Source organism: Dioscorea cayenensis, chromosome 2 (genome assembly GCF_009730915.1).
Source record: "Dioscorea cayenensis subsp. rotundata cultivar TDr96_F1 chromosome 2, TDr96_F1_v2_PseudoChromosome.rev07_lg8_w22 25.fasta, whole genome shotgun sequence".
NCBI lineage: Eukaryota > Viridiplantae > Streptophyta > Magnoliopsida > Dioscoreales > Dioscoreaceae > Dioscorea > Dioscorea cayenensis.
Genome location: NC_052472.1, coordinates 20,983,924 through 21,056,012, shown reverse-complemented (window position 1 = coordinate 21,056,012; position 72,089 = coordinate 20,983,924). Strand labels below are relative to the sequence as shown.

Here is a 72,089-nt window from a genome sequence, read left to right as displayed (position 1 = left end):
ATACTGCAGAGCTTAAAGAAATAAGCAAAATCATGACTGCAAAAAGTATGGAAAACATGACCAGTACAGAGAGCTAATGATAATTAAGCCGAAAAAAACTCTATTGGAATCTTCATAAAATAATAAAAAACTGTAATGTCAGTAGACTGGACATCACCATCACTATTCTCATTTCCAACACTTGTTAAGGGTGAAGCTGCCAAAAAATAAATAAATAAAATTTGAATCAATTACCATGAACTAAGAAGAACATACTCAGATAGTTGAATAAAAATACTAGGAAAGTTGAACAAAAGAGCTAAGCAAACAATTTTGCGGACAAAAACAATTGTAATTGGACAAGCAATGCTTGACCAATTTAATGGTAGTGGTGGAGTCAATGCAAAGATCAGTTGTACATTTCAGAGACAATGAAATTAGATATAGGCAACTACAATATATTCAAAAATAACTGGTGAGTAGGTAGAGTATGTAATAGAATGACAAAATAGAATGAAAACCGCCATTACATAAAAATAAAGGCAAACACGAGAAACTTACAATTGTTGATTGCAGGGAAGCTCACTCAAACCAACAATCTTATACTCTGTGTTTTATCCGCAAATTTTTCAGCATACATTTTTCCCGTAGATGCATAATAAAAATAGACACAATGTAGAAAACTAAAATCAGAACAGCTAGCAGCATTTGAGCCAATTCCAACTAACTTACTTTTGACCTGTTCAATTTGATGAAGGTCTTTGACGTTCTGATTAGCTATAGGAAACTCTATAATAGGGCCATGTCTAACAATCATAGTGGTTGAGTCATCTGCAAACAAAAGTAAAAGATAATTACCTATAAGTCCCTCCATAGTTTGCAGATGCCTTAAAGCCCTTGTAGTTTGCTTATTTCTCAGAGGTCTCTCCTTTTCAAAATAATTCCATCAAATCCGAATAGCACTAATGGGGGTTAATGTGCTGTTAAATGGCCATGGAAATGCTATCTTTGTAACTTGTTCATGTTCAAAAATCAAAAGGTGGGGAAATGACAAAAATATCCTCAACTAGCGTTGGAAACCGCTCAATGGTTGTGAACCCACCACCCGTAACTGGCTAGGCACCTCTTGGTCTTATACTTATATGTGTGGTCACAATGGAAACCTTTCTTCTTCTTCTTCTTCTTCTTCTTCTTCTTCTTCTTCTTGCACCTATGACTGTCTTCTCCTTGTTCGTTCACCGACGAGCTTGTTCTTCTCTTCTCACTCTCGACTTCCCACAAACTCGTGAGCATTCCTGCAAACCAAACAACAAGTGAAAAGGTAAGGAGAAGTTAGGCAACTAAGCCTGGGCTAATGCCATCCACAGGTAGGTAATCGATGATCTTCCCAAAATGGCCGCACGATTACAGCTGCACTGTCAAAGGAGTACCACACCTCCAAATACCTGAAAGAATGCTCAATCACCCTCATTCTATAGTCCTATTAGATGTCTAGAAGCATGAAGAAGAAACCTGTTGGTCGGACACCCCATATACTGTGTTATGGGGAGAGTACATTCATCAAGGCATCATCAATTGATCCACTTTTAAAATACCTAGAAGGGAAAGAAGTGAGTTTCTTTTAATCTTGTGTAATGTTCAAGCTATCTATCTAATTTGTTGTTATCAATGTGTAATATTCTTGTTTACTGTATAATATACTAATGTCCTATGTATGATATTTCCCGTTCTGTGTAATATACTCTAGTCATGTCATTATGTGAAATATCAATGTTTAATGTACTATATTGTTAGGCTAACATGTTATCTCATGCATCCTTTATAGTTCTCTGGTCTTGTCCTAGCCAATGATGAAGAAATTACACTTGTTGGCTGTAGAACAGGAAAGGCCAAGGAAATTTCTGTGAGGTTGTCCTAATTGGGAGACTCAAAAAAGAGGTATGACGGCTTTCCCCATCAAGGAGAGCAACAAAGAAAAATGCTGGCCTAACAGCGGAACAAGAAGAAGAAGAAGAGAAGATCAAAAGAAAAGAAGCTGACTAGCTGTCGGAAAACAGGGTGGGGACCATTTCCCTGAACTCAATTTGCTAAAAATTTCTCATTGGCAGTCGGTGGTTGACAGGCCTGACAGAGATGCTAATGTGTATAGTTTACTTCACTGACTACTCACCGAGTTTGATATGCTATGTGCCCGTATGGACGAGCACAATGCCAGAGATGCTCGGCGGGACGGGCCAAAAGAGCGAACGGTGTTAGCTAAAAAATGTAGACGTTAGCCGACATGAAGACGTCCTCCATCCGCCTTCTTCCTATACCCGTCCTTGGTCGGGTATGCCTTTCAAAAGGATGGCGTGGAAGATTATTGGCCAGTACAACACGAAGAACTCCACCGAAGAGTCAACCCCCTCGGGCGTTGACTAAGGCCAAGTACCCAGATCTTGTGGTACCAACAGAAGGTCCACTAAAAGTCTAGGGGCAGGAGCCAGCGACCGCCATAGAGGGGGAAGAAGCATTTCAAGGGGATTCGTCAGTGGCCGCAGTAGATGGAAAAGCTACAGCACAGGAGACATTTGATGCCAATCCCATTCACAGTCCCCAGGAGAGGCCTTCACCAAAGAAGGGCCCAGTAAATAGTGCCCCACCGGAAAGGGCACCACGAGTGAAGCTTCCGCCAACAAAAATGCCCCCGAGGAGAGGTCGGTCATCGAGGTTCCCCTTCCCAAAAGCATGCCTTACCGTCGGCATTATTGTCCGAGGAGTCGGACTACATATTCCTAGTGCCACTAAAAAAATGCCCACGAGGAAAGGCCAGTCATCGATGACTTCCTCTTACAAGTGTGCCGCCTATTGGCATAGTCGTTCGAGGAGTTAGACAACATATTCTCCCAGTGGCCATGCAGGCCATTAACAATCTCCTTGAGACACTTTCAGGAGGGAAAAGTGTTAGAAAGGATGACGAAGAACATCTTGTGATCGTACTATATGAGCATAAGTTAAAAACTTGGTCTTATATTGAGTTACAAATCCATGTTAAGCCTGATTTCACGCCGAGGAAGAAGACATACCATTTCTTCGCAAGGCTGAAACAACTTGAACAGTCAGAGCTTGATCTATACCTAAACATGCATGTCGATAGGTAACTTCCTCCTTGTTATGTACATAATTTAGATATGTTGTTTTTATGTACATTGCCGTTTTTATGTTAGATATATATTTTTGTGTAACAAAATTCCCTTCATGTGTAAAATATATAGTTTTTTGTGTAATATCGGTACATTCTGTGTAATATTTTTATTTCTTATATAATATATATAGATCAAGTTTGACTTTAGTCTCTCTGTTTATGTTGCAGTTTTGTTATCTGGAGGGATGAGTATAGGTTTACAACCCATCACAATCTCTTTATCCTGCGTGAAGGAAAGGAATAGGTGCCCGAAGATGTGGTCACAGTCTTGGTCCTAATGCTGCATGAGGAGTTGATGACAAATCCCAATACGTATAGGAGGAGTGCCATTATCACATTGCAGCTGGCCCTTGCAATGCAGAAGATAGAATATGCCGCCAATCAGGCATTGTGCATGATAGAGGATATCATCTTTGGCTACAAGAACGTGGAGTTCATTCTTATACCCATCGTCCTTTATGGCCATTACCATCTAGTGGTCCTTAATATTGCATGGCAGACATATATGCATTACTTTTCCCTTCAATCGCAGGCATACAATGAAGATGATATTGAAATGGAAAGTTAAATCCATATAACAATTCCTCACAGACAACAATTCAGCTGTTTAATATACAATAACGATAAATTAATGCTAACAACATCTGTTTCCTCGCATTGTAGCGGGATCTCTTAGAGTTCGTCATTGAGGTTAACACAGGCGTGAATTCGTTGAAGCACCTACTGATGAAGCATGTCCATTCTTACCTGCAAAAAGCATCTGGTAGTGTAGACTGTCCTATCTTCCTTATGCTTTTCATTGAGCAAATTGTGGATAATGAAGCACTTAGCTTCTCGCCACCGGAAGTCCTTTTCCTATGGCTTCAATATGTCACATAGATACTTGCGGATGGCATCGGAATAAGGTCATTGTAACGGAGAATGTAGAGAAGGATGTTACCATCAAAGAGAAAGCCCAGGATGATAGTGTAGTGAATGACCAAAGGGGTGATAATCCGGTGGCAGGGAAAGTAATGGTAATACTATCCAAGGGACCAAAGGACGGATCGATGTTGCAGAAGCACACACCTAGATGGATGAAAAACTGGTAGGGATGGAGGAGATCAACGGCCCCCAAGATCGAACAACTGAAGGAAACCAAGGAAAACGTAGGGAAGCCGGTTGCTGCTATGCACCCCATGCCATGTACCGAGTAGGATTCCCTCGATGTTGCCATTCCTCCATGATAATTTTGTCATGTCAAACATTAAGTTCTTTAGATTTACTTCATTGTTGCATATCTCACCATGAACGTTTTTGATGTTTACTTTAATTAATGTAAATATGACTAACATATGTAGGACTTTGAAAATGCAAATATGAAGTCATAAGAAAAGTAAAAAAAAAACAAAAGCATATAATACATAGAAACACTGATATAATACACAAAAATTACTAACCCCACACATAAACCAAATATATTACATAAGTACATATGTATAATACATAATAAATTGCTTATGAGACAATACTTCTTTTTTACCTTCATTCATAGCATTCCTTACAAATCGGCATTATACCCAAAAACCCTCTTAATGTAGCACCGTTCTTTAAAATATCAAATTTTAAATAAATATATATATCATATTAAACATCCCTAAAACCATATGAATGTACATAATACACAAAAACATTAGTCCAATAGTTCAGTCCGCTATAACCACGTAACACGATCGACGGTTATGGCCAAGTTCGTGTCACCGACTACAATGTAACTCACTGACTTCGAATTCTTATAACTCAATTCTCTTCCTTCGTGGATGGCTAGGTCATTTTTTGGTGATCGGGGACCGGATTTGTATATAGGTTCAGCATACGCACGGCGATACCATTCCACTATGAAGTAATTGGCCATGTAACTGTACATGTTCGCATCTATTTACATGATCACCGCACATGCATACTTGCACGAAAGGCCATGGACTTCCCATTTTCTACAAGAATACTTCCGATTCCGTAAAATGACAGCATTGTTGTGATTGTCAACTATTTCATAAGTGTCAGACGTTGAACGACCCACCCTCAAGAACTTGCAATCTTCAATAATCAATTCAACCTTTTTGTGTATTTGTGCACAAAGATGCATATCCCACCTATTTGATTGTGGGCATCTACCAGCCATCATATTCATAAGTTTGAACCTGTGAACATACACTTTTACTCAGTACAATCCATGCGTGCAGAAAGGATTACACAGAAAATGGTTGATATTACATTAAAAATAAGTATAATACATAGCAATTGTATGATATTACATAGGAATGGAAAATATTACACGGGAAATAAAAATAATACACATAAATAGCATAATTTTACACATAAACTCAGAGTAACACATGAGAAATAAAGAGTATTACACATGGAAGCTCACCTTATTGAGTCAACCAGACTTGTCACCAGTAGATGGTACACCTCTTTGATCAAGGCATTGAATGACTCCGCCACATTGGAGTACATTTCATACCAGTACATGCCCTTAAATAAATAATTAGCCTAGTGATCAATGTCTGACTTGTACAGTAACCAATCATGTACCACTGGCAATGTCATCGCAAGTTCAGTAAAGGCATCAGATAAGTGCTTCTGTATAAGTATTACAAAATATACTTTTTTTACATTGAGCATCATTTTTATCAGATTTTATTGCTCATTCATGTGTATTTGTGCTCTTTTATGCATTTAAGGTCGTGGAGACAAGTTTAGAAGAAAGGAAGCAAAAATAGATCATTGACGTGATTTTTGAAGATTCTCTTATACCGAACAAGGATCAAGGCACAAGTTATGATCACCGGCATGTGGGTGTGTGCCAACCTCCAAAATGTGCAAGTAAATCTATAAATTGAAGGGGCACAGAGGCAGTCACACTCATATGTTCCAACTTGTGTGATATTGTCAAGAGCTTCGTCAATGTCTTGGAAGTGAAGAAGGTCTTTGCAAATTTGGAGGGTGTTCTTTCACCAACTTTGATAGTTTCATTCGCCGTCATAGCACTTGGGAAGCCACCGGCGACCTAGCTTTACAGAGGAATCCTTCAAGACTTTGAACTACCTATCAAGGGCAATCATCACGAATTCAAGGGGGGGTTCTCTATGGTTTACATTGCTATTCATTGTATTTATCTTTGTTTTGTAACTTACTCCATGGAGGGCTAAACCCTAGTAGGTATTTGGACATGTGAACTCTAGGATCTTGTCTTTTGTATTGAATTGCTTTATGGTTTCTATTAAATCCGTGTTGTTTTGAGTTTTAATCTTGTGTTCCTATTGCTTGCATGTTTTATTGATCCTTGTGGTTAATTCTCTAAGAATGATTTGTTACTTTGATGAGAGAAGTCTCCATTAGAGTTAGAACTCCAAGGTTAAAGAGGGTTAAGAGGGTGAGTCATGATATAGTGGAGTGTTCCCATTCCCTTCCATTGAGTTTTTCCTATCTCCGTATTCCTTAGACACTATGCAACCATTTTTGGTGTGAGGCCTGAGATTGAGAGATTTCTCCTCCTGGACCTTGTAGGGGGTTAGAGATCCTTTGCCTAGAAATAGGGTTAGATCTATCTTTAGGAATCAGTTTCACTCTTAAGTATCCCTAGAGCTTATTGCGGTCATATGGGGTGTGAGGTGTTGAGATTGAGCGATTTCTCCACCGGGACCTTGTATTGGACTAGTGTCAATTGGTTGGAGATAAGGACTAGTTGTTCTTGGATTATCTCGACTCATTAGACTCAGTTTAGAAGCATTTAGCAACTCTTGAACTTTATGTTAGATCCTAGGGGGAGCATTGCCCGGGTACCTCATCTTTATTGATTGAGATCTCCCTCCACTTTACCCTTGCATATTCGTCTCCAGTATTCATGTCTGTGCACATTAGATCAGCACACCATCCCATTTATCATTAGGCTAGATAGCAGAGAAGCAGTTAGTACTAGCCCTGTGGATTCGACTACCAACTCACTAGGGTATTTTATTACTTCCACACCCATGCACTTGTGGTACACACACGCAATTTGGTCGTGTCAGTACTTTATTACTTAGACAACCAGTACACTTTTGGTACACACACGTAAGGTGTGTGTCAGCATCATCAAACTTTTGGCTATGTAAGTGTACATAATTTTGATAACTATAGCCCAACATGTTCTCGCAATGTTTTGCCAAGTTTAGTGTTCGCTTTCATAAAGTTCGCCTCAAAATGTCATAGGCAATAACCATATAGCAATGACAGGAACACTCGCGATCGCCTTTTTTAAACCAAGAAAAGAAGCAGGAAAAGAGAAGAAAGCACATTTGAATTACTCCCCGTCCTCCTCAACTGTGACAATGCTTCCGGGATTCATCTCCGCCACCTTATTGGCGTACGACAATAATAAATCATAACTGCTCACCTTACTACCATGAATGGCAGACAAAGCGACCTCCCTACCCTTCCATGCATGCTTGTATGGTAATCGCACAATGTGTTCCTATAGGATGTCTTTTTGTGTTTCAATGGCTCGATACAATGGTTATTCTTTCAGTCTCTGCATAATACGGTTGCCGACCTACTTCTTATTAGCTTTTGAGTGAACTTGCGTACCGATGCCCCCACCGTAAGTGTGTGTCGCTTGTATTTCTTCACTTAGAATGTCTCATCATTCCTCTCTTTTGAGGTATGGACATGCCATTGGCAATCCGGAGAAGCACACCTTACAACCAAGAGAAGTTTGTCATTTTTATAAATGTAAAGTCAAAATTATACCATATGGCATGGCTATTCAAGGCATTTTTCAAGTTATCCACACTCTCAAACTGTTGTCCTACTTGCAATGTCGATCCATTAGATGTTTATAAACATGAAATAATATTGAGCACACCTGCAAAAGGATGTTGGGACAAAAACAACTCCATGTCCGCACTCATGCTTTTTAAGATTGACTCCTTGTGGATGCCAATGCATAAGGTAGGGAACAAGTCATAAACAATACATAGAAAATGCAAAGTAATACACATACAATCAATATAATACATAGAACACACGTATAATACACCTAAAACACATATAACACACATAAACAATATTGTAATACACATAAACATATACAACTACACAGAAAAGTAGTGATAATACACATGACGACACATGACATAATAAGAGCTACCTTTGTTGCTGAATTACGATGGTGGTAAGGAGCTTTTAATGGTTACTTTCGCTACCCCACTGACTTCTTCAATGATGATGTTCAGCACACTCTTCTTAAAGGTGTGGTGTATATGGCAAATGCATTGGAAATCCGCATTTAACTCAAGTAGGCAAATTGTGCCATATAAGTCAGGTGTTACAAACTTTACAGTGACTCGAGAAGCGTCCAGTGACCACCGCTCACATATCTCGGCCACAATAACCTCCCAAGCGGTGAGGACCATGAATTGTAGTAACTTTCCTTTCTTTTGTCTCCATGATGACTAATACCTGTGTAAACATTAGAGAAACCCATAGGTTAAAAAAACAAAAAAAAAGGAAGTAACCGAAACTGAACTACACCCCGGACAAAACTGAATGATAGGAATGGAGATGTTGTTTACTTGAATGACAGAAAGGAGGCAAAAGAAGAAGAACAACGACAAGGATAAGAAGATAAAGTGACAAAGGATAAAGATGAAGATGAAGATGAAGTACACTTAAAGAGGATGAAAATGAAGACTTCTGCAATTACCTATCAAAAGTTTGATGTAATTGGGCGGGAGGCAAAAGAGAGGTGCATTTCTGCCATTTGAGAGAAAAGCCATTAATGGGTGTCACGGCAGGGAGTAAAAAAGAAGATGTGTAAAAAAAAGGACTATATGGGAAGTGCAAATGTCAGAGGGACTCCAGAGGAAAAATGAAACTTGATAAAGATTTTTAAATAATTTTCTCTAAAAGAAATTACTACATGGAAATGAAAGGAAAAAAAACACCAACGCACCAATGAACGCAGAAGGGAACTCCTGCCAAAATAGACAAATATATATTTTGTGTCAGCACTGCATACCGATTTTCAATGAGAGACCACCTTGTGTGGCTCGAAAGCTGGAATGGACGAAGCTACTACATCCCAACATTCCACTTTCCAAATAAGAAAAATTTGAGGGATTATTCTAGAAATTTTTTTGTCACACAAAAAGGCAACCTCTATAGATTAAAGAAATAAATAAATGAATAAATAAAAGTTCGTGTGATATGACAATCCATTATATTTAGGTTAGAGATCAATGGCATGCAAAAAAGTGCATTAGCAACGTACCTTTTGCTAGAATGTCCTTTGATAATAATGTTTAGAACTCTAAAAGCATAATTGGAGTTTTCATTTTCCTGACCCAACAGAGCTATGATAAGAGATTGCAGTGGAATTTTGGCAGCAAAACATAGCTTAACGTTCAAGATTTTAGTATGATTTGGTTGAGTAATTGGGTTACAATCATCTTCCCTTGGCCTATCATCACCACTTCAGTGGTATTGGCAGCATTACTATACAACACAAACAATTACTAAATGAGAAAAAACCTTGCCCACAAAGAAAACAAGTAGATCAACCAGCTTGTAAAATGGAGTATACCATACAATCCACAACATTGAAATGATTGTTCACATGCGGCAGAGGCCCATGGTAAAGAGGTTGTTCATCCCATCATGGGTGAAATGTTTGCTTCGTAACCCAGTGTCATAGGTCTGATGTAGCTTGTCAATAACTCTTCTACAAATGTCTTTCCCAATGACAGGGTAATCATCTAGAAAGCCCGTTGTGATGCAATTTTTCATAATGTCAAGTAGAATTTTTCCAACATTGCTCTAAGCGATATCAACCACGCTAAGGACATTAACTATGCTAACAAGCATCTTTCCAACAGGCACATGCTTCTCAGTAATTTCTCTAATACTGATGGTCTCTTCCGGTTCTCAGCTTCATATGCAGTTGCCTCAATCAGATATGCAGTGGGGGCTTCTTTATTTTTTTCTTTTAATTTCATTGTTTCTATTGCAGTTTGCCAGTCTTCTATTGCTAATGCCCAGATTATTGTGGAATTCCAAAGCCTTATTTCTGCATTGCAAATCATTTTGGCTCAGTCCCCGTGGATTCAGAATAGCTTCATTGTTGATTCTCACATCCTTCCCTGCTGCATATAAATAATACTATTTTTTCTTGCCATCTTCGATCTTGGATTACTAGCCTTAACTGTTTGCGCATTGATGCCAATAGTCCTTATATTCATATTATACCTAGACATCGGTTGAAAACTATCTCCAAGCTTGCTATTTTTGGGCATAATCATCATGAGTTGACGCTTTTAAACTCTGGCCATGACCTTCCACAATGGCTCATGAGAAGTTTTTCTAATTCTGGTTTTGTATTTTAATTTGTTCCTATTAGTTGTCAAGCCCTCCTTGTTGTTTTATTAGTCATTGTTTTATTATTGTTTTTGTACTTGTTATTTCTCTTTTTCTGCTTTTTAATAAAATTAGACTTTTGGCCCTTGTTTAAAAAAAAAAAATTATAGAGCGATCTGAAAAGATTAATGTTTTCCACACCCTCAGCTATATATGCTTATAGTTCATTATATAAGTCTAATATTGACAGTTACAAATGAGAACTCTTCAAGGAGTTGTTACACATCCTTTATTTTAGCCACTAACTCATTAACTGAAAGAACGTGACAGTAGAACAAGTCTTCAAGGAGGATATTCACAAGCATGTTCACTTTGATTAACAGTCTCCTTCAATCTAAATGGTATAGATACTAGATTGAGATTGTTAGAAAGTGAATAAAAAACTTGGACTGAAAGAGGCTTGGTCATAATGTCTGTCAGTTGATCTTGAGAGGATATGAATTGAACATCTAGAAGTTTTTGAGCAACCTTTTCTCTAACAAAATGAAAATCTACTTTAATGTGTTTTGTTCTGGCATGAAAAATGAGCTTAGCAGAAAGATATGTTGCTCCAATATTATCACACCAAAGTACAGGGGATCTTAACTGAAATATATCCAATTCCTTTAACGATGACTAGAACTAGATTATTTCAGCAGTTGCATTTGTTAGAGCCTTGTATTCAACTTCAGTGCTTGACCTTGAAACTATAGGTTGTTCCTTAGAGCTCCAAGATACAAGATTTTCTCCAAAGAAAATTGCATAGCCTTCAGTAGATCTTCTATCATCTCCACATCCGGCTAGTCAGAATCAGTAAAAGCACTTATCAAAGTTGGTGAAGATTTGTTAATTGCTAGCCCATAGTTCAGAGTGTGATGCAAATATCATAAAATTCTCTTTACTGTACACCAGTGAGTCTCTGTAGGACAGTACATGTGACACGCGCTCGCGTTGCGTGTAAACCGCAAGTGCACGACTATCGAAGTAATAATTACCCTGGTGAGTAGGTAGTCAAATCCACAGGGAACATAAGTATTAGTATTAACCAATTCTTAGTTATCTAGTCGAAATCAATGGATCTGATAAAATGGACTAATTGCAAGAGAATTAATAAGCAAGCAAACGGGCAAAAAAAAAACAAGTAAAGGAGATCCCAATCAATAAAGATGAGGTACCCGTACAATGCACCCCCTAGGATCTAACATGAAGCTCAAGACTCACTAAATGCATTTAAACCAAGTCTAATGAGTCGAGGTAATCCAAGAACAACCGGCCCTTGCCTCCAAGCCACCGGTACTAGTCCCCTACAAGGTCCCTCGGATAAATCGCTCAATCTCAACACCTTACACCCCATATGACCGCATTACGCTCTAGGGACACCTAAGAGTGAAACCGATTCCTAAAGATAAATCGAACCCTAATTCCCGATGAAAGATCCCTAACCCCCTACAAAGTCCCGGCGGAGAAATCTCTCAATCTCAAGCCTCACACCAAATATGGTTGCATAGAGTCTAGGGAATATGCAGATAGGAAACACTCAATTGGAAGAGAAAGGGGACACTCCACTATCTCATGACTCACCCTCTCAACCCTCTTTAACCTTGAAGTTCTAACTCTAATGGAGACCTCTCTTTCATCAAAGTAATAAATCATGCAAATCCAATCAACCCAAGGATTAATAAAACATGCAAGCAATGGGAAAACAAAATTAAAACTTAAATTAACTTGGATTTAATAGAAAAATAAAGCAAATCAATACAAAAACATAGATCCTATGGTTCACATGTCCAAATACCTACTAGGGTTTAGCCCTCCATGGAGCAAGTTACAAAACAATGGTGAATACAATGAAAAGCAATGAAAACCATGAAAAAAAACCCCTTAAATTCGTGATGATGGCCTTGATTGGTCGCCCAATGTCTTGAAGAATCCTTCTCCGAAGCGATATTGCCGAAGGCTCCCTCTATGTTATAATGGAGGGAAGATTGATCAAAGTTAGTGATGGGCGTCCCCCTATCTCGCCAAAGACCTCATCCAAAACCCTAGCCGTCTTGCCTTCAAAGTGCTCACGAAAAGCCTGCGCAAAAAGTCCCTAAAGAATAGGACAAATGGCCTATTTAAAGCCCAAAACCGCGCCTGTCACGTGCCCCCACCTGCCCATCTGGATTTTCCACGCGCTCGCATGGACTGCAAGAATTTCCACGCGGGCGCGTGAGCAGTAATTTTGCTATAATACTGCTACAATAAAATTATTACAATGTTTTGCTACAGTGCTATTCACAAAATGCAGTCCAAACACTCTTCTCTTGAGGCCACATTTCCAGGTGCACGTCCATTGATACGTTCGAATATGCGTGTAAACCGCAAGAGCACGGGTGTCAAAGTAATAATACCCCGGTGAGAGGGTAGTCGAATCCACAGGGAATAGTGCTTAGAACCACCAAGATTGCTATTTAACTAGAATGAAAATATGTTGAAAGTGATGTGAAAACAAACTCAATGCAAATGGAAATAAGAAAAGATAAAGGAGGCGCAAGTAAAAGATAGGGGAGGCAATCGACGATAAATGGGGTACCTAGATATTGTTCCGCCTAGGACAATAGTTTCAAGTGCAAAACCCTCTATTATGCTTTCTAACTAATGCATTAATAAGTCATGGAGATCATTTAATACATGGTCCCAAATCTAAGGTCAACCATGCCTAACTCTATACATGTCCCGAAGGAGAAATTGAATAACCTCTCAACGTCGCACTCGTGTAGAATTGCAATGAGTTTTAGGGATTCCAAGTGATAAACCCTATTCCTATGTATATACCTAACCCTTTGGTCCAAGTGGAAGGTCCCTAACCACAATTAAGCCCTAGGTGATAAAATCACTTCAACGCTTCACTCCGTTGCAGTCGCAACTAAGCCCCAGCGGAAGGTCATCCCTTAGCCCATTCATTCTACTATGGCTGCAAAGAACTCTTGGAACGTGGAGGTAGAATAAATCACATTGGAGGGGAAAGGGGATGCTCCGCTACCTCTCGACTCACCCTCTCAACCCTCTCCAACCTAGTTTTGTCTAACTCTCATGGTGTGTCACTCACTCACAAGAGTTACCAACAAGAACTCTCAACCCTAGTGTCATTCTAGGGGAGTATTCAAACAATCAAACATACAAGATTAGAACTCACAATAAATATTAATTAATTGAAAGCATAATAAAGAGATTCAATGAAATGAATACATCCTAGGATTCACAAATACCCAAGTACCCACTAGGGGTTTAGCTCTCCATGGAGCAAAATACAATAGATAATGAAATCAAAAGCAAAGAGATGCAATCCATGAATGAAAACCCCCTTGTGTTCATGTCGAAGGTCTTGTGGATTGGCCGTGTCTTCTTCAAGGTCCTTTTGTCAAACCTAGGGCACACCTCGCTGGATCGGTGTCGATGAATGCTCCCCCAATAACTCTCTTCTGAAGGAAACGCGGTATCGAAGGCTATCAAACCTCTCCAAAGCTTTGCCAAAGCCTCTCCAAACCCTAGCCTCCATCGTCTCCAAAGATGGGGAAAGGTGGAAGAAAAGATAGGGGAAAAGATGGAGAAATCGGGGCTGAATCACGTCTTTTAAAGGGCTGGAATCGGTCATCCACACAGGTGTGTGGATGTTCCACACGCCCCTGTGGAATTTCCACACGCCCGTGTGGATTCTCTGAATTTCTGATTTTCTGTGTGTGCAATCTTCACAAAAAGAAGGAACATGAAGATGTCGCTGCCTTTGTGCCCTTCCAACTAGTAAATTGACTTGAATATTCTTGGAAGTTGGCACACATCTCCACGTTCATGAACTCCTCTCATGTCTTGGTCCTTGAATTGAACAAGAACTCCCAAAATTGTGTCTTTATAGCCTATCTTTGCTTCCTTTTTACTCTTCAAGGTATTCACAACCTATATGCATAAAAGAACACCAAATACACAATATGAGACATAAACCATAGTAAAAATTATGCTCAATGCATGTAAACATATATAAAAAACATGTCTACTCAAGCACTTATCAAACTCCCCGACACTTAACCCTTTGCTTGTCCTCAAGAAAAATTAAACATTAATCTCATGGAAAGAAAAGAGAAGTGCTTGGCCTTAAGTTCACCAAAAGAGTACAAGAATAAAATTCTAAAGTCATGGAGAGAGTCAAACACTAGACAAAACAATCAATGCTCTAGCAAATAATAAAATCAAAAATGAAAGTGATAAAATCCGAATGCGTGTGTGTGTGAAAAAACTCAACTCATGTCAACACTATGTCCACTACCAAGTTCTTATTAACATGGGACTTATTTATAAACACAAAGAATAGGTAGTAGCTTCACACAACCTCTAAGGTAGCCCTTTCCCAAGATGCCTCCCGAGTGGCTTTCACACTTTTGAGGTGGTAGCTCTTCCTACCATGGATGGTAGCTTTCACACATCCCAAAAGATAGCTCTTTCTCTCATTAGGGCATTACAAGTATCCGACTTATGAGAGTAGCTACATACATCATGGGTGGCAGCTCTTTCCACCCCCTATGTACAAACAACAAACAATTTCCATTTTTTCAAATAAAACTAACACACTAAAGTCCCAAAAATAATGAACTAGAGTTTTCATACGTCTAATGAGTGAGAAAAGTGCATAAAGACCAATCGGACAAAAATATTCAATGGAATTTGATGAAAACTAGAGCATGATAAAATATAATGTTTACAACCTCCAAAAACTAAGAATTAAACTCTTAAAACTAAGGTGAACCTTCATTGGCAAGAAGAGCATGCTCATGAAAACACAAGTAAAAGTCATGTATAAGGTTAACCTTTCCCCACACTTAAGATGTACATTGTCCTCAATGTACGCATGCAAGCACAATAATGATAGTATCAATGGAAGTAAAAATGTGTATGGGAATGCAATTAAAACAATACTCCCCTGAAGTCCTCATTAATCGTTTGGTGAAGTCTAGCTCATGGGCTTGTTGTATAGCTTGCAAAGCTCACACGACCATGTGACAAGGTCACATGATCGTATCTATGACTAAAACATCATCAACATCATTCTCAAGGCCATCTGCATAGAATACAAGCGGTTCAGTGAAGCTCAACAAAATAGAAAAGAAAATACGAGTTCATACAAATAGCACAATAGAGCATATACTCGCACAAAATAAAAACATGAAGATAACTCTCAGAAGGCGAAGCCTTTCTGAGTACAAAAGTCTATAAGCTACTACTCAAAACAAATAAGAGCAAGAAACTAAAATAAAGGTCTCATGAGTGTGACGCCTCAAGCGTCAGTATCTAGAGCTGGTGCTGGTGCTGGTGTGGGTGCTGGCACAGAAGCGGATGAGACCCCCTCGTCAAGAGTCCACTGAATATGATCAAGGCGCTCCAGAATCTGCGCTTCGTTCTCAAGGATGGTAGCAACGGCAGCCTCGAGTCTAGCCAGATGCTCGTGAACTCAAGGGGAAGATGACTCAAGATCGGCTAATGCTACTGGTGCCGCCTCGGTGACTACGGGCTCAGTTGCAGGTGATGCCTCTGTAGCCTCAGCAGGCTCCTCATCATCCTCAGATAACGACTCTACTAATGCATATCCCCCTAAGCCTGTACATCTAACAATGCCCATCAAACGGAGAGTAACCAATCCCAACGATACTGAGCTACTAATCTCTCCTCACCTCCGACCGAGCGGATCAAACCCATCTTGGACATGAGATGAGTAATATACGATCCCACAAACAATGCTCCTAACTGCAAATACTCACTCTGATAGCGAAGATAGTCAGTGACAATATATCCCAGATGGAAAGGTACTCCATGTGCCATGGAGTGAAGGTATAGAAGATCAGTCCTGCGAAGTGGGCCTGTACCATCTCCTCGACCTGTCACCGACCGGCTAAGAATAACATGAATGTACTTGACTGCTGGTCTTGTAAGAAGAGAGGCCTTTGACTAGCTCGGAATATACTGACGGCCGCTGCATAAATCATGGAAAACCTGGGCTGGAGTCAGATCATGATGGTAATCGGTAAGGAGCTGTGTGTACTCGATAGTATCAACATAATCCTGATCGTAAAACCCGAGATATATCGAGAACTGGGTCAGAGACACCCCATGTGGCTGACTGAAGGCTCAGAAGCAAATGATATCCTCCGTGTCAAAACTTGTGTCAGCTGCGTAACGATCGAAGGAAAATGAGGCAAGAACCTCCAAGGTGGTGTCTCGTCTGACGGGCTCCTGAATAGCAAATAATCGGTCCCAACCTCCCACACTAACAAGCTCTCTAACCTCTTCAGTGAGACCAATATCCTCTAGTGCATCCCAGTCAATAAAGCATGACTGTCCAATCTCAGGTTCTGGAGATGCTCGAACTGTTGTTGATGAATAGGGTCAAGGAATTCGACTACCGGGGCTGCGGTTGACTCCCTGTCTTGGTGAGGACATTTCTGAGCCAACCTCTTGGTCCGTTGTGCCATATCTTTGAAGAAAACACTTAACAGCATCAGTTTGGCATGAATACAGTATAAACTGGGCACTACGCGCTCGAGGGCAGCGAGCCAAGGTAAAAACAGGGCCAATTGGCCACTGTTCCAGCCCACGCGACCACGTGGCCTGTGCGCATGTGCGCGGGCCAGCCGCGCGGGCGTGGCTGGCCCGAGTGCGCGGTCTGCCAGGCCGCGCGCCTGCGCACCCCAGCCATGCGGGCACATGGCTGGGGCCACTCTCGGCTAAGAGGGCCATGCGCCCACATGGCCATCCACGCGTGCGCGTGGCTCTGTTGTACAGCGTGCGGCCAGTCCACGCGGGCACGTGGGCTCGCTGCGCGCTTGCATAGGTGCCCAACTCCGGCGACTTGGCCGGAGTTAGTCTCCTACGCCTCATACAAACCATTTTCAAGCATTGAAGAAGTGTCTAGCATGATTCCCTATGGGAAATCTCATAACAATACCATGAAAACTCCATGAAAATGGCCTTGAAGAACATGGAAAGGGTGGAGGGGAGTGAAGGCTTACCAGAACACATCGGTGAAGAAAACTCGGTGAAAACTCTGGCAAATTATGTCTAATCCTCCAAGGAGTTGAAAACAATTGGTTTGAGAGATCAAAACTTAGGTTTTATAGGAGTGAAGGGGTGGAAGATGAAAGGGCTCTATGAAAATGGAAGATGATGAATAGTGCCCCTTTATATTCTTATAGGCACATGGGGGTGTGGATTTTCCACACCCCCGTGTGGGTACTGTACACGACCGCGTGGAAATACCACGCGGTCGTGTGGATTGTCAAATTTCTGCAGACAATCCACAAAGGGCATGAAACTCCAAATTAACACCAATTTTTCAACATTAAAAATTAAATTCACCCTAAACCATGTCATACACATGAACAATAATTCAAATCACCGAAAAATTACATGAAAACACCAGAGATCAATAAAAAATAATCAAGATACACACTTATGAATTTATTACTGCAGAATTTAAATTTTAAGTCTAAAAACTAACTAAAAGCTTAGGTTGCCTACCAAGAAGCACTTGTTTAACGTCATTTAGCTTGACGTACCTGTTCTTACCTGATGGTGGCTCATAAAGATGAACAACGTCCTTCTTAGCAACCTGCACACATGATGGATATAAATCCTTCATACTCAAGGAGAAATTTTTAAATATGTTACCGAATGAGGGAATGTCGCATTCTTCCTTTGTGTGCTTGTCCCGTAATGTGTTGGAATGCTTTCAGTGGCGACGTCTCGACCTCTTGACTCGGCGAAAAATCTATTTCAAGATTCCTCCTTGAGGTTGCTCATTGACGACTTGTTTTTCACCATTGGTCATTGTCTCTTCCTCAATGTCTGGCCACTACTCATATAGATCCGAATTCAAAAATTCCTGCAGGTACTCATCAGAAATCTCATCATTGACATCCAAAAAATAACAAATATCATCAAAGTCAAGAGAGTGCTTCATTGCTTCGGCGAGACAGTATGTGATCTTTTCTTCTCCAATGTGCAATGTCATTACACCTCCATCCATGTCAATAAGAGCCTTGGAAGTTCTTAAGAAAGGTCTTCCTAGAATTAATGGAACCTCCGCATCTTCATCGACATCTAACACAACAAAATCTATAGGGAAAATATACTTGTCAACCTTTACCAATACATCTTCAATTATACCTCTAGGATGACGAACAGAACGATCGGCCAGCCGTAAAGTCATGCGGGTTGGCCTTGGCTCTCCTAACCCCAATTTCTGAAACAATGTGTATGGCATGACATTAACACTAGCTCCCAAATCGGCCAAAGCTTTTTCTTCCCGCAAACCTCCGATTGCACTAGGTATGATAAAGCATCCCGAATCTTTCATTTTGTTTGGCAAATTCATCTGAAGCATTGCCGAACAATTCACTTCTAAAACCACAGCCACACTTTCCTCCATCTTCCTCTTATTGGTCAAGAGGTCCTTCAAGAATTTTGCATAACGAGGCATTTGAGATTACGACTCTAAAAACGGAATGTTAATGTGTAACTGTTTGAATGGATCCAGAAATTTCCTATTTTGCGCATCAACTTGATCTTTCTTCAAACGCATCGGATAAAGGACCCTTGGAGTATATGAAGGGAATGACACAGCTGGCCCCTTTTCCTTATCTTGCACCTTATCTTTTGGCGTTTCTTGAGGAATTTCAGCAGTCTTCCCAGTGGGGGTTTTAGCTTGAAGAATTTCAGAATTTTTCTCAGTAGTGAGCTCTTCTTCGAGCTCTCGATCACTCCTCAAAGTGATTGCCTTCACTCTGCCAATGACTTCGCTATTTGTCTGACTTGATTCTCCAAATTGTGTAAAGAAGCGGTATGATTGCGGAGTGTTGCCTCTATGTTTTGGAACCTTATGTCAGTTGATTGAATAAACTTTGACAAAACCCTTTCTAATTTTGAAACTCTCTCCGGAATCGAAGGTATTTGCTGAAATCCTGGTGGGGAAGCAGTCTTTTGCTTCCCTTGATTGCCCCATAAGAGATTTGGGTGGTTTCTCCACCCTTGGTTATAGGTGTTGCTATATGGATTACTTTCTGATGGTATATGCAAACCCCACAACCATCACAACTTGTGATTGTGGCTACCTTTGATGAAGTTGAAGTGTCCAATTTCTTGCTCAATGCCTCGACTTGGGCTGCCAAAGATGTAACCGCATCAATCTCATGGAGTCTGACCACTTTCTTCTTTTCTCTTGCATTCCATTTGTAGCTATTCAAACCCATCTCCTCAATCATCTATCGGGCTTCTTCGAGGGTCTTGTTTCCCAATGTTCCTCCTGCGGTGGCATCAAGAAGTTGTTTGTTGCTCGAGTTCAACCCATTGTAAAATGATTGAATGCCCATCCAATTGGGGAACCCATGTTATGGACACTTCCGCAAGAGATCCTTTAATTGTTCCCAAGTCTCAAATAAAAATTCAAGCTCCATCTGAACAAATGAAGATATCACATTATGAAGCTTTTCCAATTTCCCCGGAGGGAAATACCTTGCAAGAAAAGCCTCGGCCATTTCGTTCCATGTTGTGATAGAATGGAGCCATTGTTTGTCTCTTCCCTTCAATGAAAATGGGAAAACCCTCAAGTGAATTGAATCATCTGAAACCCCATTGATTTTCAACATATTGCAAACTTCAAAGAAATTCTCAATATGAATGTTTGGGTCTTCATCAGCTAACCCATTAAATTGTGTGGACTGTTGAACCATTTGAATGAAACCCGGCTTTAACTCAAAATTCTGGGCTGCTATCGGTGGCCTAACAATGCTCGATTGTGTCGCAGGAAATGTAGGCCTAGCAAAAATCTGAAAGTGTTCTTGGTTGCCCTCTTTGTTTTGCCATATTTTCCAGATTCTTCAATTTTCTATTTCAGCTGGAAAATTCTGTTCCTGTGCAGGTTCCTTGCCCCTTCTACGAATTCTTCGCTCAATTTTAGGATCCTCTTCAACTTATATGGAAGGGTTCTCTCGGTTCATAACCTGTAGCTGAAATCAATGAAAAGAAACAATAAGAACGGCGAAGGAGAGAAGTATGAAGTAGAAATAGTAAATAAAAATTTGAATAACTAAAGTAACCAAGTCCTAGTGTTCCTAATATCCAGTTCCCCGGCAATAGCGCCAAAAACTTAACACGCGCTCGTGTTGCATGTAAACCGTAAGTGCACGGGTGTCGAAGTAATAATTACCCCGGTGAGTGGTAGTCGAATCCACAGGGAACGAAAGTATTAGTATTAACCAATTCTTAGTTATCTAGTCAAAATCAATGTGTGTGATGAAATGAACTAATTGTAAGAGAATTAATAAGCAAGCAAACGGGCAAGGAAAAAAACAAGTAAAGGAGATCCCAATCAATAAAGATGAGGTACCTGGACAATGCTCCCCTAGGATCTAACATGAAGCTTAAGATTCACTAAATGCATCTAAACCAAGTTTAATGAGTCGAGGTAATCCAAGAACAACCGGCCCTTTCCTCCAAGCCACTGGTATAGCCCCCTAAAAGGTCCCGATGGAGAAATCACTCAATCTCAACATCTCACACCCCATATGACCGCATTACGCTCTAGGGACACCTAAGAGTGAAACCGATTTCTAAAGATAGATCCAACCCTAATTCCCGGCGAAGGATCCCTAACCCCCTACAAGGTCCCGATGGAGAAATCTCTCAATCTCACGCCTCACACCAAATATGGTTGCATAGAGTCTAGGGAATATGTAGATAGGAAACACTCAATCAGAAGGGAAAGGGGACACTCCACTATCTCATGACTCACCCTCTCAACCATCTTTAACCTTGAAGTTCTAACTCTAATGGAGACCTCTCTTTCATCAAAGTAATAAATCATGCAAATCCAATCAACCACAAGGATTAATAAAACATGCAAGCAATGGGAAAACAAGATTAAAACTTAAATCAACTCGGATTGAATAGAAACATAAAGAAAATCAATACAAAAACATAGATCCTAGGATTCACATGTCCAAATACCTACTAAGGTTTAGCCCTCCATGGAGCAAGTTAAAAAATAATGGTGAATACAATGAAAAGCAATGAAAACCATGAAGAAAAACCCCCTTAAATTAGTGATGATGGCCTTGATGGGTTTCCCAACGTCTTGAAGAATCCTTCTCCGAAGCTAGGTCGCCGAAGGCTCCCTCTATGCTATGACGGAGAGAAGATCGATCAAAGTTAGTGATGGACACCCCCCAATCTCGCCAAAGACCTCCTCCAAAACCCTAGCCACCTTGTCTTCAAAGTTCTCTCGAAAAGCCTGTGTAAAAAGGCCCTAAAGAATAGGGCAAACGGCCTATTTAAAGCCCAAAATTGCGCATGTCACGTGCCTCCACGCGCCCATGTGGATTTTCCACGCGCCCTTGTGGACTGCAGGAATTTCCACGCGGGCGCTTGAACAGTAATTTTGCTGTAGTGCTGGTACAGTAAACTTAATACAGTACATTGCTATAGTACTATTCACAAAACGCGGTCCAAACACTCTTCTCTTGAGGCCACATATCCGGGCACACATCCATGTGGTAGGCTATAAGATTTTTCTTCATCGACGTATCTTTGAGAGGTCTTGCAATCTTCACAAAGAGAAGGAACATGAAGATGTGGCTGCCTTTGTGCCCTTCCAAATAGTGAATTAACTTGAATCTTCTTGGAAGTTGGCACACATCTCCATGTTCATGAACTCCTCTCGTGTCTTGGTCCTTGAATTGAACAAGAACTCCCAAAATTGTGTCTTTATAGCCTATCTTTGCTTCATTTTTACTCTTCAAGGCATTCACAATCTATATGCATAAAAGAACACCAAATACGCAATATGAGACATAAACCATGGTAAAAATGATGCTCAATGCATGTAAACATATATAAAAAATATGTATACTCAAGCACTTATTAACATGTACTGACATACTTTGTTCATAGAAAAAGAGTTGCCTGGTCTAGTTAAGGTTAAGTACTAAAGGGCACTAACAATGATTCTGTACTTAGAAATCTCTGTATCTGGTAAAGGATTCCAGTGGTTCTGGATATCTTCTCAGAAAGTGACATAGTTGCAAGATAAGGCTTGCAATTAGACATATGTGACTTCTAAAGTAGTTCAAAAATATACTTTCTTTGATTCAAAATTATTCCCCTTTGTGTTTTGTTGACACTGATGCCCATAAAATAGCTCAGTTCACTAAGATCCTTGACAGGAATTGGTAGTTTTAACTTTTCAATCAAGGTTTTTATCGTATCATTTGATGAGCTAACTATAATGATGTCATCTACATACATAAGTATATACACAATGATTTCATATTGATTATATATGAAGAGAGAAGTGTATGTCTTTATGGGAGAAAAGACTAATTCTTACAGTTTAGTACTCAACCATGAAAACCAAGCTCAGGTTGTTTGAGTCCATAAAGAGCTTTCTTCAGTTTACACACATGATGAGGCTGTGTTTTACTTTCAAAACTTGGAGGCTGCCTCATATATACTTCTTCTTCTAGAAACCCATTTAAAAAGGCATTTTCGATATCAATCTATTTCATTATCAACTTCCTTGATACCGCTAGAGATAGAATTAGTCTAACTATAGAAAACTTGAAAACATGACTAAATGTGTTATCATAATCTACTCCATGCCTTTGTTTAAACCCTTTTGCCCCTAGTCTACCTTTGTATCTATCAATAGAGCAATCTATTTTCCTTTTGAGTTTGAAAATCCATCTACAATGAAGAAGATTGAGACCCTTCTTCTGGGGAACCAGATCACATGTTTGATTTTGTTAAGGGCATCAAATTTAGTGCCCATGGCTTGTCTCCAGCAAGGCACTTGAAGAGCTTCAGTATGAGTGAAAGGTTCAGAAGATGCCATGACTGCTTGCCTAGAATAAACAGTGCCATCACTGAAAACCTTGAGTTTTCTGATGTTATCTTTTAGCTTGGTTTTCATCAAGTGTCTTGGTGCTTGTTTAGTTTGAAATTCTGTTTGTTACTCTGAATCTGTCTCAGAAGCTATACCATGAGTTTAAAATTTTAAAGTATCTACGGGAGAAAAGTCAGATTGGACAAGGGTTTGTTCATACTCTGGTTGGTCACTACTAATAGATGAGTTAGAGAGATTATAAGGAACAGTGTTTGGGTACAGTTGAGTCTCTGAAATAGTGCTACTATTGATTAAAAAAAAGGGTAAAAGAGTTGAGGAATCAGATTGTTGTTTAGTAGTCAGTTGTTTTGAAGTGAAGGGAAATACATTTTCATCAAAGATTACATCTCTGGAAATATAAACTTTACTACTTTCAATGTGAAGGCATTTGTATCCATTATGATGAGGACAATATCCAATAAAGACACATTGTTTTGATCTAAATGCAAGTTTGTGGCCATTGTAGGGTCTCAGATTCGGCCATTGTAGAGCATAATTAGATTTCTTACTAATAAATTGTTCTAGGGGAGTTTTTTTATTGATCACATAACTGGGTATTCTATTAATAAGATAGCAAGATGTCAAGAAAGCTTCACCCCAGAATTTAATTGGTAGAGAGACTCGAGCTAAAATTGCTAATCAAACTTCTACAATGTGTCTATGTTTTCTTTCTGCTAAACCATTTTATTGATGTGTGTGAAGACAAGAGATTTTATGTTGAATGGCAATTTAATTAATGAACTTATGAAGTTTCTGATATTCGCCCACCCCCCCTAGTCAGTCTGAACACTTTTAATTTCCTTGCCTAGAAGCCTTTCAACATGATTTTTGAATTGAAAAAATGTTGTATAAACATCATATTTGTTGTTTAAGAGGTAGATCCAAGTGAATTTGCTATAATCATCAATGAAGCTTACATAGTACTTTGAACAACCAGAGGATTGAAAGCTGGGTCCCCAAACATCTGAAAAGATGAGTTGGAGAAGAGCTTCAGTGAACATGTGTAGACTTAGAATAGGGAAGTTGATGACTTTTAGCTAAATGACAAACAAACATTATCAACATCATTCTTAAGAAAAGAAAATTGTTTTAATGAAGAACAAGATGAATAATTGATTTTGAGGGATGACCAAGTATTTGGTACCAAAGGTCTTAAGAGTTTCTATTTCCTAAGAAGGTAGTCTTTGGGGCATTATAACTAAACTTGAGTAGATACAACCCTCCTTCCCTTGAAAAAGTTTTCTACTTGTTGCTTGTTCCTTAACAACAAAATTGTAGGGGTGAAGTTCTGATAAGTGCTTGTGCGATAAGAATGCGAAGCATTCTTTCCTTATGATGAGCATTACTTTTGTCAGGTTTTAGCGCTAATACGTGTGTATTTATGTACTTTTATGCAGGTTGGGTTGGGAGGCCGATTATTTACAAAAGAAGCCGTTGTAGATCATTTAACGCATTATTTGGAGGAGATCTTGAGAAGGCTCAAACGCGGACAGATGAGTCGGGTTTAGAATGATAGAGTGTATGCCAACCTCCTTGTATTCGAGCAAAGGCAATGATTCGGAGGGGCACGAAGGCAGTTACATTCTAGTATTCCGCCTTGTGCATATTTAGCAAGATCTCCACCAACTTGACAATTTATTAAAGAACAAAGATGATCTACGACGTGAATGTGTGCCCGTTTACGTTACCTCGATGAAAGCATGGATTCGGGAGTATTGCGGGCTGTCACTGTAGTAGGTACTGTTCATAGCCGGTCGAAGAAGGAGCAAAACAGAGGAGCCACATAGGCGTGTGGAAATTCCACATGCCCATCCATTAATTCCACAGGCCCATGTGGAATATACACAGGGGCGTGTGGAATCCCGATTCCAGCCCTATTTAAGGCCGATTTCAGCCGCGATTTCAACATTCTTTTCTCCATCTTTTCCCCAACTTGAGAGAGGGTTGCGGCTAGGATTTTGAGAGGTATTGGCTAGAGATTTGTAGAGGTTCTACGGCTCCGACATCGTCATCTCTTTGGAAGAAGGTTGGTAAGGGAGCCTCCGTTAGATTGATTCGGCGAGGCGTATCTTATACCTGACAAGGGGATCTTTCGACATGTAGAGGACTCTCCACAAGACCATCGCCATGAAAATCGAGGGGGTTTTCCTATGGATTGATATCTTTTACATTTGATTTCATTATCATTTGTATTGTGCTCCATGGAGAGCTAAACCCATAGTAGGTACATGGGTATTTGTGAACCCGAGGATGTATTAGTTTCGTTGAATCTTTTTATTATGCTTTCAATTAATTGATATTATTGTGAGTTTCAATCTTGAGTGTTTGATTGTTTGAATACTCCCTTAGAGTGACACTAGGGTTGAGAGTTCATGTGGCAACCCTTGTGAGTGAGTGACACACCACCAGAGTTAGACAAAGCTTGATTGGAGAGGGTTGAGAGGGTGAGTCGAGAGGTACTGGAGTGTCGCCTTTCCCCTTTAGTGTGATAGATTCTACTTCCATTCCTTTAGTTATTTGCGGCCACAATAGAGCGAATGAGCTAAGGGATAACCCTCCACTGGGGCTTAGTTGCGAGTGCAACGGAGTGAAGCATTGAGGTGATTTTAGCATTTAGGGCTTAATTGTGGTTAGGGACCTTTCTTCTGGACCAAGGGTTAGGTCTACAATTAGGAAGAGATTTATCACTTGGAATCCCTAGGGCTTAATGTAATCCTTCTTACGAGTGCGAGGTTGAGAGGTTGTTCAACCTCTCCTCCCGGACATGTAGAGGATTAGGCTTGGTTAACCCTAGATTCCGGGCCATGCATTAAAGGATGTCCCTGACTCATCATTGCATTAGTTGGGAAGCATATTAGAGAGTTCTTGCACTTGAAACGATTTTCCTAGGTAGATCAATACCCGGGTACCCCATCTTTATCGATTGCCTTAACTTCTCCTTTACTTTTGCTCTCTTTCGGGTTGTTTTACTTTTGAGAATTGAATCTTATCACACATATCACTATTCATCTTTCATATAGTTGAGAAGAAAATTAAGTATTTTTTTCCCTTTTCCCTGTGGATACGATACCCCACTCACCTGGGATTTATTACTTCGACAGCTCTGTCCACTTCCGGGGAGCCTTATCAAGTTCCAAGAAAACATTGTTATCTTTAGTGAATTTATGGACAAACTCAAGATGTTTGGAAATCTTTGGAACATGAGGCACATTGTTTAACGAAAGAGTAGTTTGAGGAGAGCGAATACTAGAATGACCAACATGAGAAATATGCAAACCTGAACCACTGCCGACTTGAACCTGGTCTCCTCCTCCATATTTGTCCATGATTGTGAGTCGATTAAGATCACTTGCGATCTGTCGCTCCTGAGTCCATGTACCAGTTTGGATCAACTTGGTATGATGTTGTAATAGTTACTCTAGCACAATTTGTGTCCTCCACTTGATAAGAGTGGTCAAAACGATGATAACACTTGAGAGCTGAGTGTCTATCTTTGCCACAAACTTGACATTTGGGTCTTGACCCTTGATAGCTGCCTCTTCATCCATGGTTGCTAGAGAAGTTGTAGAAAATGTTGTTGCCGCTTTAAGGTGGTCCTGTACCACCTCTACCATGACCTCTCCCTCTTGAATTTTCACCTTGATTTCTAGAGACAATATTTGCAGAAGAATTCATCTAAAGAACTAAGTTATGATGCTCAAGTCTCATTCCATACTCAGGGGAGCAGGAGTACTCATCCTCTCAGTCCCGTGAATCACGTCTAAGAGGCCCATGCCCATGACTAGTCTCGTAATGTAGGGGCCCGAGAAGATCGCTCCCAATCTAGCATAATGCCCCTGATGATGAATGTACTATGCAAGGATGTGCCCCAGATAAATCAGTATGCGTTGCACCATCGAATATAGATATAAAAGCTCCAGCCGGCTCAGAACACCTGTGTTGTCACCATGGCCATTCACCGACCTACTCATAATGGTGTGTATGTATTGGTAGACAGGTCGGGAAAGGCACGTGGCCTTGGACATCCCCGGCTCGTACTGACCCTGACCACACAGCACTCTGTAGGCTCTCTGAGGGGTCAAAGATCCAGGATAATCAGTCGGTAGCTGAGAATACTCCTCAGTGTCCATGAATGCCTCCTCATATAGCCCAAGCAAGACTGAGAACTGTGTGATGCTCATGCAGTAGTGATGTCCAAACGCTCTGAACTGGATGGCGTCCATACTGTCGAATCTCTCATACGATCGATCGAACTCAAATGACGACAACACTTCCAGTGTGAGCTCATGGATGGCTGGCTCTCTAGTCATCAATAACTGACTCCGCCCCCCTACAGAAACAAGGTCCTCGACCTCCTCACCAAATTCATTCACCTATTATAACTCTCGGAGTATGCTATTATCCAGATACTGAGTCCGTCCGAACTGAAGTCTCGACAGACACACAAAACGAGCCTGATGCTCAGGAATAGTGAAACTCATACCCTCAGACTTGAAGTATGACTCCCGCGGCCATTTCTCTGCTTGCTTCTCTGACCTAGGTTCCATATCCTGCAAATTTTCAAAGGAAATTAATCAAACAAGCTAGATAAATGATGCTGCAGAAATCCACACGGGCGTGGGGAATTTCCGCACGCCCTTGTAGATCTACAGGGCGTGAAGAACCACACGGCCGCGCCTCAAAAAATCCAACAAAACACTTCTAAAACTCTTCTAACTTCATTCTAAGCATGCTCATACACTCTAATTGCAAAAACGAAGCATTCTCAGCAAGTTCATTGATTAGAATCAAGAATTGGCAAAGAAAATCAAAGATAGGGGCTTACCGAAGGGTTGAGATGAGGAGAATAGGATAGGCCAGAAAACCAAGTAAAAATCCTCCAAAATCAGCAGTACGAGGTCGGAAACCAATGCTAGAGTATTCTAAAGAGAGTGGAGAGGATGCAGATGAAGAGAAACAAGTCTTCTTTTAAAAGAACTCGCGCCCCTTGGAGTTCTGTATATCCGCATGGGCGTGCGGAAATTCCACACGCCCGTGTGTCTCCACAGTGAAGAGCCACAGGGGCAGACGCACGCCCCTGTGTACTCTCGGGATAGCTCTTGCTGTCTTTGAAAATGCTCGCAACGGTGTGTGGAAGCCGCATGCCCCTGTGCGCTTTCTGTCCAACCGAGAGAAAATCACTAAGTGTTTCACACGCCCGTGCGGAAATTCCACACGGCCGTGGACAATCATAGGCCCAACTCACCGGGGCATTCGCACGTCCTTATGCGCTCTCGTGATGGAGAAGGAATCATTTGCAGAAATCCACATGGTGGTGCGAAAATACCCACTCCTGTGCGTTGGTCACAAGGTTGCCCACAGGAGCGAGTCCACGCCCCTGTGTGCTCTTGGGAAAAATTCCCAGGTTTCTGTAGAACAACGAATACCCGTGCGGTAATTCTGCATGACTGTGCGATAATCGCAAGGTAGCTTACAGGGGTGAGTCCACGCCCCTGTGTCTTCTCTGGATGAGCTCGCAAAACAACCCCACGGGCGTGTGGAAATTCCACATGCCCATGCGTTTTCTCTGGATGACTTGAACAACTTTGCAGACTCTGCAGAAATTTTTTGAACATGTTTACACATTCAGAGCCTGCTCTGTTATGCAACAATTACCAGTGAAAAACAATAAAAACAAGTTCAACCGAAAAAATCTTCGCCAAATCCACATGAAAACACACACGATGACATAGAAATCCACCAAAATAAAAACAACACAAGCATCTAAACATGAAGACACCAGCACTTAACAAATTATTCATGCAAAACTAAACTATGACTGGGAAAAATAGTAAACACTTGGGTTGCCTCCCAAGAAGCGCTTGTTTAACGTCACTAAGCTTGACGTACCTCGTCTTAACTCACGGGGGTTCATAGATGAAAGTTACCCTCTTACCCATGGCTTGAAAGCATGATGAGTAAAGTCTCTTGAGAGTAGAGGGTGAATTGTCGGGCTTGGGACTACCTAGAAACTGTTCATCATTCGGTTCGTGCACATCTCCAACAGTCTTGGAGTGTTTCGGGTGGCGTCTCCTTGCCCTCTTCATCCTCCGGAGCACTTTCTTCAAGATCCCCGGGGTAGACGGCACTTCTTCAATCGAACCAAGCGTCAATACTTCTTCAATGTCCTCCTCTTGGTCAAACAAACCCTCATATGTGTCCAGATTGATCATTTCCTGCATGTATTCATCAACAATCTCATCATTAGTGTCTAGAAAATACAAAGTATCATCAAAATCAAGAGAATGCCGCATGGCTTCATCAAGGCAATATGTGAGCTTGTCATCTCCGACTCTCAGAGTTAGCTCCCCGCCGTCCATGTCAATCAATGCTTTGGAAGTCCGCAAGAACGGTCTCCCAAGTATCAAGGGTACATCTGCATCCTCATCGACGTCTAGCACTACAAAGTCAACTGGAAAAATGTACTTGTCCACCTTAACAAGCACGTCTTCAATAATGCCCCTCGGATGTCGCACCATTCGGTCTGCTAATTGCAAAGTCATCCGAGTGGGCCTAGGCTTGCCCAAGCCTAGCTTTTGAAAGAAAGTGTATGGCATGACGTTGATGCTAGCTCCTGAGTCCGCCAATGCCATTTCTTCACCTAGATTGCCAATATTACACGGAATGATGAAGCTTCCCGGGTCTTTCTTCTTGTTTGGCATGTTCTTTTGCAACACGGCTGAGCAAGATTCATCTAAAATCACTGAAGCACTCTCCTCAAACTTCTCTTTGTTAGTCAACAAGTCTTTCAAGAATTTCACATACTTAGGCATTTGAGCTAATGCCTCAACAAAAGGAATATTGATGTGGAGTTGTTTGAACAAATTCAGGAACTTCTTGTACTGTTCATCCCCTTAGGCATTCTTCAATCTAGAGGGATAAGGGATTCTCGGCTTGAAAGATAGGGTTGCCACCTCCTTCTCTTTGCTTGTTCCCCCTTCAACCTCTATAACCTCAGGTGCATGTTCTTTTGGCTTCTCACCCAGAAGCCTACCTTCAACCTCATGACCACTTCTCAAAGTGATCACCTTCACATGCTCTCTAAGGTTGGTCTCGGTATTGCTCGGCAAGCTTCCTTGTGGCCTTTCCGAGAGAGACTTCGGAATCTACCCCACCTAAATTTCAAGGTTATGCAAAGAGGCGGTGTGATTGTGAAGTGTAGCCTCAACTGATTCAAACCTTGTATTTGAAAATTGCACAAATCTAGTCAAGGCCTTCTCCAAATCATTCATTATGGTTTCCAAACCTGAAACTCTGTTTTCCACGTTCGGGGCTTGTTGTTGGAAACCCGGTGGCCCCATGGCCTTTTGTGGACCTTGGTTGCTCCACGAGAAATTGGGATGATTCTTCCAACTTGAATTGTAGGTATTCCTATATGGGTTTCCTTGAGTCCTCATGCCATTACCTACAAAATCGACATTCTCAACCGAAGATGCATCACCAATAGAGATCGGGCAACCAGAGGGAGCATGTCCTCCACCATACCCGATGTAAGTACTCACAGCCGCCACTCTGTTTGAAGTTAGAAGATCTAACTTCTTACTCAAATTTTCCACTTGCGCCGCCAATGAGGTACCACCTGCTGCCGCATCCAAGAGTTGTCTTGTACTCAGATTCAACCCATTCTAAAAAGTCTGAACAATCATCCACTTCGGAAATCTGTGTTGTGGGGACTTTCTCAGGAGCTCCTTGAACCTTTCCCATGTCTCGAATAGAGACTCCAACTTCGACTGTACAAAGGATGAGATCTCATTCCTAAGCTTTGCAGATTTCCAAGAGGAAAATAACGGGCTAGAAAAGCTTGTACAATCTCCTCCCATGTAGTAATCGAAGCTCTAGGTAATAAGTGTAGCCACTGCTTTGCTATCCTTTTTAGGGAAAATGGGAAGGCTCTCAACTTGATGGCATTATCTGTCACCCCGTTTATCTTGAGCATATCACACACCTCGAGAAAGTTCTCTATGTGACTGTTTGGATCCTCATCGACTAAACCATTGAACTGTGCGGATTGCTGTAACATGTGGATGAATGCCGGCTTTAACTTGAAATTCTGAGCTGTAATTGGGGATCACACAATACTCGATTGTGTGCCCAAAACTGAGGGTCTAGCATAATCAGAGAGTGTCCTCTGCTGCTTATTCTATTCTGTCATATTATTTGACCCTTCAACTTCCAAATCAGCTAGATTAGATTGTTCTTCCACAAGTCCTTTCCCTTTTCTTCTAAGTGTTCTTTCAAGCTCGGGGTCTCCTTCAATCAATATTGAGGGGTTCCATCGGGTCATCAACCTGAAGCTGCACAAAGGAAAGAAAACAAATCAGAACGATGATAGAAAAGAAAAAGTGAAATAGAATGGATAAAGGAATGGCTAAGGAAACAAAAGTGCAAAGTATCTCTAAACGCCTTTTCCCCGACAACGGTGCCAAGAAAATGACAAGGCTCCCCGCAAGTGCACGGAGTTGTCGAAGTAATAAATCCCAGGTGAGTGGGGTATCGTATCCACAGGGAAAAGGGAATAAAAATCCTTAATTTTCTTCTTAACTATATGAAGGATGAATAGTGATATGCGTGATAAGATTCAATTCTCAAAAGTAAAACAACCCGAAAGAGAGCAAAAGTAAAGGAGAAGGTAAGGCAATCGATAAAGGTGGGGTACCCAGGTGTTGATCCGCCTAGAAAAATCATTTCATGTACAAGAACTCTCTAATATGCTTCCCAACTAATGCAATGGTGAGTCAAGGACATCCTTTAATGCATGGCCCTGATTCTAGGGTTAACCAAGCCTAATCCTCTATATGTCCCGAAGGAGAGGTTGAACAACCTCTTAACCTCGCAATCATAAGAAGGATTGCATTAAGCTCTAGGGATTCCAAGTGATAAATCTCTTCCTAATTGTAGACCTAACCCTTGGTCCAGAAGAAAGGTCCCTAACCACAATTAAGCCCTAGATGCTAAAATCACCTCAACGCTTCACTCTGTTGCACTCGCAACTAAGCCCCAACAGAGGGTCATCCCTTAGCTCATTCGCTCTATTATGACCGCAAAGAACTCGAGGAACAGAGGTAGAATCTATCACACCGGAGGGGAAAGGGGACGCTTCTGTACTTCTCCACTCACCCTCTCAACCCTCTCCAATCAAGCTTTGTCTAACTCTCGTGGTGTGTCACTCACTCACAAGAGTTAACAAATGAACTCTCAACCCTAGTGTCACTCTAAGGGAGTATTCAAACAATCAAACATTCAAGATTGGAACTCACAATAACATCAATTAATTGAAAGCATAATAAAAAGATTCAATAAAACTAATACATCCTAGGGTTCACAAATACCCAAGTACCCAATAGGGGTTTAGCTCTCCATGGAGCACAATACAAACGATAATGAAATCAAATGTAAAAGAAAGCAATCCATAGGAAAACCCCCTCGAAAGTTATGGTGATGGTCTTGTGGAGAGTCCTCTACTCGTCACAAGATCCCCTTGTCCGGTATAAGATATGCCTCGTCGAATCAATCCGACGGAGGCTCCCTTACCAACCTTCTTCCAAAGAGATGACAATGTCAGAGCCGTAGAACCTTTCTATATCCCTAGCCAATACCTCTCAAAACCCTAGCCGCAGCCCTCTCTCAAGTTGGGGAAATTATGGAGAAAAAAATGTTGAAATCGGGGCTGAAATCGGGATTCCACACGCCCCTATGGATATTCCACACGGGTCTGTGGAATTTCCACACGCCCGTGTGGCTCCTCTGTTTTGCTTCTTCATTGGCAGGCTGTGAACAGTACCTGCTACAGTAATTACCCGAAATACTCCCGAATTCATGCTTTCATCGAGGTAATGTAAACGGGAACATGTTCACGGCGTAGATCGTCTTGGTTCTTCAATAAACGGTCACGTTGGTGGAGATCTTGCTAAATATGCACAAGCCCGAATACTAGGATGTAACTACCTTCGTGCCCCTCCGAATCATTGCCTTAGCTCGAATACAAGGAGTTTGGTATACATTCTATCATTCTAAACCCGACTCATGTCTCCGCGTTTGAGCCTTCTCAAGATCTCCTCCAAATAATGCGTAAAACGATCTACAATGGCTTCTTTCGCAAATAATCAGCCTCACTACCCAACCTGCATAAAAGTACATAAATACACACGTATTAGCACTAAAACCTGACAAAAGTAATGCTCATCATAAGGAAAGAACGCTTTGCATTCTTATCGCACAAGCACTTATCAATAGGCTTATTGGACGCTATTTGAAGTGCCGAAAAGATGGTCGTCCACTCCCCTCTTGGCCTAGATACGATGAGGATGATGGGGTTAGTGGGCTACGCCTTCCATAGAGATAGCCGAGGGTAGAGGAGATGCAGCAGAGGGTTCTCTTTCTGTCCATGAGCCCAGCATGTACCGATGGAGACCGAGGCACCCCTTATAGCACAAGAGACAACCTGTCCCAGGTACGCGTTTTTTTTCCTTCTCGAGCCCATGATCATTTTGAGAGGCTCGAGAGTGCTGTGGGTGTACTTTGCACCGAGATTGCTGAGGTCCAGGCTATGTAGGCCACACAGCACGCAAAGTTGAAGGCATGCCTTGATACTCTACAACGGTTACTAGAGCGCGGTGCGTCCTCACCCTTTATTATGCGACCGAGGACACCTCCGGTTCTTCCATCATCACCATCACTAGATCTACCAGTTCTATTCGACCTGGCACTGATAGTAGTAGCAGTAGAACCAACTGCCGATGACACCGATGCTTGATGCGTCTTTTCTTTCATTTTATTTTGCATATTTTACTTTTGCACTATCTTTTGGACTTGTATACTCAGAAAGGATTTTCCTTCTGAGTTTATCTTTTATTTTTGTCTCGAGTTGTATTTCATTGCTCTATCTTTTATATACTCAAGTTATTTTTATTTATTGAGCTTCACTGAATCCCCTTGTGTATGAGTGCAGATGGTCTTGTCAGGATGGAAATTAAGAACTAGTCATGGATATGGCCAATTTGTTACACTTGGCCGTGTGTGCTTCATGATAAGTGCTTGTGCGATATGAATGCGAAGCGTTCTTTCCTTATGTTGAGCATTACTTTTCTCGGGTTTTTACACTAATATGTGTTTTTATGTTACTTTTATGCAGGTAGGGTTGTGAAACCAATTATGAAGGAAAAAAGCCAATGTGGATCACAATGCACCTATTTTGGAGGAAATCTTGCTAAAGTTCAAACGTAAAGATATAAGTCGGGTGCGAAATGCTAGAGTGTGTGCCAACCTCCCCGTATTTGAGTTTGCACAACCATTTGGAAGGGCACAAGAGCAGTCACACTCAAGCATTCCGACTTATGAACATAGAACAAGATCTCCATCAACTTATCTGTCATTGAAGAAGCAAAGTGATCCAAGGCATAAACGTGTGCCCGTTTATGTTACCTCGATGAAAAGTGGATTCGGGAGTATTTTTTGGCAGAGCACTGTAGCGAACACTGCAGCAAATCACTGTAGCAATTACTGTTCATAGCCGGCCGAAAATCACAATTCCAGAGAATCCACACGGGCGTGTGGAAATTATCCACGCCCATGTGGAAATTTCACAGGGACGTGTGAAAAATCCACAGGACCGTGTGGATGCCCGATTCCAGCCCTATTTAAAGCCGATTTCAGCATTCTTTTCTCCATCTTTTCCCCAACTTGAGAGAGGGTTTCGGCTAGGGTTTTGAGAGGTATTGGCTAGGGTTTTGGAGAGGTTCTACGGCTCCGACATCATTATTCCTTTGGAAGAAGGTTGGTAGGGGAGCTTCCGTCGAGGCGTATCCTATACCGAACAAGGGAATCCTTAGACGACGAGTAGAGGACTTTCCACAAGACCATCGACACGACTATTGAGGGGTTTCTCTATGGATTCATTGCTTTTACATTCTATTTCTTTGATTGTACTTAGCTCCATGGAGAGCTAAACCCCTAGTGAGTACTTGGGTATTTGTGAACCCTAGGATGTATTTGTTTCATTGAAACTCTTTATTATACTTTAAATTAATTGATGTTTGTTGTGAGTTCCAACCTTGAATGCTTGATTATATGAATATTTCCCCTAGAGTGACACTAGGGTTGAGAGTTCTTGTTGGTAACCTTGTGAGTGAGTGACACACTGATAAGTGCTTGTGTGATACGAATGCGAAGCGTTCATTCCTTATGTTGATCATTACTTTTCTCCGGTTTTTACACTAATTTGTGTGTTTTTATGTTACTTTTATGCAGGTAGGGTTGTGAGACTGAGTATGAAGGAAATAGGCCAATGTGGATCATAATGCACCGATTTTGGAGGAAATCTTGCTAAGGTTCAAACGCGAAGACATAGGTCGATGTGAGATGCTAGAGTGTGTGCCAACCTTCTCGTATTCGAGTTGGCATACCCATTTGGAGGGGCACAAAGGCAGTCACACTCGAGCATTCCGACTTATGCACATAGAACAAGAGTTTCACCAATGTGTACACCATTGAAGAAGCAAGTGATCCACGATGTGAACGTGTGCCCGTTTGCGTTACACCGATGAAAGTATGGAATTGGGAAGCTATTCAGGTCAAATACTATAGTGGAGTACTGTAGCAAAATTGTAGTATATACTGTAGCAGCACTGTTCACAGCCGGCCGAGAAACCAGAGAAACCGAGAATCCACATGGGCGTGTGAAAATTATCCACGCCCGTGTGGAAATTCCGCACGGGCGCGTGGAGCATCCACGCCTGTGTAGTCGCCCGATTCCAGCCCTATTTAAAGCCGATTCAGCCCCTATTTTGGTATTCTTTTCTCCACCTTTTCCCCAACTTGTGAGAGGGCTTCGGCTAGGGTTTCAAGGGGTATTGGCCAAGGCTTTGGAGAGGTTCTACGGCTCCGACATCGCGCGTCATTTGGAAGAAGGTTATTGGGAGAGCTTTCGTCGCCACCGATCTGGCGAGGTGTATCCTAGGCCGGACAAAGGATCCCTTGCGATGAGTAAAGGACTCTCCACAAGACCATCAACACAACCATCTAGGGGGTTTCTTTATGGATTCATTGCTTTTACATTCTATTTCTTTGATTGTACTTAGCTCCATGGAGAGCTAAACCCCTAGTGGGTATTCGGGTATTGTAAACCCTAGGATGTATTTGTTTCTTTGAACCTCTTTATTATGCTTTCAATAAATTGATGTTTATTGTGAGTTCCAACCTTGAATGCTTGATTGTATGAACATTTCCCCTAGAGTGACACTAGGGTTGAGAATTCTTATTGGTAACCTTGTGACTAAGTGACACACCACGAGCTTTAGACAAAGCTAGGTCGGAGAGGGTTGAGAGGGTGAGTCGAGAGATACAGGAGCGTCCCCTTTCCCCTCTGGTGTGATAGATTCTACCTCCGTTCCTCGAGTTCTTTGCGTCCATAATAGAGTGAATGGTCTAAGGGACGAACTTCCACTGGGGCTTAGTTGCGCGTGCAACGGAGTGAAGCGTTGAGGTGATCTTAGTATCTAGGGCTTCATTGTGGTTAGGGACCTTCCACCTGGACCAAAGGGTTAGGTCTATAATTAGGAAGAGATTTATCACTTGAAATCCCTAGAGCTCATTGCAACTCTATGCGAGTGCGAGGTGTTGAGATTCTTCGATTTCTCCTCCGGGACATGTATAGAGTTAGGCATAGTTGACCTTAGATTTGGGACTATGTAATTAAGGATTTCCACGACTCACCATTGCATTGATTAGGAAGCATAATAGAGGGTTCTTGCACTTGAAACAATTATCCTAGGTGGAGCATTATCCGGGTACCCCATCTTTATCGATTGCCTTACCCCCTTCTTTACTTTTGCTCTCTTACTTGTTGCTTTTACTATTGAGAATTGAATCATTATCAAACTCATCATCACTGATCTTTCAGATAGCTAAGAGTCGAATTAAGTATTTTTATTCCTTACTCCCTGTGGATTCGATACCTGCTCACCCGGGATTATTACTTCGACAAACCCGTGCACTTGCGGGATATACGCAAGGAGACCTTGTCACACACCACGAGCGTCAGACAAAGCTAGGTTGGAGAGGGTTGAGAGGGTGAGTCGAGAGGTACAAGAGCGTCCCTTTTCCCCTCCGACGTGATAGATTCTACCTCTGTTCCTCGAGTTCTTTGTGGCCATAATAGAGTGAATGTTGTAAGGGATGACTCTCCGCTGGGGCTTAGTTGCCCGTGTAACGGAGTGAAGCGTTGAGGTGATCTTAGTATCTAGGGCTTAATCGTGGTTAGGGACCTTCCACCTGGACCAAAGGGTTAGGTCTATAATTAGGAAGATATTTATCACTTGGAATCCCTAGAGCTCATTGCAACTCTATTCGAGTGCGAGGTTGAGAGGTTATCTAATCTTTCCTCCGACATGTATTGAGTTAGGCATAGTTGACCTTAGATTTGGGACGATGTATTTAAGGATTTCCACGACTCACCATTGCATTGATTAGGAAGCATAATAGAGGGTTCTTGCACTTGAAATAATTGTTCTAGGCGGAGCATTATCCGAATACCTCATCTTTATCGATTGCCTTACCTCCTCCTTTACTCGTGCTCTCTTACTTGTTGTTTTTACTTTTGAGAATGGAATCATTGCCACACTTATCACTACTGATCTTTCACATAGCTAAAAAGCAGATTAAGTGTTTTTATTCCCTACTCCCTGTGGATTCGATACCCGCTCATCCGGGATTATTACTTTGACAAACCAGTGTACTTGCGGGATATACGCAAGGGGAACTTGTTACTTCACAATCCGTTGGAACTTCACTCCCAAGGATTTAGCTCCATCCAATGCAACACTATGAGTCAGGGGAGTATTGTTTCAATTGCCCACTCCCACATGTGTTTTGAATTGTTATACTTATATTGTACTTGCATGTGTACATTGAGGGTAATGTACATCTTAAGTGTTGGGGGGGGAGGGGGGGACGGACTTCACATTGCATATGTCCTTTACATAAACTTTGATTGATATACATGCTCACGTAGCCAATGGCGGTTCACCTTAGTTGCAATATTTGTATTCTTGAGTTTAGGAGAATTTTTTAACATTGGATGTTCTCACGCTCTAGTTTCTACTTGAATTTCTATGAATTTTTGCCCGATTGACACTTGTTGCACCAATCGCTCATGAAACTCTTTTAGAAACTCAAGTTCAATGTTTAAGGAACTAATTAGTTTTGTTTCTTGTGCTATTTTAAAAAAAAAAGACATATTGTTTAGTTGTGCATTTCGGGTGGAAAGAGCTACCACCTATGAAGTATGAAGCTACTCTCATAAGTTGGATACTAGTTATGCCCTAATGAGAGAAAGAGCTATCTCATGGGATGAGTGAAAGTTACTACCCCGGTAGAAAGAGCTACCACCTTGAAAGTGTGAAAGCCACCTTAGCGGCCACTTCCGAAAGGGGTAAGTTAGAAGATGTGTGAATCTACTACCATCTTTCTGTTTTGTTACATCTTGTAGTTAAATAAGTCCCTTATACTTGGAACATAGAGGAATATACTTTGGGTTTACTTGAGTGAGTTTACACACACTTACATGATTTCGGGTTTGTTGTCCTTTTTATTCGAGTTTTTAGCTAGAGCATTGACCTTTTCGTAGTTAGTGTTGAAATTTCCCTTACTTGTAGAATGCTCTCCTTGCATATTTTAGAGAACCTAAGACCAAGCACTTTCAATGTTTCCTTTCTCTATACTTTAATGTTTTACTTTTGCTTGAAGACAAGCAAAAGCTTAAGTGTGGGGGAGTTTGATAAGTGCTTGTGTATTAGTAATATTAAGTATTCTTTTCTTATGATAAGTATTACTTTTATCAGGTTTTAGCGCTAATACATATGTATTTGTGATACTTTCATATAGGGTTGTGAAGCTAAGTATGAAAAAAAGAAGGCAAAGTAGATCATGAATGCACTATTTGTTGAAATCTCGGAGGGAACAAACGTGAAGACGCAAGTTGGACTCAAAAATACGTGAATGTGTGCCAACCTCCATGTATTCAAGCAACTACAATGAGTTGGAGGAGCACGAAGGAAATCATATTTGTGTATCCTGACTTATGCATTGATAACAAGATATCTACCAATGAGGCTTTTATTGAAGAAGCGACGTGATTTATGACATAAACGTGTGCCCGTTTATGTTGCCACGATAAAAAGTGTGTAATCTGAAGTATTTTGGCAGAGTACTGTAGCAGGTACTTTAGTAAAACACTGAAGCAATTTACTATAGCAGTTACTACTCACAGCCCGCAGAAAACCGAATTCCAGAGAATCCACAAGCCCCTGTGGATTCCCGATTTTAGCCCATATAAAGCTGTTTTTAGCCCGATTTGAGGTTCCTTCTTTCCATCTTTTCTCCATCTTTTGAGAGGCTTGCGGCTAGGGTTTGGAGAGGCATTGGCAAGGCTTTTGGAGTGGTTCTACGGCTTCAACACCGTGCTTCTCTTGAAAGAAGGTTATTAGGGGAGCTTTCGTCAGCATCGATCTGGCGAGGTGTGCCCTAGGTCGGATGATTGCTTCCCCGCAAGTGTACGGGATCGCCAAGTAATACCTCGTGTGAAGACACGAGGATCGTATTCCACGGGGCTAAGGATCTCCTATTACTCCTTCTCGAGCTATTATCTAGCCTAAGATCTTAAGTGATGGATTTTTATTCTACTAAAAGCAATTAAAACTAAAACAAGGTTATGAACAAATTAGAGAGAACAAGCAATGAGCAAGCAATAAAATCAATAAGATACAAAGGCCTATGGATGTGGATCCCCTTGAGGGGTTATCATGCAACATGGATGATGATCTAAAGATGCAAGGGTAAAATGGACCATGAGATTCCAAGATTAGAACAACCCCAATTTATCGGCGATTGAACCCTAATCCCATACAAACATAGATAGGAATTTCTTCCAAATCTACATTCCTACAATTGCATTAAGTACGAGGAAATCTCACTTAGGAATAAACCTACTCTTCGTCGGATTAAACCTACATGGAGGGCTACCAACCACCCAATTTCTTGGCGTGATGATATAAGTATCCCCTTCTAATCCATTCATGATCTAATACATGCGAGCAAGTTACATCTACATGCATCATTCATTTTAGAGCTACGGATTTCTCCTTAGTGTAGCACTTAGCATGAAAACAATGGATTAAATCTCAAAATTACCCAAGCATGGAATTAACAAGTTATCATCCAACATACATGATAAAACCCCCCAAGGTTCACCAACACCCGGTGGCCTTGGGGCTCTAGTGTGTCATCATCCCACAACAAGCAATACAAGCAAGCAAAACATGAAACAAAAGCATAAATGACACTGCCTAGATGAAATGGTGAAGGAGGAGGTGAAGAATGTGCCGACGACGCTTTCCCCGCCAAAGGAGTGCCAAATGACGCTTCCTCTAGCCGTGGGTCTCCTTCCTTCAAATCGTGGTAGATCTCCCCTTGAATGATGTTGCCTTCTTGCCTTGAGAATCTTGGACCTTGGGCTTGGATGATCTTCTAGCTTCCTTGCCCTTCTTCTCCTCCCCAAGGTCGCCCAAAAACTCCCCAAGTGTTCTCCCAAAGTCGGCCAAGAAAAGGGCCACCCAAAAATCCTCTTTTTGCCCTAAAAGTTGGTATTTATACCCCCGAGGCATACTGGGAGTCGTATGGGGGTCGATAGCACCCAAAAAAACCCTAGATTCGCGATCCATACGGGTGCATACGGGCCCCCATACTCGGTAGTATGGAAATCTGGGCGTATACACTCCAAAATCAATCTGCTGCTATCAGATACATGCCCCCATACTCGGGTAGTATGGGGTAGTATGAAAATTTCTCTTTTCTTCTCTTTTCGCCCAAATGATATCTTCTTGTTCTCCATGGCTTCCTTATGCCCTACAAAACAAATAGTAGATGATTAAGCATAAAACGGGTATCAAACCTCACAAAATACATGCAAAGTGAATATGATATATACATAAAAACATCTATATTTATACACTTATCAAATATCCCCACACTTAAGCGTTGCTTGTCCCCAAGCAAACAACTCATGAAAAACAAAGAGACTGAGAAGTAGCTAAATGCATTACCTCTGGCATCAAGTAAATATAAGACTCCATAAGCAATGGACAATAATACATAGATGTTGAGTCATAGTCAATAAGCATAATAAAAATATCCTGTCTCACCCCTTATATATCTGTGCCGTGTAAGTGAATCTTATATCTCATATGCCCCTGATCCGGTCTAGCCTATGGACTTCAATCAAGATGCACTCTAGATGCTAATCACTCCACTTACAAAAGAATACTAAGTCTTAAACTACTAAGTGCTACTTCAATGGCCAAGTAAGATCCTTCTAATTCTATAGCTTGAAACTAAATCCACTTTCTACTCAAAACCTTTGGTAGGTACTCAAAAAGATCACTAGGTTTTATTTTCATTTCATCATTTATTTCTTTTTTTTTTTCTCGAGTCCAACTAACATAGACTGCAAGAAAATCATTTTGAAATCTTTCTGGAGGGTGCACATGCTCGGTTAGGCACAAGAGCCACCCAACTACTCGATTACAGTCCACATAGACGCATTCATGCTTCAATAGCAGAGGAATACTGACATAGACTCATTTTTTTTTTCTTTTTTTTTTACATTCACCCTAGATCACATCTTCAGAGTACACTACATGCCACAAAATTAGGATTAGCTCAACAAGACTTAGAAGTTCTTAAGAGTCCATTGAAGGAAAGAACTTAGTGTTCTAAGGCCAAGTACTCAAAGTAGTGTGTTACTCATACAAGAGAGTTAGATAGTAGTCACATTGGCTGTTCCTAGGGCATCGACAAAAAATTCAGTGCACATGACAATACTAGGGGTAAAACAGGATTCAATAAAGCATAGAAACAAGTAACTCACATCAATCATTAGCCCAAGCTAAAAGAATCTTACAAGAATGAACAAAGCCATCATAGGTAACACTAGCATGGAAACAAAGTTATAATTTTAAATGTCATTGGTTTGACATGCAAAAAGGGGTTAATGTTGGTCCTCGTCATTGTCTTATTGAAATTAAACACAAATTAGCACTTCTTAGCAATGAACCATTTGCTTTAGCTGATCAAGCTCACCAAGTTTGTTATATTCCTTATCCTTCTAGTAAGAGAGATCGCCGTGATTGGTGGGTCATTTTCAAAACAAAGGCATGGAGTATATTCATGTTTCTACAAGGAAGACTCATGAAGAAAGTACAGCTGCTTTAGTTGATGACAATTATCAAGAAGATGAAATATGCATTTCTACATATGTTACTCCTTTAGAGGAACTTGAAAACTCAATTGTTCTTGCTAATGGTATATTTGAGGAGATAAATTCATTTGTTGAAGAAAAACAAGAAGCTAAAGATGAAGATGAAGATGAAAATGGCAATTAAGACGGGGATGATGAAAACAATGTGGATGAAGGAGATGATGGAGATGATGGAGATGAATATGAAGATGATGAAGAAAATGATTTTCATTACTCCAATGATAATTAAGAGCTTATAATGTAGTACTTGTCAAGGACATATATTTTTATATCAAGACTTATCTATGGTCTTTTATATAATTTACTTATTTTTCATGAAAAATTGTTAATCTCTCCATTTATTTCATGCACAAAATTTATCTTGCCTATGAAAGTTTTTTTTTTTGGTTCATTTTAAGTTTTTCACTAATGTACTCACTCAATATATATGTTTGCAATTTATCTAACATAATCACTAGCTTATAGGCTAAATGTATGTATTTTTGTTGTTCATGAATATTGTTTAATTTTGGTGTGTATTCTTTGGTTATTATGATAGTCACTAATGTATATATTTTTGTTGTTCATGAATATTGATTAGTTTTTGTGTGTATGTTTTGGTTATTATGGTAGTCGCTAATGTATCATCAATACGAATATTATTTAATTTTTATATTAATATGTAGCTAAAGATTTTCAATTTTAATTGGTCTTAACAATTAATGTTTTTTTATCAATAGTGATACAATGGTTAGACCCGAAGATCCCAAGACAAAAAATAAAGGTAAAGGTCAAACAATTGAAAGAAGCAACAATCGTCCTACAAGGAATTCTGCATATCGTCTACCTTTGAAAGTAACTTCCACTGTTCAGTCCACCATGGATTCATTTATGATGGCATCTTCTATTGGTAATCCAGGCAATCAAACATCAACAAATAATGATCCAACACTTGAAGTGCCATCTAATTTGTCGATTGAACCAAATAGTAAATGAGACATTGGAATTAGGTTCTGGTGGAATATCAACTGCAAGTGAAGATGTTGCAAGACAACATCAAACAAGGGTTCCTACTTTAGGAAGAATCGCTCCAGAAGATGCAAATAAAGAACATACTTTGACAATTCTTGGTGATAGGTAATTTGAAGAATTTTTTTGTATTTAATGTGATATATTCACAAGTGATTTCTTCTTTGGGTTTATTAACTATTTCTTTGTTTTTATACGTTTATTATTTAATGGCTAACTATAACTTGTTACAGTGATTTTTGCGGAGAAAGGGGTACCATCAACTATTGTTAAAATAATTAAAATCTATTTTACTGGGGTGTGGCCAACATGGAGAAAAATTCCAGATGATGTAAAAGAAGCTATGTGGAAGAAATTTGGGGTAACTATCAATTGTGTTTATCTTATCTTAACTTGCTTTACTTCCTTAAACTTTAAATATTATTTTTGTGGAAGTGACTTCTAATTTTAATGCACAATATTAGGAATATTTTAATTGGCCCTTACAAGAGGAACCTAATGTACGAAGAGTATGGGAAAAGACATGTAAGGAGCGATTGAAAGATACATTGAATTGTGAAAGAACAAAAGCTATGAAAGAAGCTGGTGTCACTAATATTGTTGATATTAAGAAGTGTAAAGGAATGAAAAGGCATTGGATGCCAACTGAAATTTTGGATGCTTTGATTGGAGTACAAAGAGTTAGCAAAACAAATCCAAGAAAGCATTGGCCAATCATTTAACTATAAAAGAAGGAAGTATCGCGAAACACACTAACGGTTCTTGTTCATTTCTTGCTACTCAAAAGCTAATGGTAGATAACTTTTTCACTTCACTCATGTCATGGATTTAATTTTGACAATTTGTTATACGCGCATTTGCAATAATAAAAGTATATGTATAGTCTAATTAAAAACATTTCTTATGTAGGAAGAAGAGCTTCAACGACCAATACAATATCCAGAATTATTTGAGAGAACTCATAAATGGTCAAAAGGAAGTGGTGATTTTGTAGATAATAATTCCAAAGTTGTTAGCGTTTGTTAATCATTAGTAATTCATTCCTTAAATTGTGAATTGTTACTTATATTGGTAAACTTAAATCAATTAATTTTTTTGTATGTTTCTCACTTGTTATAGGATAAATATCAATATGCATTATCAGAAAAATATGGTGATAATACTTCTGATCGTCCTGAGTTTGATCCAGAAGCATGGGCGTCATCAATTGGAGTAAAGATAGTTACACGCACGCATGTATATGGGTTTGGCACCATGGTCAATTCTAAAGCATTATTTGATGCTACTTGTAGTGCAGCTGCATGCACAACTAACTCAGTTTGTGGTCCTTCTACTAGTACTCCACATATGGATGTTTCTCTTAATGATGATAGAATTATGAGTTTAGAGCATAAGCTTGTGAAGAATGCTGTAGGTGACATAAGCAACTTAAAAAATCAATTTCAGATTATGATGAGTTTCATGATGGAAAAATTTGGATCAAATATTCCTCCACCAAGTAAATGATTTTAGGTATAAATTTGATCTTACTCCTCTTAAGTTTTAGTGTTTTACTTATAAATTTCTACTTGCAATTGAATTTGACGGATTTTAAAATTTCATGATTTTCATAGAGGAAGATATTGGGGCAAGAAGAGAGCAACAAAAAAACTCAAGGTAATTAAATGTACCTTCATATATTAGTTTTACTTTGTTTGTTGTTTACAATTGTATTTCTATAGCAATTTTATTTGATGGATTTTCATTTTTTATGATTCTTAATAAAGAAAGACAATGACCAAGAAGAGGGAACAAAGAAAATCAAGGTAATTCAATGTATGTTCATGATGGCTTCTTATTTCACTTTGTTTGTTGGTGACAATCGTATTGATGGATTAGAGAATTGTTGATGATGGATTTTGGGTTGTGATAGAATGTTGGATCATTTGTATGGATTATTTGTATTTTTGGTATGAATTGAATTTTGGATCATTTGTATGGATTAATTGTATTTTTGGTATGATTCAAATGATTGACTGTGGATACTTGATGAGATAATTTTTTTATGGATCATTTGTATTATTCATATTTGTATGGGTAATGTGCATAAATTGTGTAGGTTGTGTGAAAAACAAATTTGGTACTCATCAGCTATGATAATCAATAACGTAAAATTGTGAGATATTACGTTCAAAATAACAAATGATAATGAAATTCATTAAATGGAAAAAATAGCACGAAGGTGGTGGGTGGTGGATGTCTCCTGTTAGTACTTATGAAAAACAACAACAAAATTCATTATGCTGCAAACTCCAGATCTCTAACGCTATCCCGAAAAGGTTCTTACGCACTATGAAGTACCTAGGCAAAGGCATGCAAGGGATGTTTACAGGTAAGGCTTTGTTATCAGCATTATTCTAAGATACTACGGGTATCAGGCATGCAAGGCCTTTACAGGTCAGAGGCTTGTTATCAGCTTTATTATAAGATACTACAGGTATCATCACTTTGCTAATGTTTTGGAGAATCTCATCTTCAATCAACATAATATTTCTTAATATTCCAAGCATCAAGTCCATCTAGCATGACACATTGTTTTGTTCTTGGAAACTATCAAACGCATTTTCTCAATCGAAACAATGTGTTGTCATGGTGCATCTTCTTTCACATCACAATGTTTTCTTTGATATGCCAGCCCTCAAACTTGATGTTGCAATTGGTTCCATGTTCATTTGCAATAGTTTATGCATATCAAATGTATGGGAAAAATATGGCTCATTGCAAATTAAGCGCAAATTTGTCCTCATCAGCATGATATATCATTATTCAGAAAAACTAGGTTGCACTAAGTTTGTCAGACAACGATGCATGAGGTATATGTTCTTACCGTTGATCTTTGTCTATGTGTCTATGTAGGGGATTGACGCCAAGGCTGGCAATGTATGTGTCACAAGGAGCCATTTTCTTTGCATCATATGAGTTTCTCAAAGCTCTTTTCTCTTTGGAAGCTCGACGTAATGCATCACCTGTTCGAGAAATTAGGAACATACAAGACGATAATTCTGAACTGCAAAGCACGCAAAAGTTACCTGCATAACAATCACAATCACTCAGAGTAGAGCTGAATCCTCCTTAGGTAATAAAGCTTTTCAAGGTTGCTCGGCATGTTGTCTTGAAGACGACAAAAACTTTCATTGAGAAACTTGAAACCTTGAAATTTTCCCAACAAAATTTCTCACTATTATCAATTAGCCATCTTTACATACCATTTGCAACTTATAATTCCATATTATTCATTGTATAATCCTATCTTCTTGATTAGAAGCAAAATGAGAAATTTTTTTTGTTCTAGTGTGTTATTCTTGCATAAACCAATAATCCCATAGCAATTAACCTACTAAATATTGAAATGAATAAACAAGTTCATGCTAATTTGTTTTCATTATTATTCAAAGATAATTTGAACTATCATTCAAATAAATAAATAAATAATTCAAATCTCCTTGAAGGCAACAACAAATCATTCATTCAGGCATAACAACAAACACCAGCAAGGCATGTAGTTATTGTTTTAGGCATAACAACAAACACCTGCAAGGCATGAAGAAGAGCACATCAACTGTTGCAAATCTCCTTCAACCTATGAGCAACCTTCTCATCAATAGAATACTGAAGAAGAGTATGAAGAATAGAAGAGCTTATCAGGACCATTGTTGTCTTCACAAACTAAAGGATGAAGAGAAGAAAAGGAGTAACCTTGTTGAGGACCCAGGTGGTGTGTGTGTAGGCGCGGCGGAAGAGTTCATCAAGGGAGGTGGAATCATCGACTTCTCGGTAGTTGACGAAGTTCTCTCTCGCGTACTTGGAGTAGTATGGCCTCGTCTCCGCCGGCAGCCGCCGCACCAGCCTCAGCACAGCGCGGTACGCGCGCGCAGCTCTCTCCATGTTTCAACTCCACACGCAGCCTAATTTGCTTTTTAAAAGAAAATTTACCTTTATACCCCTAGAAATTGTTTTATTTATTTATTTATTTATTTTATTTAATAAATAAAAATGAATCATGTTTCATCGCGGCGGACACTATGAAGTACTAACGTAAGCTCTACCACAGTGCTTTCACCCTATGCAAGTTGAGACTCGAACTCATCTATTTAATGGAATAGAAATACATTACGTAAAAACCTAATTTGTAACTTTTACTTTATACAAGCTGAGACTCGAACCTATGTATTTAAGGGGATATGAATACATTACGCAAAAACTCAATTTGTAACCTTAACAAATCCATTTATTTAGCGGGATATGAATACATTATGCAAAAACTCAATTTGTAATCTTCGACCTATACAAGCTGAGACTTGAACTTATTTAATTAGTAAGACACGAATAAATTACGCAAAACCCTAATTTATAGCTTTTGCCCTATGTAGTATTCAGAGAGATACAAATATATTAGGTAAAAACTCAATCTAAAAAGATTTAATATGAATAGATCAAATGGTCATCGGTGGGATTTGGGTTAATATGGTATAATGAGAATCATAACTATTTGGAAATTTTCACTTTATGCAATTGTAAATTTAATCTGTTACCTTTGTACTTCTCAATCAAATCAAACTCAATGCACAACTTTTAGATTCCATTTGTTTGCATATATCAACGATAAATTTTTTTTCCCATGGATTAACTTTCTTTTACGGTTGAGATATATTGCTTTGTAAAATTTAAATATAAAATAAGATAAAAAATTATTTGCATGCACTACCATATGCGCACAGAAAAATATATTATCAATTATATAAATAATAATTTTTTATAATAATAAATTTTCTTTAATTTCTTGCCATCTTTGCTAATGTTAAATTTTGTTTAGATATAATTAGGGACAGAACCAGGACTTATTGATGGGAGAGGGCTGAGGGCAAAATGTCAAAAAAATATTTCAGTCAACATAACAATTGTATTCGATACAAAATAGTGTGATATTGTGACATTTAATTAAAACAATCACAAAAAACATAAAGCGTTTATCTATCCACGCTTGAGCTAGAACTGCTATCTCGTGCGACGTCGCTACTCAAAAGAAGGTAGACTCAATACGACAAGTTTGCATTTTTGACATTGTAGAATCGCCTCATTGTCAATAGTGGCAAAAACCTCTTTCTCAATATAGACAATCATGCTATCGTTCATCCACTGTCCTCCCATTTTGTTGCTGAGTCGGTTTTACAATATTCATCACCGAAAATGCCTCTCAGCAAATGAGTGTCACGTAGCGCAAACCAATGCCAACTCAATAAGGCGATAAACAAGTGGAAAAATAGTACATTTTCCAGTATCAACCATCTTCATAGCAAAATCTCCCAAGTCCCCGACATTTGCAAAATCATCATCATGTCGCACATCATAAATGAAAGTAGCAAGTTGATCCTCAAGCATTATATGTTCAGTCACCGAGAAGTCTTCAGGATACATCTTTGCAAGACAAAGTAGCTTATGGATGTTGAATTTAGAAAATGAGTCTCTAGGATCAAGGCATGATACCAAAAGAAGTAACTCCGTGCTAGCTTCAGGAAAGCGGTTGAGCATTTCTTGAGAAATCAAATCAATAACCTAACATTGAAATAATGATAAAATAGAGAGAAAATATTAATAAAAAGAATAAATTAATGAGATTTATAAAACTATAATAAATACAAAAAATAATTACCTCACAAAAAATCTCTACACGATAATGGTGAAAATGAGTAATGAATTGTCTTTCCCGCCTAGAACGACCACGAATTAGCATATTATCCTCCATATTAAAGCACATCAATTGAGTTCCCCTTACAAAAAGAGTAGCTTCTCCCAAAAAACTCCTCTCATCCCTGCCTCCCTAAAATGTTGAAGATGAGCTTTCACCACTTCAATCAATCGCATGGCTTGAACAATATTTTGGTTCTTTTGATGTAAGGCAAGTGACAACTCATTTGTCATCCCCAATAAACGCCTTATCAAGTACATCACAAATACAAACTGGTAATTCTCCATTTTTGTCAATCAAACTTCCCACTATACCTCTATTATTACTAGAAGCTCCATCATCATGCACATTTTGGAGTACCTCTAAAAATTGAGGGTCCACATAGAAATTAGTCGAAAGAATTGTAGTGTAATACGATCCCCAACGAGTATCCCCTAGTCGTGCTAAACTGGATTCTTGAATTTTTCCTTTACCACTGACTATCTCTACTTTCTCCAATTGCTTCAACCAATCTATCATGATGATGTTGCCGAAGTTGATCTCTCCTTTTGCATGATGCTCCGGTGGTATTAACAATCATATTAACATAGTGGAAAAAATCACTCATAATTCGATTCTCTTTGCAGACGGCAACAACCACTAATTGTAGTTGGTGAACAAAACAATGTACATATCTTGCATATGGATTTTCTTCTAAAATAAGTGCTTTCAAACCATTGAATTCACCTCGCATATTTGAAAGCCACATCATATCCTTGCCCTCTTAACCTCGAAAAGAGACAACTTGTGTTTAGCAAATAAACAATCAATGACATTCTTTAAAGAAATTGCAGAGGTATCGGGGCACATGAACCAATGCAAGGAATCGCTCTATCACATGTCCATTTCTTATTTTACATATCGCAGAAAACAACTCCCATTTTGTTGCTTTTCTTGAAAGCATCTCGGGCTTCATCAATCATAAGAGAAAAATAATTATCCCCAATATTATCAACAATAACACATGTAATCTCCGTTGCACAAGCATTTGCCAACTCCTTTTGAAATTTTTTGGGAAGTCGATTGATTGTTTCCAAGGGCATTTTTGATTGACTATCTTCCAAACCTCTTCATTTCGTAGAAGCTATACCAATCAAGCAACTCAAGAAAAATTGCCTTTGTTTAGTGAGTTTGAAGACTCATCATTTTTCAAGGAAAGGTAAACCTTGCTTCAATAGAAAACGAGTCACATCTAAAAATCGCACATCAAAGCGAATACGATATGCAACTTCCATCTCATGTGAATATGCAACCAACTGGTGTGACACACATTGTCTTTGACTTTGGAATCCTTGAAATTGCACTCTCCCAATATCAAAGTCTTCAATTGGTTTTCGTAATCCGGGATCACTAACAATGTCGTTGTCATTAAAATTTGTATTAATGTTCTTCTCGCTTGATTTAGAGTCCAATGGTACTTTAAGAGTATTTGATGACTCTACACTCCTTGGTCGTTTGATCAAAAATTTGTCCATGATCTATAAATAAATAAGTAAAAAAAAATCTTTAATTATAGACTATAAAAAATAACAAACAAAATATTAAAGGTGCTAACATTACACATTTACACTACAAACTACCAAGATCATTAGAAGAATCAAACACACAAAATTGCTTGAACATGGTAGTGATAACATTCATGCATCTAAATGATTGAATTTGTCTTATGAAACCAATTTTGTTATGTCATTGTATCCTTTGGTATAGACGTATAGTCATATTGAATCCAATTTATTATGTGTTAATGAATATTTATGATTCTATGAAGTATGAATATAGAAACCTTTGGTATAGCTAGTCTTATTGAAACCTATTTTGTTATGCATTTTTGCTATATAGATTTAACACTAAACATTATTTAGTTATACACTTATACATTTATACATAATGATACATATTAATATTTGATATTTGATATTTTTCAACATTTTAACTCATTAAAGCATTTAATCAAACACATTGTAGAGCATATTTATAAAAATGAAGTTGATCATTCATGTTCTATTTATTTCACCCACAAATTTTATACATTCATTCTCATTCTCAATAAGAAGTAATACATGATCGGATGATCCAATAATTATACCAATAAATAATCTAATATACTCACTAGTCACTCCAAGACTTCAAGTCTCCAACCAACTTACCAAGTAACTCTTCAAAGTTCAAATATGTAAATATGTTTGCATGATTACATGTAACTTGGCCCAAACCCAAAGAACACAGGCTACTGGGCTGGCCCGTAAGCCACAACCCACTAGTCACAAGTCACAAGTCACAACCTATAGCTTTGAGTCAATAAGTTAGTTGGAGTCAATAAGCCCAACTGCCCAATCTTTTGAGTCAATAAGTCAAATTGCTTTTCTCCTCCCACAAGTCCTATCAGGCCAGCAACTTCAACCTCAAGACTTCATGACTGGCATCCGTTCATAACTTCATGGTTGGCCAAACTCCCAAGACCCAAGAGATGAGAGCTTGAGGAGGAGGAATCAAAATATCAAATCACTCGACACTCGAGCCGAGGAGCGGAGCTGCGGAGAAGGGGCTGCTGGCCGGGTCGAGGGGGGCTAGTTCTGTGCGCCGGTGCTGAAAGGGGGTTGAAGTCCCTGCTAGCCCCCTTTTTGTTCCGTACCTGGATATAATGAATAAAATAAATTCAATTTTTTTTAAAGAATATAAATGTGTTATATGCTTACATTTTTTTCCATGATTTTCTTATTTTGATTTGTAAATATATTTATTTATATTCTTGTTGCATTTATAGATTTAAATAAAAAAATTTAAGATTATAAGGTTTTTTTTCGTGAAGTAATTCATGATTTAAGCCGCAAACCCAAGGCTAACTACAGTTGTGGTTTATATAATATATTTTTGATTGAAAAAAATCAACTGAATCCAGCAATTGCAAATATTATTATTATTATTATTATTATTATTATTATTATTTTCATTTTAGATAAATATAGACAGCCTTTCAGTAATTACATGAATTTTAAAAGTTTTGACAAATTTTAAAAAATTAAATATAAACGTCATATATATATATCCATACAATGCTCATCCCCATCAAGAAATCAATGATAATATTCTTTTCACCAATAGCCAGTAAATTGATGATTTGACAGGTGAACTTGAGCTAACCAAGTCTTTTTAATCAAAACTCTACACCGCCACATATACATATATATATACACACACTAATAAAATAAATAGAGGCCAAACCGCCTTTGGTCTAGAGCAATTAGCCCGCTGCCAAAAATTTGATTTGCAAGACCTCCATTGCCAAGGTTTATGTTAAATGCAACACAGTGATAGCAACGGGTCCTTAACAATCGATGTGGATTAGCAGCCCAAACTCACGTCGGCCATATAAAAATCTGGGGTGTACCATTATTACCACTTGTGCGGACACCCTTAATTATATACACATTTGTCGCATTCATCAAAAATACATTAAAAATAAAATAAAATAAATAGACATTAGAATTCATTAAAACAAATTATAAAAATAAGAAAAAAAAATCATAAAATAGAAAATAACACACAAAATAGTCTAAACTAATAAAAGTATTTAAGAGTCAAAACACACCAAAATAGATGAAAAAACACAATCGAAATTCCTATGAAAACAATTGTCATAAAAAATCATCTGTATATAGCAACTCCAAAAAAATAAAAATAAAAATAAAAGATAAGAGTTAGAAGCTAGTCAAATATGTGTTACTCTTGTTTGAAAATCAAGGTCAATTTCTCTAGTTTTTGTTTCTTTCACGCCAGGGCATCTGCAGCAAGATCAGTAACACCACACATACACAGGATAGGATGTTGCTAATAATAAACCACATGAATGAGTTCCATATAGCATACATACAAACATTACATATGTGACTCATGGTCCACCAAAAAAGCACAAAAGATAATATTCTCTTCAAAAACTGGAATATAAAAACATAGACTAAATATAAATATGGTCCCTTATTCATTATCATCCATCATTTCATTCTTCCAAGCATCTTCAATGGTGTCATTCTCATGTCTGTCCTACACCAAATACTATCTTGTCTTACTTCTCTCACTCCAATCATGTTCTTTCTATTCTCTTTCCCTTCATCTTAAAAACACCAAAACAGAGTTCTTAGCTTTTGTAAGTCTCTCTAAGGCCATTTCTTCTTCTCACCATGGAAAGATTTCCACCTTTCTATGAAGAAGAAGATGATGATGATGAACATCATCTTCATCATCAACTACAACAAGAGCAACATGGTTTGCTGTCATGTTGGGGAAAGCTCAAGCATGTGTTTCCATGGAGGAAACTAAGAAGGCATGTGAGAAGAAGACATAGTAGAGTTCCAGTTAAACGTGGGAGCTTTAAGTATGACCCTTTGAGTTATGCTCAGAACTTTGATGATGGAGGGAAGGATGAAGATGAAGAGAACTTATCCCGAGGCTTTTCTTCAAGATTTGTGGCTCTTAATGCTAGTACTTCAATCAAACAAAGTGGTGGAGGTTAGTTGGAGCTGATCTTATCATTAATATACAGTAATGGCCTAAATGATCCTGGTCAAGTTAGCTCTGTTTTCATAAAAATCTAATTATTATATTTCATTTGTGAAGTCAATTCCATCAATCACTGATATGTTTTTAATCTCTCATGTTCTGGTTAAATTTAAATTATTGTTGTTCATTTGGAAAGGCAAATTTAATAAGTTCATTTGTCATAGTTTTTTTTTTAATCAATCTGTAAGTTTTCATTCAGATTAAAAGAACTCACCCTAATGTTGCTTCTATTGATATTAATCTAATTTTTATTAGTAGAGCATTTATCTCTATTCATGGTCATTATAACTGGTAAAGAGATTTACCAGATAATACTTTTATGTTTATAATAATAGTCATTAGATGCATCAAAGACTAAGGACCCTGACTTTGTTTATGACTAAAGCTAAAATCTAATGTTGAGCTAAGAATATATAAATGAGGATTGGCCTATAGTGCCTCCAAAATCAATTACTTGGCTCAACATTCTGCTGACTATGAGATGTTAATGATGACCATCAAAGATGACCTTAATTACAATTTAATTAACACCCTTTATGGCAACAACTAATAAACTTATTGGGACATGTGAAATAATAAATCTAAGAGAAGTGATCTCTACAAATTGGATTAACATTGAGAATTAATTGGGCAAGCAAATAGACTCTCATACACTTGATAGAATGAAAAACAGAAGTTCAAGTTGATCTTTATAAAAACTGGTGTTTATAGTGCCTCCAAAGAAACACAAGGTTACATATAGTGGATCTCTGCAAAGCATGTGGTCCATAGCCTAATGTCAATCATTTTCAACCAATCTCTACAGCTAAACTAATTTATAGTCTATGGGAACATAATACTAACTCACTACATCAATGGATATAGTTATTTGGTTTTCAAATTTCATTATAATTTTACATGTAAGCAAATTTTTTATATTGTCCTCTATCATTCAATTCATGATGAATATACAATTTCTATCTTTAAAAATGAATTGAAACTATCAAAATTTTGTACTTCAATTAGAATTTATGCAAAGTGCAAAAATTTTTGTGTTTTTAGTTGAGGTTGCTTATAATATAACAAATTCATGAGCTACTCAAGTCTGGTAAGCTCCAGGTAGATTTCACATGTGCAAATTAATCTAAAACCAAGCTTAAGCATGGGTTGGCTCTATATTGCACTATAAAAACAAAAATACATAATTTGCATCCTTGTTTCCATACAGACATGAATCTTCATTGGAGTTTTTCAGTAGGATATTCAACAGGATATTCAAGGATCAATTCTAAAAGCCCTAAACAAAGCAATCTGAAAACACAAGAATGTGTTAAAAATTAAGAAATTATGGAGTCAAAATTATTAACAGATCAATCTGAAGTAAATAAAAATGGCTTGCCTGAGGTTTTGAGGCATGTGCTGTGCCGTCCTTTATTCAATCATACCTTCTCTGTGCAAAGGGAAAACCGTAAGAAAGAAGTCGCATGGAGCTTTAATCTATCAGATAAAATCACATGAATATCTTTTCAGTAAATAATCAATGGAAATCTTTCTTCCCCTATTAAAGTTGGGCACCAACAAGATAAACTACAGCCATGCAACTTTTCAACCTTCTCTTACTTTTTCAAAAATCATTCACCAACAATACCAAAAACTTGTAAAACATGATGTATAGCTCAAACAGCTCGAAGACTCAAACTTTAAATTTAGCATAATGCATTAGCATGGTTTTTCCATGACACACCATATGAAATCCAGCTTTTAAGAAAGTTGAAGAAGACTCAAAAATAAAATAAAATAAAATAAAAATGAAAAGCAATTTGCTTAAGAGGGGAATTGTTAGTTTGATGCAGTTATGCAAAACGTCTGTGAACTCAGCCATATATATTCCAGTGCTAGTAGAAATTTTCATAACACTGTACATAACCACATACTTGTGGTTTCTATTATCTTAAATTAATATGGTTTATCTATATTTCTTAATAATAAAAAATTTGTATAACATTACAAACTCTACCACACAAGGATTTCCTATCATTAGTCAAATGTTTTAGCATGCCAGTTCAATTTTTTTTCATTACTAGAGGATACATAATTTGACAAAGAGAAAGCTCTTTGAAAATAGATTGACACATGACATGTATGCTGTTTCAAATGATTAGAAATAATTGTTTTACTACAATTATACCCAACACGACACTCGTTAAAGTTTCTAACCAGATTGGCAAAGATAGAATGAATTCCTATCATGATTTGCTTAGGACGTACCACATGCTACAAATTAAACATTATAACTTGTGCTTAATTATACACCTAAAAAAGTAAAAAGGACTGAAGAATGTTCAAGATCAGCACTAGCAAAGGATGATGCATCCTACCAGTTATCCAATATGTGATAAAAGATATATTAGTAAATTGAACATTACCTTGCATCATTTTCACGAAACATCCTATTTTGTGGTATTGCTTCAAGCATTTCCTTGCATGAACCCAATGAGAAACAACCTCTCGATGAAGAGAGGAGCACAACCTGCATATAATATAATTTTGATTCCTGAGGCATCGGGTAGATAACCACGCTAGCCGCTAGCTCCTCCCTTCAGTGTTGTTCCAAGTCTAGAACTCTTCTTTGACAAACACAAAAGTATTTTCCTGTTTAATATTAGTTAACATATGAAATAAAGTCCAAATCTAACTCTTAAGTTTTCCACTATCAGTCACATCTTGGCAAAGTAGGCTTGCATTATGGCAGTACAAGGACCCAACAAAATACAGAGTTGCAATCAGCAGGAAATTGCCAAAGTTTGTCAGATTTATATAAAAGGCTATAGAGTGCAGGCTCTTCTAAAGAAATTTTTGCCTGAAATAAATAAGAAAAATTAATAAACAAGATCTCCATGAAACAACATCAAATAATTACCTACTAGATAGCAATAGAAGAGAGCAAGTTGGCATTGCAAATATGGCATCTTGCTACATTTTTGAATCAGGTTTGGTTCCATAAATATCACTATTGCAGAGCTCCAGGTCTAACTTTGGTGAGTCAACTTCCTCCAGCAAGAGGTCAGGCCAATTATTTGGACCTGCAACATCCTCAAGTTTGAAGATATCAGTGTCACCTCCATCAGGCCATCCATTATCTGGTAAACAAGGAAGTTTTGCTGCCGAAAGTACGTTGTGACCACTAAATGAGATGAATTCTTCCCAGGACGGGTCAAGAAATAAATGGTCGTCTATAAGGCCTGCTCCACCCGTACCATCAATATTTACTGATCCTGAGCATGCACCAACAGCACTTGAATAGCTGATACTTACTCCATGGGTAGATGGCGATCCCTGGGATGACCTAAAGTTGGAAACATCATCTTTGCTGGAAGCATTATAAGATAAAGAGCTTTGGTTCTGGATAGGCTTCAGGCAACTGTCCCTCTCTTTGTTTGACTTCTTATATCTGTTCAGTGAAGAATATATCACACAGAGACCCACCTAAGAGAGAGACCAAATGTTAGGGGAAAAAAACCAAGAGAATGAATATACTATGTTTTCCTTATTTCCTTACATTTTGGCAATTAGGAAGGGTGTATTCCTTCATGATCCATTTAGACCTCACAACCCCCCTTTTCCCGAAGGTAATAACTTAATGTTTGCACGCATCCAACCGGATTTCCCACTTTATCATCGATCCTACGCCTGGCATCTGTAGCTTTCCAGTGACCATCTGGGGTGCTGCGATCCCTGCAACGAAGCCCCTTTCTAAATTTGATAGGGGTGAAACAAAATAACCTCCCATCCCCATCATCTGGGCAAAAATTAGCTGTCAAACAGGGTGCAAATTAGTTATCATCAAATGTAAGGGAATAAGTTAGCACAAAAACATTATCTGCAAAACATGACATATATAAATGGGATCCTAGCTATTAACCATTCATATCAGCATAGTGTTCCAGAGAAATTTTGCCTATTTTAAATCGAAATAGTTCTTCCACTTCATCTCATGGAGTTCAGGATTCTGGGTTTTAAATTGATACGTACATATACATACGCAACAAACAGAAATTGTTAGTCCCAACTGCCAGGGGTCGGCTGCAAGAGTCATTTTCTTCCAAGTTGCTTTATCAAGGGCCAAAAGATTAGATAAACCAAGCTCTACATATCACTGTGTAAAGTTTTAGCTTAGGTCTACCTTTCCCTCAACACTTTTTAGCTTTGTCATGGCCAAAGACAAGACCAGATGAGAAAAGAGGAGGATCACCATGTTAGGTAGGTGACAACCCGTGGTTAAACCTTTGTCAAAAGGCTATAAACATAATATATACATATGTATATATATATATATATATAGAGAGAGAGAGAGTGAGTATTCAGGCAATGAGATAGTCTCTTCCACCCAACCATTCCAAATATTAGAGTTTGAATTTTCCTAGTCATGGTTCCCTTGTCAAACATGCAGTTTGATAGGTAACGATGAACTTGCCCTAGGCCAAGAAGAGAGCTGCAATGATTAAAAATTGTTCTTTTTCTGTTTGACTTCCCTGTTACTAAGTGCCATACTGAAATAAAAATTGGTTTACCTAATAATCATGCCATAGTAAAGAACACTTGTTCTGCAAACCCCAGTATAAACATAAAAAGGATGCCGAAAACCAAAAGCACAAGCAACTCACCAGCTCCAAACAAGCCCATAGCACTCAGAATTAATGTTCAAGTACAACTCATCAAAAATACATAATAACAAAGATTAAATGATAAACTTCAGATCAAGACCTTAAAAGCTATAAAAAAGCAAAACACAAAATCCCATATGCAAAGATAGCAAGTAAAGCACTAAGATTTAATGGTTTTTATATCTCAGCACAAAGATAAAAGATTTACAAAGAAGGCATAGCAAAATTGGACCAAAGCATCATTCCAACATACAAATTTAACGCAAGCTTAAATTGGAGTTCACTATTTCCATTGATTATTTGATTCCCAACAAAAAAACTAAAGGAAAAGATAAAAATGTTGCTCAAATTGGATCAGATTTGAGAAAAAAAAAAAAAGGGGAATCAAATGGAATGCACGCACCAGACAAAAGATCAGGGCTGGAGGCATAAGCATCAATGTCGTCTTTGATCAAACCCTGGCCAGGATCCGGGCATCCGTTGACCTTGTCGGAGAGGTACTGAATGAGCTCGAACTCGTTGGGATCGAAACGACAACCACGAGGAAGCCTCATCGTTGGGATTGCTGGTGGTTCTTGTGCCTTGGAGAGATTGGTTGTAGTTGTAAGTAGAGATCCCTAGTGATGCTCTCCTCTGGGCTCCCACTCCGATGAGGAGAGGGAGAGACTCCATGGAAGTCAAGAAAAGGAAAGAAACTAGAAAGAAGAAAAACAAAGCCGGGCCGACGCGCGAGGAAACGCGGTTGAGAATAACAAAACGAACATTGAGAGAGAGTGTCCGACCAAACTCAGGGTGTGTTTGTTTGACCGGATGTAAAACTACATGTAATTAAAATTATAGTTTATCAACGAATGGATTCATCATTCACCGCTCCACCCACCTCCGCCTTATATTTCATTTATTATTATTATTATTATTATTTGATATAATTTCTGAACAATCCTCTATTTTTCTAATTTGGTATATTTATCAACTGGACCGCCGATGGACCGGTGGCCAGTCACCAGGGGCCGGCTAGACCATCGATGGACCGCTGATGGACTGGTGGCCTGTCGCCGGAAGCCGGCCGGACCGGTTCGATTGCCAAAGTCCGGCCATACCATCAATGGACCGGTAACTAGTTGTTGATAAAAAAAAAAAGAGCGAGAGACTATTTACAATGAAAAAATATTCCAATTTTAGTGGAATATTTTTTTATGACATAATACATATATTATGCCATAATTTTATACTCTGAAATAGTCCCCAAACAGTCAATATGGCATAATTATTAGAAAATGTTAAATTATAATATATTTTACGGATTATGCTATAATTTTGACCTATCCAAACAGACCCTAAATTATAATATTTTGATCATTTACAATTTTCATATGGTTAGTAGAGGGACTAAAAAGTTACAATTTAAAGTGAGAGACTAGAAGTATAAATTTGAAAAAGTAAAAAGACTCTTTGGAGAATTATACTTATTATTATTAGGGTAAATTACAAGATTAGTCACTAAACTATCCACCAGTTCCTATTTTGGTCACTAAACAAAAAAAAATTCTATTTTGGTCACTAACCTTTTTAAATTGCTTCCAATTTGGCCATCGACCCTAGCGCCGTTAGCGAAAGCTAACGTCAGCTTAACATGTCAGCTGAACTTAACCATCGCTACTATCGTTTCTTTTAAAAAGCGTGTCTTTCTTTCTTCCCTTTCCCTTTCCCTTTTCTTTCTTCTTCTCTTTTCCCGTTTCTTTCTTCTTCTCCTTGCCCAAAAGATTTTTTTTTGTTTGCCAATTGGAAGCAATGCCCAAAAGAAAAGAAAAATGCCTCAATTGTCTGCCAAGGCTCTTCTAGCAAACAAGAAAGAAAAAACCAAGGGTACACATGAAAAGAAGGATTGCTACTGGGGAGGCTGTGCACATTGTTCTTTTTAAATGAATGTCTTCTGTAGAATTCTATGTATTACCATTCTGAATATTATTATGTCATGATGTTGTTACAGATTAATATGTTACTTATTTTTGTATCATCCTGGGAATTACTAGATTATTTGCGAATCGAATGTCATTTTGTTATTACCAGATGACTATGTTTCTTATTTTGTATCATCTGCAAAATTACCAGTTTATATGCAGATCCGTGTTGGTTATTCTGTATCATCTGCAGAATTATGTGTTGGTTATTCTGTATCATCTTGGAATTCTGTGTATTATTAAAATATAATGACATTCTGTGTTGCTAATGACATTCTCCATGTATTGTGTTTTTTTTCTTGTTTTTGTTTGGCCAAAAATTAATTTTTAAGTACTTGTGTGTGTGTTCTCAAGGAGGTGCAAGTTGTTCATTGAATTTGTGAAGCAGAATAAACAAGGATTAAGCATTCATTGGTTTCTGTTGTTTTTAGAAATAGATGGTGTTGTTTTCATACTGCAGGTCTCATTCAGATGGATTATCACAAGCCCATCGATTCCCCATTGATGAATCATCATTTTCTCTGCACAATAAAGGATTAGACAATGATCAATATCTGATAGTTTTCGGCCATTACTGGAAACTGCAACCCAAATCTACCACATGTTGATCTCACGGGAATTCCCATTACAGGACTGAGGGCAAGGAAGAAGAAAGAAACGGGAAAGGAGAAGAAGAAAGAAACGGGCAAGGAGAAGAAAGAAAAGGGAAAGGGAAAGGGGAAGAAGAAAGAAGACACGTTTTTAAAGAGCAGTGCTGACGTGGTTAAGTTCGCTGACATGGCTAAACCACATCAGCTCGCCGTTAACGGCATTGGCGTTAGTGACCAAATTGGAAGCAATTTAAAAGGTTAGTGACCAAAATAGAATTTTTTTTGTTTAGTGATCAAAATAGGAACTGGTGGATAGTTTAGTGACTAATATTGTAATTTACCCTTATTATTATTAATGAAAAATTGGATAAACCGCCATATAATTTTGTATAGTTAATAATTGGATAGTCCAATGATATGATACAAGAGTGCTAAAGAGGAGGACAAAGATTCAAATTCTTCCCTGAGTAGTATTGTTCATGTATTGTTTATGCATTGTATTATTCACAGGCCTAAATGTGAGTCTACAGTGAAAAAAAACAGTAATTTAAAGTTATCCTAAGAGGTTTGTAAATCATCGTTGACAATCCCTTAATAGGGACGCTTCTCACGTATTAGTCAAAAAAAAATAAATAAATAAAATAAAATTGCATAAATTTCCCCATGCAAGTTGGTAATAATCGGTATAGTGGAATATTACGAGAGAAAAAAAACAAAACAAGAATAAAACTTGTGGAACCCGATCAAACCCCAAAATCTACAACTTTTGAACCTTAATCATACAAAAGTAAAAAGCACTGAACAACCAATTCAAGAACAACACCAGCAAAATAAGCAAGAGGCAAAATATTGAATTGCCATCAGCATCTACAAAACGTATAGAGTAAATTTGAAGAAAATGTTTTAGTTCATGATATTATATAAGAAGCTGCAGGCTGGCACATAAGTATGGGAGAAAACTTATGATCTCCAAAAAATTGTGCAACTTCGCATTGCAAACATGGAAGCTTGGAATAAGGTTGTATATATATATATTTCATCAAAAATTCATAGAAGGTGTGCTCATTTTGACTATAAAAAACTCTAGTAATCCAGACACAGGCAGTTGTGTTGCTAAGAGTGAGTCTGCACCGATAAATGATTCCGGTAATCCAGATGATCCAGGCCGAGATGTTGCCGGGAGTGAGTCTTCACTGTTAAAAGAATGTAGCAATCCAGAACCAGACTGCATGGGGTGTCACTAAGACTGAGTTTTTGTTGTTAAACAAAATGGATTTGAGAAATTTAGATTCAGGTTACTATGAAAGGCCATTCATACCATTTCCACTACCAAGTACCAACAAAACTTACTTATCCCATATAGAAATGATCCCACGGACACGGTTCCATAGTAATTACGATGGAACCGAGATATGACTCGTCTTCATCCGTTAAACTACCTTAATTTAGTAAGGTAACAATCTTTTAATATAATTATCAACATATCTCAATCTTATATAATAAATAAAAAATAAAATTTATAAACCCATAGCTAAAAATAAACCACGTCTTAGTTTCATGAGTAGTTATCATGGAACCGAGTAGACTGAATTATTTTTCTATCCCCATAAGGCAACAGCGATCCCCGGAAAGCATTATGTGATTAAGGGCTCTGGTTCTGGAGAGACATCAGCAAAGCGTTAATTCGCTTTTGCTCAGGCTTATTAAGTTTATCCCGTGTCAAATGTTTCACACAAAGGGCCACCTAAAAGAGAAATATAATGTTAAAAAGGCAAGAAAATTTTGCATCAAATGAAATGTATCATCAATCATGCTATCTTTTATGCCTCACATTTGAAGAATTATTTGCACAAAGGGTGTATTCCTCCATCATCCATTTAGTCCTTGCACCACCATTCTTACCATGGAAGTAAACAAAGTTTTGCATAAATCCAACTCCTTTGCTTGCTTCATCATGGACCGCAGACCTGCGATTTGTCGCTTTCCAGAAACCATACAGGGTGCTGCGATCTCTTCAAGGAGCAGATGTCTTGCTAAACTTGATCGGTGTGAAATAAAACATTTTCCCCACTCTACCGTTTGCTATCGAAAAATCAGCTGTCAAAAAGGCCGTGTGATGTAATTCTCAGCAATAGTAAAAAAGAAGCAAAAATAAACATTGTTATTATTAGTAAATGTGAAAAGACATTATGCAGGAAGTATAATGTAGAAGAAAACAATTTCCATCTTTCATCTCTACCATTTGCTATAGAATCAGCTGTTAAACAGGGCGTAAACATAGTTATCATTAGGAGATATGAAAAGATGTCGTATAGATGAAGTATAGTGTGGAAGAATGCTTTATTTTGCTATCTCAAAACATAAAAGAAAACAACTCTCTTTATATAGGCTTTAATCCTTTTTAACTTCCTAACTGTTAAATCCCATAATTACAACTATGTAACTCATTATATTAAACACAATTTACATCCAATAATGGCAAGATCTCAGGAGCTTGTTCATTCTAAACATCAAGAGAAAATTTGTGTTTTTCAGAAGGATATTTGACAGGATATTCAAGGATCAATTCCAAAGCCTAAACAAACAATCTGAAAGCACAAGAATGTGTTTTCAGATTAAAGTCAATGCCACTGCCACAAATAACAAGTGCATAGGACAAACATTTTGAAGAACACAAGAATGTGATAAAAATTAAGAATTATGGAGTCCAAATTATTAACAGATCAATCTGAAGTAAATAAAATGGTTTGCCTGAGATTTGAGGCGTGTGTTGTGCCGTCCTTTATTCAATCACACCTCCTCTGTGAAAAGAGAAACCCGTAAAAAAGAAGTCGCATGGAGCTTTAATCTATCAGATAAAAACACATGAATATCTTGTTAGTAAATAATCAATGGAAATCTTTCTTCCCTTATTTGTATAACATTATGAACTCTACTCGCAAGATTTCCAATCATTAGCAAGGAAAATAATCAAATGTTTTAGCATGCCAGTTCATTTTTTTCATTACTAGAAGATACGTAATTTGACCAAGAGAAAGCTCTTTGAAAATAGATTGACACTTATGCTATTTCAAATGATTAGAAATAATTGTCCTACTACAATTATACCCAACACTAGACAAGTAAGGTTTCTAACCAGATTGTCAAAGATAAAATGAATTCATATATGGTTTTGCTTAGGACGTACCACATGCTACAGACTAACATTATAACTTGTACCTTAGTTATACACCTAATTAAGTAAAAAGAACTGATGAATAGCAATGGATGCATCAGTATCAATTATCCAATGTATGACAAAACATATAATGGTAAATTGAACATCACCTTGCATCTTTTTCGTGAAACTCCTATTTTGTGGTATTGCTGCAAACATTTCCTTGAAAGGACCCAAGAAGAAACAGTCTCTCCATGAAGAGGACACAACCTTCACATAATATAATCCTGATTCCTGATGTATTCGTAGATGACCGCACTAGCCACGTACTAATTCCTCCCTCCAGTGATTTTCCAGGTCTTCTGAGTGTATCAGTTCAACTTTGAAAAGGCAATGCTTCTTTGACAATTAAACATGACAAGTATTTTCCTGTTTTAGTATTACTTAACATACAAACAAAAGCGGGCCTGCATTGTGGCATTACAAGGACCCAACAAAATACAGAATTGTGATTGGAAGTTACACATCATAAGAGTAAATTTGCAAAAATTACCCAAGTTCATCAAATTTATATAGAAATTTTGACCAGAAACAAGTAAGAAAATTTAATAAACAAGATCTCCAAGAGACAACATCAAATAATTACCTACTAGATAGCAATAGAAGAGAGCAAGTTCGCATTGCAAACATGGCATCTTGCTACATTTTGGAATCAGGTTTGGTTCCATCAATATCACTGTTGCAGAGCTCCGTGTCCAACTTTGGTGAGTTAACTTTTTCCGGGAAGAATTCAGGCCAATTACTTGAACCTGCAGTATCCTCAAATTTGAAGATATCAGTGCCACCTCCATCAGGACACCAATTATCTGGTAGATAAAGTTCTGCTTCCGAAAAGTAAGTCGTCACCACTAAATGATGAGAGGACTTCATCCAAGGACCAAAAGCCTGCTCCACCCGTACCATCAATATTTACCGATCCTGAGCATGCACCAACACCACTTGAATTGCTGATACTTACTCCATGGATAGATGGCGATCCCTGGGATGACGCAAAGTTGGAAACATCATCTTTGCTAGAAGCACTATAAGATAAAGAGCTTTGGTTCTGGATAGGCTTCAGGCTACCGTCACTCTCCTTGTTTGGCTTCTTCAGTGAAGAATATATCTCACAGAGAGCCACCTTAGAGAGAGACCAAATGTTAGGGGAAAAAAGACAAGGGAATAAATTAACTTTGTTTTCCTTATTTCCTTACATTTTGTGGAGGATTAGTATGAAGGGTGTATTCCTTCATAGTCCAGTTAGTCCTCCTTCCAAAAAGCCAGGTTCTCCCATGGCAATAGACTAATTTTTGCATGCGTCCCAACCAGATTTCCATTTCTATCTTTGATCATCTGCGTGGCGTGTATAGCTTTCCAGTGACCATCTGGAGTACGGCGACACCTAAAAATGATGCGTGATTCTAAACTTGATAGGGGTGAAACAAAACAACCTCCCATCTTCATCATCCGGGCAAAATTTAGCTGTCAAACGGGGTGCAAATTAGTTATCATTAAAAGTAAGGGAATAAGTTTGTATAGAAACATTATTTACAAAGGATGACATACATAATTGGGATCATGTTTTTATACATTTATTATGTATGTCATCCAACTTTCTGTTTATGATAAAAATTAGCTTCTCAACAGAGTTAGGTTTGCCATGTTAGGCGGCTGACAGTCAACGATTAAACTTTTGTCAGAACACTATAAACATGATATATATAGAGAGAAAAAGAGAGAATCAGCCAATGAGATAGTCTCTTCCAGCCAAACATTCCAATTATTAGAGTTTGAAGTTCCTTGTCAAGGCTTCCTTATCGAACATGCAGTTTATCGGGTAATGATGAACGTGCCTGTGCCAAGCTGCAATGACTAAAATTGTTCTTTTTCTGTCTAACTTCCTGCGACTAAGTGCAACACTCAAATAAAATCAGAATATTTACTAATCATGCCATAGTAAGGAATTCTTGTTCGACAAACCAAAAAAAAACAAAAAAGGTGTAACCATAAAAAGAATTAAAAGCAAAAAAACAAAACAAAAGAGCAAGAAACTGTAGCAGACTTCAGATGAAGACAGAGAAGCAATAACAAAACATAACACAAAATCAACATCCGCAATGACAGCAACTACAGCACTAAGACTTAATGGTTTTTAATCTGTCAGCACAAAGGTAGGAGATTTACAAAGAAGGCGCGCTGAAGGCATAACAAAGTTGGAGATCATCATCACATTAACCAATTTCTACCCTTAATACAATTGAACCAAAGCATCATTCAAACATACCTAAATTGAAGTTCATTATTCCACTCAAGCAAACGTTCTTCCATTAATTCCCAACAAAAACAAGAAAAGAAAAGATAAAAGACAGCAAACCTAACAAAACTTGTTCAAATTGGATCAAAGTTGAGATAAAAAATGGAATCACCGAACAAAAGATCAGGGCTGGAGGCATAAGCATCAACATCATCTTTGATGAAACCCTGGCCGGGATCCTCGCATCCACTGACCTTGTCGGAGAGGTACTCAATGAGCTCGAACCCGCTAGGATGGAAACGGCAGCCACGAGGAAGCCTCCCCATCGTTGAGATTCCTGGTGGTTCTCGAGGTCTGGAGAGATCGGCTATAAGTAGAGATCCCTAGTGATGTTCTCCTCTGGGCTCCCACTCCCATGGGGAGGAGGAGGAGGAGGAGGAGGAGGAGGAGGAGCTCCATGGAAGTCAACGAAAGCAAAGAAATAGAAAAAAAGTAAAGGAAAGCGTTGAGAAAATAAAGATGATGCCAAATAAACTTTTTATAAAAAGATTAAATACAAATTTATGAAAAATTGAATGATTTGGTGATTCTCTCCATAGTGGGAAGGTAAGCATTGTGAGGAAGGCATTTACCACCTTCTTTAAAAGTTTTTTTATTTTTTTATTTATACTTTGTTTTTTGTTAATCCTGGTAGCATTATAGTTTTTCTCTGAAAACATGATTTTTACCTCACATACACCTTAAAAAAAAAAATTTAAAACAAAATGTATAAATATGGAAAAGCAAATTAAGTTTAGCTTAATGTGTGAGGGAAGGCATTTACCACCTTCTTTAAAGTCTTTTTTTACTTTGTTTTTGTTAATCTTGGTAGCATTATACTGAAAACATGATTTTACCTCACATACACTTTAAAAAAAAATTAAAACAAAATGTATAAATATGGAAAAGCAAATTAAGTTTAGCTTACTGTGTTCATATTTATACTGAAGAAACGGGTTTAAATCTTACCTAATTAGAGAACACGTTCATGACACCTAGTTTATTTACATTTTGTTAAATAAATAAATAAAAGAAAATAACTATGGTACAGGATTGAAGCTTGTAATCAATCAAATATAGAGCAAAACATATCAAAAATAAAAGATAGGTGAATAAAGAAATGGTTGCCAAGAGTAGATGGGTGTTAAGCATTTGATTGAGTTCAGTTTTAAGATTGGTTTACCGAGTGTGTGTGTGTGTGATAATGAGGTAGTCTAGGAAATTAAGATTATTTGATTATTAATATAGGTTCCTTCATTCATTTTACATTCATTCATTTCAAAATTTCCATAGTAATAATTTTCACTTTTTTTTTCTCATTGGTTTTTGTGTTAATCTCTCTTTTAGGTCTGATATACTCATCACTGAATAAATATTCTCTAAGACCTATGCACAATGAAGTTGATGTTTCCAACATCAAGTCATCCCAGGGATCAAGATGTGATAGCATTGAATCTCATGACATGATCAATGACAAATATGTTACAGGTCCAACTGATTTTCCTGCATCTTTGTTGGAGGAAGTTAACTCTCCCCAATTGGATTTGAAGTTTTAGAAAAGACACTGATTTTGACCTTGTTTGGTTTATGTAATGTTATGTAATGTTCATAAAAGAAAACATGTGAATATTTGCTAGGGATTTAAAAATTATTAAATAGTTTAACAAGGTTGATCTCTCTTCCCTTTTTGTATCTTTCTAATTTAATAAAAGTAGTTTATTCATCTTTCTATTATATAATTGGGGTTCTTGTCTTTTTTAATACTATTAAATGGAAGTGTTTATTACCATTTGTCATTAAAAAATCTACTGACTTTGAGAATATGTTAATGATGACCATCTGATGCGGTTTACTATATTTGGTGGGGTTGGATAGCTCACAGCACTTAATCAGAACACAGGAAAGACTGAGAAGGAAGAAGGGAAGAGGAGAAAGAAGAGGAAAATGTGAAGAAGTAGAGAGAATAGAATTGTTCTGGCCAAAAACATCCCAGTCATTCCCATTGCATCTTCCTATATAGCAAAACAAGCAAATCAAAACAAGGAGAATCCTCCAAAATGTAACAATTCTTCTAGCTAGCATTTCAACAAACAGATTGCTTGTGCGAGGACATGTTCACATGCTAAATGACCTCCTTGTAATCCCCTACTCTCCGAAATTACAACATTCATTATACTAATAAGACCTTCATTAGCTGCTAATTCTTCATAATAAAATCATTGAATTTGGTGCCGATTAGTCCTTGATTCTTCCTCCCACAACGCCTGGGTACTGATGCTTGCTGCTGCCGCTTCTCACGATCCTTATCTCCAGCTTGGACTACAACAATAGCTCCCCCTTGTGTGTTATCCTTGTCCTCAAGGATGAAGTCGGGGAAGGTGATGTGGACAACTTAGCAAACAGTTGGTGATGGCGAAGTCGTTGAAACACCTCGCAAAGGTGAGATAAGTGGGACTCCCAAGTCGGAGCTGTAAACAAGTATTATCGTCAAAGAATATAGGAACGAATTTGCGAAGCACTTGCCTGAATGTGGAATTCATAAGTGATTGAAAGGTGGACGGGGCGTTCGACAAGCCAAAGAGCATGACGAGGAATTCAAAGTGGCCATCATGGGTGTGAAAAGCTGTCTTCTCAACATCAGCGGGAAAAATCCTGATTTGGTGATAGCCTGCGCGAAGATCCAATTTGGAGAAAATCTTGGCGCCGGCGACTTCGTCAAGTAATTCCTCCACCGTGGGAATCGGAAATCGATCTTTGACGGTCACAGCATTCAGGCCCCTGTAGTCGACGCAGAAGCGCCACGAGCTGTCTTTCTTCTTTACCAGGAGAACGGGAGAGGAAAATGGGTTGGTGCTCGGTCGGATAATTCCGTCGGCGAGCATCTCCCCAACAAGGCGCTCAACCTCCGATTTCTGAAAATGAGGGTACCGGTATGGTTTGATATTAACTGGGCTCGTTCCATGAAGTAGTGGGATGCGGTGGTCGTGCTCCCGGACTAGAGGAAGGCCCGATGGAGTCGCGAAGATATCACTGTAAGTCTTGAGAATGGAGTGGAATTCCCGGAGAAAGTTGACCGGTATAGGTTGGAATTCTTTTCAACTGATTCGACGGTGAGTTGGTAGAACTGGCCCGCTGACGATCCCGATTTTTGAAGAGAAGCCGGTCGGGTGCCATCATAAGTAGAATGAGTTAACCCCATAAGTCTGATTTTCTGGCCCAGATAATTGAATTCCATCCAAAGCTGGCTATAGTCGAATAAAATGGGACCAAGTTGGCGCATCCAGTGAACGCCTAGGACGACGTCCGCGCCGTATATGGGTAATAAAATTAGATCGACAGTGAATGTGGCTGGACCCATCTTTAGAGATACGCCTGAGCATTCACCACCACAAGTCAAGGCATCTCCGTTGCCGACAGTTACTCGCAGGTGAGAGAACAGTTGCACCACGAGATTTAGATGGGTTGCTAATTTTGATTGAACAAAATTGTTTGTGGAACCGCCATCCACTAAGACAAGTATGTCCTTTCCATTGATCGAGCCGGCGATTTTCAAGGTGGAAGGCACGATCTGCCCCATCAGCGCGTGGAGTGAGATGCAGGGTGCATCCGCCTCCCAGCTAACAGCAGTGGTCGACTCCGGTGACGAAAGCTCGATCACTGGTGGAGGGTCCTCCTCAGGACCTAGTAAATCGTCAGAATCGAGCATTAAGCAGAGAAAGAGGGCAGGTTTACAACGGTGTTCTGGAGTGAATTTGGTGTCGCAATTGAAGCAGAGTCCCTTCTCACGGCGAGCGGCCATTTCGGACGGTGTTAACCTTTTAATTGGGAGAGAAGTGGCGCGTGGGCGTGGTGGGGAAAGTGCCAGATGGGTGGTGGTGCCCGGTAGAAGAGGTCGTTGAAACAGGGGTCGAGTAGTGACCGCTCGTGCTGCCCGGAGTTTGTCTTCGACGAGCTTGGCCAATCCAACCGCATCATGGAGATCCTATGGTTTCATCATGTACAACTCACGCTGAATCTCCTCCTTAAGGCCCGATAGGAAGCAGTTCATCAAGCTTAGTGGTTGCAGCCTGGTGACCCTTGTAGACAAACATTCAAATTCATGGAGAAAAGCGTCGACCATGGACGTTTGTTTCAACTTGAAAAAAGAGGCTTCATGATTGAGATATGAAGAAGGGCCAAAACGCAATTCAAGCTTGCGAACAAAATCATCCCACTGTGCCAACTAATCGATGGAGTATAACCATTGAAACCACTGTCGTGCCGGACCTGCCATATAGAAGGCCACGATGGCGACTTGTTGATCGTCCGGTATTTGGTTAAACATGAAATAGTGTTTAATTTGAAACAGCCACCCAATGACATCCTCGCCAGAAAAGAATGGAACTTCAAATTTTTGGGAACTTGGGCAACGAGGAAGACGAGGTGGAAAGCAGGGATGGTGGGGTTAAAGGTGAAGAACGATGGGTTGACGGAGTAGGAGTGGATGGAGGGAGCGGAAGTAATGGTGGGTGAGAAGCTGGGAAGGGTGGCGATGGTCTGTCAAGGTGTTGTAATTTGACCATCATCTCAGCCATAACCGTCTGTTGAGTGGCCAAAGAGCTGCGGAGAATGTCGAAGGATTCAGAGTGGCTTTTGCGCATGAGTTCGAAGGAGTCAGAATGATGTTGGACTGTGGAACAGAGGCCGTCGATTTTGGCGAGGACAGCGTCGTGTTTGGCGAGCTGCTCGGCCATGGATGACAATTGTTCATCGACCGCTCTCGCTCTAGTCACCATGTCATCGTTCATGGGTTCAATGAAAGCACCAAATTGATGTGGTTTACTATATTTGGTGGGGTTGGATAGCTCACAGCACTTAATCTGAACACAGGAAGGACTGAGAAGGAAGAATGGAAGAGGAGAAAGAAGAGGAAAATGTGAAGAAGTAGAGAGAATAGAATTGTTCTGGCCAAAAACATCCCAGTCATTCCCATTGCATCTTCCTATATAGCAAAACAAGCAAATCAAAACAAGGAGAATCCTTCAAAATGTAACAATTCTTCTAGCTGGCATTTCAACAAACAGTTGTTGTGCCAGGACATGTTCACATGCTAAATGACCTCCTTGTAATCCCCTACTCTCCGAAATTAAAACATTCATTATACTAATAAGACCTTCATTAGCTGCTAATTCTTCATAATAAAATCATTG

General features: G+C 38.8%; 4 protein-coding genes, 2 non-coding genes and 1 pseudogene across 6 annotated transcripts; 2 read left to right on the top strand and 5 right to left on the bottom strand.

Moving 5' to 3' along the window:
• The window catches only part of LOC120274661, a 4,269-nt pseudogene extending 1,545 nt beyond the window's left edge, over positions 1 to 2,724 (bottom strand).
• Positions 2,725 to 19,981: 17,257 nt separating this feature from the next.
• On the top strand, positions 19,982 to 20,087 carry LOC120281603. Its single transcript, XR_005542726.1, has one exon. It is a non-coding gene; the product is annotated as a small nucleolar RNA R71 (small nucleolar RNA).
• An 11,148-nt stretch (positions 20,088 to 31,235) lies between these two features.
• LOC120282029 lies at positions 31,236 to 31,342 on the top strand. The gene has a single exon (XR_005542884.1). It is a non-coding gene; the product is annotated as a small nucleolar RNA R71 (small nucleolar RNA).
• Positions 31,343 to 47,315: 15,973 nt separating this feature from the next.
• LOC120280259 (LYR motif-containing protein At3g19508-like) lies at positions 47,316 to 47,826 on the bottom strand. Its single transcript, XM_039287038.1, has 2 exons — positions 47,632 to 47,826; positions 47,316 to 47,544 (listed from the first exon to the last, which is right to left on the bottom strand). The coding sequence occupies exons 1-2, from the start codon at positions 47,818 to 47,820 to the stop codon at positions 47,491 to 47,493; spliced, it is 243 nt and encodes an 80-aa protein (XP_039142972.1). The 5' UTR covers positions 47,821 to 47,826; the 3' UTR covers positions 47,316 to 47,490.
• A 7,776-nt stretch (positions 47,827 to 55,602) lies between these two features.
• LOC120269925 lies at positions 55,603 to 59,658 on the bottom strand. The gene is made up of 4 exons (XM_039276899.1): positions 59,264 to 59,658; positions 57,756 to 58,010; positions 56,623 to 57,682; positions 55,603 to 55,646 (listed from the first exon to the last, which is right to left on the bottom strand). Exons 2-3 carry the CDS (start codon positions 57,786 to 57,788, stop codon positions 57,170 to 57,172), a joined length of 546 nt encoding a protein of 181 aa, XP_039132833.1. The 5' UTR covers positions 57,789 to 58,010; positions 59,264 to 59,658; the 3' UTR covers positions 55,603 to 55,646; positions 56,623 to 57,169.
• On the bottom strand, positions 57,796 to 59,414 carry LOC120274655 (NAC domain-containing protein 96-like). Its single transcript, XM_039281189.1, has 2 exons — positions 59,264 to 59,414; positions 57,796 to 58,010 (listed from the first exon to the last, which is right to left on the bottom strand). The coding sequence occupies exons 1-2, from the start codon at positions 59,412 to 59,414 to the stop codon at positions 57,796 to 57,798; spliced, it is 366 nt and encodes a 121-aa protein (XP_039137123.1).
• A 5,429-nt stretch (positions 59,659 to 65,087) lies between the features above and the next one.
• LOC120269237 lies at positions 65,088 to 65,924 on the bottom strand. The gene is made up of 2 exons (XM_039276581.1): positions 65,822 to 65,924; positions 65,088 to 65,748 (listed from the first exon to the last, which is right to left on the bottom strand). The coding sequence occupies exons 1-2, from the start codon at positions 65,921 to 65,923 to the stop codon at positions 65,431 to 65,433; spliced, it is 420 nt and encodes a 139-aa protein (XP_039132515.1). The 5' UTR covers position 65,924; the 3' UTR covers positions 65,088 to 65,430.
• Positions 65,925 to 72,089: the final 6,165 nt, after the last annotated feature.

Bases quoted from the DNA above. Each gene is read 5' to 3' on its own strand.
- LOC120280259 (XM_039287038.1), bottom strand. From the start codon at position 47,820: ATGGAGAGAGCTGCGCGCGCGTACCGCGCTGTGCTGAGGCTGGTGCGG. The intron at 47,545-47,631 runs GTTACTCCTTTT...ACTCTTCTTCAG, and splicing joins CCACCTGGGTCCTCAACAAG to TATTCTATTGATGAGAAGGT.
- LOC120269925 (XM_039276899.1), bottom strand. From the start codon at position 57,788: ATGAAGGAATACACCCTTCCTAATTGCCAAAAT. The intron at 57,683-57,755 runs GTAAGGAAATAA...TCTCTCTCTTAG, and splicing joins CCCTTCCTAATTGCCAAAAT to GTGGGTCTCTGTGTGATATA.
- LOC120274655 (XM_039281189.1), bottom strand. From the start codon at position 59,414: ATGAGGCTTCCTCGTGGTTGTCGTTTCGATCCCAACGAGTTCGAGCTC. The intron at 58,011-59,263 runs GTGCGTGCATTC...CCTGTTTGACAG, and splicing joins CAGCCCTGATCTTTTGTCTG to CTAATTTTTGCCCAGATGAT.
- LOC120269237 (XM_039276581.1), bottom strand. From the start codon at position 65,923: ATGCAAAAATTAGTCTATTGCCATGGGAGAACCTGGCTTTTTGGAAGG. The intron at 65,749-65,821 runs GTAAGGAAATAA...TCTCTCTCTAAG, and splicing joins ATACTAATCCTCCACAAAAT to GTGGCTCTCTGTGAGATATA.